General features: G+C 49.8%; 1 long non-coding RNA gene across 1 annotated transcript; it reads left to right on the forward strand.

The window, feature by feature from the left end:
• The first annotated feature begins 40635 nt into the window (after positions 1 to 40635).
• Positions 40636 to 56800, forward strand: LOC308526464. The gene is made up of 3 exons (XR_013996546.1): positions 40636 to 41094; positions 55455 to 55543; positions 55622 to 56800. It is a non-coding gene; the product is annotated as an uncharacterized lncRNA (long non-coding RNA).
• Positions 56801 to 72089: the final 15289 nt, after the last annotated feature.

Genomic DNA, 72089 nt, shown 5'->3' on the forward strand with positions numbered 1-72089 from the left:
CAGCCCTCCTTCCCTCTCTCTCAGAAGGGCAATGGAAAAAGTATCCTGGGATGAGGATTAAATAATAAGAAGAATAAAAAAGTAGAAACAAAAGGATGGCCTGGCAGCCCGGGTCCGCCCCGCAGGTGACTGCCTTCAGAGGGTGTGTATTCTCCACGAGGGCCTGCCCTGCCACTGACACTCCCTCCCCACCTGCTGGACCTGCCTGGCCCCGCAGGCACCTGACTGTGTAGCCCCAAACATATTAAAACAAGGCTGTGCGAAGGAAGGCTTCACGTGGTCAGGCCACTGGGCTGAGGCAAGACCTGGATTTGAGTCCTGACTGGGCCACTACACTCAGGACTGGCCCGAACAAGTTATTGAATCTCTCTGAGCCTCTTTCCTCATCTGTTTGAAGAGAAGGATAAAAACGCAGTCAATTCTCAGGATTCGCGGTATAATGTCCTATGGAGCCCCCGCGAGCACTGAGCAGTGTAGACTGCAACTGTCCCCACCAGTTCCTGTGAGTCTCTGGCCACATTTCTGTCAACCAATCAAGACATAAGGACGCTTTGTGCCATATGCTCACTGGGACAGCCAACAGCACCAGACCTTGGGCCTGAATGACCCTCATGTGCCACTCGGATATTTTCCCTGAGGCCCAGCGCAGCGTGCACTTGGGACACTAGACAGCACTGCAGCACTCCACCTGGGGGCCGTTTCAAACAGCGAAATCGCCACCAAAAAACCAAGAGAAGAGGACTCCATGGCACTCAATGGACCACAGCAGGGATGCTCGTGTGCAGTGTGAGAGCTGAAACAGGCAGGAGTCAGAGGCCTTGTTCAACCGCAGCTGCAAATGTGCACATCAGGCGATCCCAGGATCTCGCCCTATGGACAGGCCCCTGACAGGACATGGGGACCAAAGGGGGGTGACAAGTGTATCTCAAAGAGGAGGTGAGTTCGCCAACAGGGAACGCGGGAATGACGGGGAGCAAGCATATGTCCTTCTGGAATGGCTGGTGAGAGAGGATGAACATGCCCGTGCCCGACACAGTCATCCCCATCATCCATGTGGGAGGGGCGGTCACCCACACCTGGACGATGCTCCATCCCAGCCACCAGCTGGAGGCCCTTCCCTCCTGACCATCAGCTGTGACCTTGACAGGGCAGGTGAAAGGGCACCATTTCCAGGGGACTCCCCTGAGCTGAGCGCAGTGGGAGCTGAGGGAGCTGGTGTGACTGAAGGCGGAGATGCTGCTGCAGGGGCGGGCGGGTACCTTTCGTTCTCCTGCCGCAGCCTCTCCTCCTCTCCGCTGTTCTTTCTGGCGGCGGCCAGGGCCTTGGCCTCCTGCTCCTGCTTCAGGGCCTCCTGGGCTTCGGGCACCTGCTTCTCCTGCTGCCCCGGCTCCTCCAGCTCCCTCTCCTCGGCCCCCTGTTGGTTCTGGGGGCCCAGACTAGAAGGATCCTCCTGCCCAGAGGGAAAAGGTGAGGATGCCTCACTGGGTGCCGGCCCCGGGGAGTAACAGACCCCGTATCCCTGCACCCCCACACGCAGTGAGGGGCCAAGAGCAGGGCAAGTGCAGACCCCAAAAGAGCAGGGACCCTCGGGGCAGGCAGCACCCGCCGTGCTGAGTGCGGCTCTCCCAGCACTGAAGGAACTGCGCTGGCCGGGCCCACATGGTGCTACGGGAGCCCTGCGCCCTCTCCACACTCGGGACCTTTAGGGGCACAGGATGCCCGCTCTCTGGATCAGCTCCTTGGCTGCCCTCTGTGACCACATGTAAAAGCCTATTTTTTTAAAAGGACATAGAGATCAACCAAAGGACTTCTCTGCCAGCATATAGGCCTGACCAATGGACATGGACAACACGGGGCTGAGAGCATGAGTTCCCTCCCCCCACCAATAGGGGGCAATGTGGGGATATGGACACATAAGTAATAACTTCATCGACTGTGGTGGCTGGTAAGCCAGGAGGCAGGGAGGAGTGCGCTTGCCTCTGCGGCTTGGACTCTTCGCGGGGATGTGGGTGTCCTCAGGAGCGCCAGGGCCCGGCTGAGATGGCAAAGGCCGAGGGCAAGCGGTGTCCTCAGAAGAGCCAGGGCCCGGCTGAGAAGGCAGCGGCCGAGGGCAAGCGGGCCCCAGGAGAAAAGCACCTGGAGGCGGACGCCACAGCGGCGTGCTGCGTGGGGAGTGGAAGAATCTCGAGGCCCAGGCCGCCCCCGCACTGCTCGCTGCAGGACCTGCGGGTGGAGATGCTGGTGGTTATCTGTGCCTCGCTCCCCGTCACCGCCCTGGCCAGCCTGGCCCAGGTCTGCACCAAATTCCGCCGCACCCTGCACATTGACAACATCTGGAGATGGTGCTGCCGGGAGGAGTTCGGCGTTTGTGAAACCTTGCAGAATCTGGAGGCAGTAGGCACGTCTTACCGAGAAGTCTATGCGAAGCTGTTCCACCCAGACAGACACATTTTGGGTTTGTGGGGCGAGATATTGAGCTCTATAAAACACTGCTGTATGTAGCGGTGGACATCTTAGGCATTACTGGTTGGACGTACAGGCCTGGTCTTAACACCCATGCGGACGGCCCAATGCAATTCAAGCCCGCGTTCCGAATCCGCCTGAAGGAGCGGAAATCAGCCACGGTGGAGTGCATGGAAGGCCGCCACCGCAGGCCCCACAGCCGCCACCTGCAGCTTCGGAAGGACAGGCTCACCAGCCAGTGCCAGAAGAGAGACCACCGAAGGGATTCACCCACGCGGCTTAGGGAGGAATTCGGGACGGCGGGCGCTGATATGGAATGTCACAGTCAGTGCGGCATCACTGCCGGACCTACCGCTGCCTCTACCTCCCGCCCAGCCACCCGGACCACCTCATCAGGCCAGGCCTCTTCCAAGGCAAATGCGATCGGATCGCTTGGGCCTCAGGATTTTCATGCTCAGCTTCCACGGGAAGTGTGCCAGGCTCACGCACAGCACGGGAATCGCATTCCACATATTAGAGATCCACCTCACGCTCCGCATCCAGCTGCGAGATGGCGAGATCTTCCGCGACTTCCACGAGCTCTCCTGCGTGGTCTGGGAGATGGAGGAGCAGGTGCTCCGGGAGCAGCAGCAGCAGCAAGAAGACGGGACCGAGGAAAGCGAGGGCCATGGCTGGCAGAGCCCCGCCCAGCCCAGCGTCGGGGAGTCCTGGGCTGCAGCTGCAGAGGAGCAGCCTGTCCCGTTTGTTCTGCCTGTGGGCCTGAGCCCAAGGGACCAGAACTACCCCCGGACCTGCAGGATGTGTTTCTATGGCATGGAAACTGTTCCCGTATGTCCCTCACACTGGCGCTACCCTGGAGTCGTCATCCTGTTCGATGAGATCCACTTGGGGTTCATCGATCTGGAGGAGAAATCCTTCATCCTGTTTGGCAGAGTCCAGAACACCTTCCAGAATGTGGAGGCAGCATCCCCGCAGGCCTTCCTGGGGATGCTCAAGAACATTCACCCCCGACCACGTTTACCACCCGAGAGGATATTTGATGTTTAGAGAGAGTGGGGGAGAGAGGGAAAGAAAGAAAGAATCCATGTGAGAGAAACACATCAGTTGGTTGCCTCCTGCCCAAGCCCGGAACAGGGCCAGGCTAGGTAGGGGCCAGCAGTTGAGGTCGAAAAAAACCTTAAACCAGTGGTTCTCAACCTTCCTAATGCTGCGACCCTTTAATACAGTGCCTCATGTTGCGGTGACCCCCAATTTCATTGTTACAAATTGAACATAATAAAAGCATAGTGATTAATCACACACAAAAAAATAATAACTTAATCAATAAAAATATTTTAAAAATAAAAGAAAAAGAAAAAGTACATAGAACAGCAGTCAGGATACAGAATATCTGAACAACACTAGCTGCCAACTGACCCTGATATTTACGGAACAACCATCCAATGGGCACAGCCAGCAGCACCGCCCTCCTCCTCCCCTCAGTCCTGTCAACCACCACCAAGATGGCCAGTGTCCCTGGGAGGCAACACCTGCCCTCGCGGCCGGCAGCGGCTGAGAATTGCTGGTCTGAGCTGCAGCTGAGCGAGGGAACTGGTCACCCAGGAATCACTGATCAATGACCAGGACACGGCTGTGATCCCGGAGGCTCCCTCGGGCAGGCGGGGGCGCCAGGGGGACATGCGCTCTGGAGGGCCTACCTGCGTGGCCCTGGAGGGCCTCACGGTGTTGGCGATGTTAGACTGGAGTTCTCCCTCCAGCTCTTCCTTTTGGCTGTTGGCCTTGTCCTGGGTGAGTTGGGTCCCCAACTCTTCCAGCTGCAGAGCCAAAGACCCAGCCCGTGCCACAGTCAGGTCACAGAGTGAACTTGGCTGGAGAGCAAACCCCAAACCTGTCACCCCCCGGGACACCTGGCCACCGGCTTGCCCGTCTATTCCGGACACCGCCCACCTTTAGCTCTTTCCGGAGCTGCTGGTTCTCCTCCTGCAGCGTCTTTACTGTGCCCCGGAGGGCATGGGTATTCTCCTCCAAATCAGTGATCCGCGTGCAGGCTGAAGAGCAAAGTGGAGTCAGAGCCCAGCTTCCAGGGCCTCCACTTCCCCTCTCTGACTCTGGCCCCGAGAGGACCATCCCCCCAGACGGCCACCCCCCCACCCCGAGGCCAAGGTGTGAGGGCCGGGGATGGTCAGCTGGGTGTCGTACACAAGGTGCTGCCGCTGTTGGTTGTGGCCCCTGTGCTGGCTCAGCTGGGGGCCGGTAGGGGAGCCATCCAGAGCTTAAGAAGAAGGCAGGTGACCGTGGAGAGGCCAAAGCAGAAGTTCCAGACGGTGCAACTGCTGGAACCACTTTTTACCGAGTTCTAACCTGACTGTCTAGTCAAGGATTTCAGAGACTCACAGAGACGGCAAAGACATGGCATGGTCCGGGCCAGCCGTCAGAGTGGGGGGGTCTGGGTGGCTCAGCTGGGGAGTGGGAGGCACGGTCATTGACCAGTATGCCTGCGGGGGGTAGCGGATCTGGGGCGGGTGTGTCGAGGACGTGCCACCCGTGGGTGAGGTCCTTCGGGAGGAGAGGTCACTGAGCAGCCCCTGCCCAGGGAGACAGAGAGCAGACTGCAGCCATCTGCCCGAGGAGGACATGAACGGAGGAAATCGGACCAGGCCTCTGTTATAATGCAGGTGAGTGAGCACTGGGGAAGCTCCTGCCATCCAGAGCGTTCAATCCCCCACGGACAGATCTAAGACAGCCTCTGGGGTCAGCGTGCTGTCATCTGGAAGCTCCCGGGACTGTCCACACGGGCGCTGAGCAATCTGAATCTACTTACTTGTAGTTCATGTCCTGACTTTGAGCCTGCCAGGCCCCTCATGTTCCCCTTGGGGAGAATGGCAATGAAACGGTCCCAAATGGCCCCTGAATCACACCCTACTGACTTGGGCTGAGGGTGGGCTGACCCAGGAGATTCAGAGCCAAGGGCTCAGCTCCCTGGGTGAGGGAGAAGCCACAGCCAGGCTGGCTCCCCGGCGCCAGGGGCTGCTGCCTACCTTCTATCAGCAGCTCCAGCTCCCAGCTCTGGTGGGCAGGCTGGTTCCTCCTCTGGACCTGTTCAGCCTCGAGGGCCATGATGTCCCCCAGCAGCTCCTCAAGGAACTGCTGGGGGATGTGTCCACGATCCTAGTGCAGGAAGAGGGGTGGGGTGAGGGTGCGCACCATGGAACCCGCTGGCCTGCCCCGCCCCAGGGCAGCTACCCTCATTCCCCAGGATGAAGGGCCTCCATGCAACTGCTCACTTCCTAGAGCACAGCTGCACAGAAGGGACTCCAACACAGGGTCCTGCTGGGAGACCTATAGCCACTAAAAGACATGCTGACCCAGTGGTAGGTGATGAAGACCCATGAGGCCTCTGTGGTGTCTGAGCAAAGTGACGCACAGCACAGGGCTGTAAAGCAGGTGACAAGAGGACGGGCGGCTCTCAGGCACCTTAGCTGGTTTACCATGTCTTGGAAAGGCCGTAGGGACTCCCAAATCACAGCTCGGCCCACATCCTACTTGCCAGCAGAAACCCTTATTGCCAGTCACCCACCTACATCCATCCTTACAGAAAGCAACACAGCAGTCAGGCCCTATCCGTTTTTTTGTTTGTTTGTTTGTTTGTTTTAACATCCTATAGAATAAAAGCCTAATATGCTAAGTGTCCGGTCATCCATTCAACCAATGAAAGCATAATACACGAATGATATGCTAAGGTCACTCAACAGCTTGCTATGACGTTCACTGACCACTGGGGGGCAGACGCTGCAACTGGCAGGTTGGCTTGCTGCTGGGGTCTGGCTGATTGGGGCTGAACTAGACAGGCCTGACATGCCCTGGGGCCCTCCCAGGGTCCCTCCCCACTAGCCAACCTCCTGTGTCCCTCCCCGCTCTCATCATACACCAGTGGAGTCCCACTGCCTCGCCTATGCCCTCTCGCAATCTGGGACTCCTCAGGGGCTGTCAGAGAGCCAGTTTCAGCCAAATTCCCGTAGGCCAGGCCAAGGGACCCCAATTGTGCATGAATTCGTGCACTGGGCCACTAGTGTGTGTATATGTATGTATATATATTTCTTTTAAATATACTTTTATTGATCTCAGAGAGGAAAGGAGAGGGAGAGATAGACACATCAATGATGAGAGAGAATCATTGATCGCCTGCTTCCCACAAGCCACCCCTGGGCATGGAGCCCACGACCTGCGCATTGGCCCGGCCAGGCAGGCCCTGTCTCTTTTGAGGGCCTTCACTGATGCCCACTTAAGCCACTGAGCTTAGCATATGACTCTTCGCTGGTAGCAGGTCACTGTGTCGGCAGCAGCCCCCGCTCAGTAGCAGAAAATCAGAGAAGGGCACCACATAAACCGAAAGCTGCCCCCATCTGTTGTACACAGGATGTGAGAGTGTCTGACATGTACAGGCTAGTCTGGTTGGACGAGCGCACCTGCTGACAGGTGGGGGACTTCCCTGAGCCCGTTTCCCTAACTAGGAAGGGGTGGGGCTAAGATCTATCCCAGGTGTGAGGGCTGAGCCTTGGCCTCTCAATTCCACGGTCACTCCGCTGATCTGGGAGCTGGAAATAAATGGCTGTTCCGGTGAGTTTTGGTTCAACACCCAGTTCCTATGTGAACAGGTCACACACAACCTCTTGGAAAACCAACAGCCCTGGGCAGTTTCCCGGAAATGAGGGCTAAGGCACAGCAAACGGTACTATGGGCCCTTGGGTGTCAGGCACATGCTGGGTGTGGGACGCCATGGCTGGTACCTCGCAGGCCCGCTCAGGGGAGGAGTCTGCGGGGCCTATTCCGGTCCCAGGGCCCAGCACACACGGGGAGCCGGTCAGCTCTTTCCCCTCATCTCTGCTCCCGCCCAGGAGCCCTCCCAGTACCACTGGGCTGAGTCTCCCCCGAGCGCCTTCACAGTTGGGGAACACGCATGCACCCAGCGTGTCCCTTGCTCTCGGTGGCAGTTTCCCCAGGCTGGCCCCACACATGGTTCTAACAACTGGGAGTGGGCGGTAGCTCCTGCTTTTCCATCTCGTGTTCCCTTTCCCGAACCGGCCAGAACCCAAGGTTCTTGGTAGAAGGGAAGCCGTGGACCTGCCGCCAGTGGACACGGTTCTGGTCAAAGCCTGGCAGCGGGAAGGGTTTGCTCACAGACTCGGGAGTCACCTGGACACCGTCTCTCTGCCCATCCCAGGCCCTGCGCCAGGTGCCCTCTGTCCTTGCACAGTCACTCCTCACAAGAGCCCTGAGGGGGAGGCAGGGACAGTCCCTTCTCACACAGGAAGAGGCTCTGCACTCACCGACTCTACGACCACCGACTCTTCTTACTCCAACTCTTCACACCGACTCTTCACACACTGACAATTCGCACCGACTCCGCACCACCAACTCCGCACCACCAACTCCGCACCCACCAACTCCTCACCCTCCAACTCCACGCCCACCGACTCCACGCCCACCGACCTCGCACCTAACATTCCACTGTCTCCATGGCCCCCCAACCAAACTGCTCTAGGCCCAGCATTCTAAATGCCTCTGCCAGAGGCTCATGCCCCATGCCAACTGCTTTAGGAATAGGCAAAAATTAGGACACTCTCCCCATGAATATTAAGATCTATCTGGCACATAAAATATAAAGAAACATAAAGGTTATGTTTATAGATCCTATACCATTATCAATGGAAATTAACCACTTCATTCTGATATGTCTGTCTATGTTTCAAAAAATCATTTTTTCCCATCAGCCACATTACAGAAATTTGATTCGTTCCTTTCAGGGAACTACACAATCATTTTATTTTGTGAAGTCTTACCTACAGAGCCCAGCTCGGAAATTCTCACCATCGACTGTCAATAGTTCACACGTAAGACCCCTCAAGTCCACCAGTCAATTGCCTAAAAAACAATTTGACAGACCACTCACTAATGTGTAGTTTATAAGAAAAATAAACAAAGTAAAGCTATATATTTGAGAAATATTTTGTACACATATATATTTTTTAAAATATATATTTTATTGATTTTTTACAGAGAGGAAGGGAGAGGGATAGAGAGTTAGAATCATTGATGAGAGACAAGCATCTGTCAGCTGCCTCCTGCACACTCCCCACTGGGGATGTGCCCACAACCAAGGTACATGCTCTTGACCAGAATCAAACCTGGGTCCCTTCAATCCCCAGGTCAGCCCTCTAACCAGTGAGCCAAACTGGCTAGGGCTATACTTTATATATTTTTAAAAAATATATCTTTAATGAGTTCCAAGGGGAAAGGAGAGATAGCGAGAGAGAAACATCAATGATGAGAGAGAAGCATTGATCAATTGCCTCCTGCACGCCCCATAATGGGGATCAAGCCCCCAACCAGGGCATATGCCCTGACTGGGTATCTAATGGTGACCTCCTGGTCCTAGTGATACACTCAATCACTGAGCCATGCTGGCCGGACTGGAAAATATTTTAAGAAAAGGACTTTGTACATAGCTTTCTGTGCAAGGAGTACTAAATTAGCACATGCAAGAAAGACATTTAGAGAACAAATATAAAGGCACTCTCAGAACAGAATTTAAACATTTAGGCTGCCAATCAATTATGTCTAAACTAGTAATGGTTTACTTGGGTTAATTAAAAGACTCATTCTTAAATTTAAGACAAATTTAAATTGTTTAAAGTAGATGAAATCTTTGGACTTAGATTGGGTGTGGGGGGAGAGTACTGATTAGCATTTCGATTCATTATCCAGCTCCAATGACTGTTATAAAATTACTGAAAGTGAATCTGGACAAGCAATGGGTCCGGGCTGCTGGTCACTCCTTGAGCCAATGAAGCAGAGACAGGGTTGAGATCATGTATTCCATGAATGCAGCAGAAGGAGAGAGCAGCAGGTCACCCACAGACATCTGCTCTACCCCCTGTCCCCCACCCCCAATAAGCCAGCTGCTTATCTTGGGTAGAAGGACAAAGATCCCATGGGAAAGCAGACATTTCAGGCCTGGGAAAGTAGGAAGGTATAGTGGTTACAGGTTACAGGCAACTCAGGCTGGGTGTTGGCAGAGGCTGGGTGGCTCTGGGACCAGATTACAGGCAAAGAGGTTGCTGATCTAGGCCTTTCTCAGAAAGGAGGGTGGCCTGCATTCCCTTGTTAGCTCCCATGTCCCAGGGCGGACAACTCTTCACCAGATCAGAACGTGCTTTCCCTCATTAGAACAGAACAATCATGGTTAACAGAGCACCATTCATATTCCTTGTAATCATAGCGAGTCCCCAGCAGTCTATTCCTGCCCCGAACAAAAGAAAAAAACTGAAAAAAATCCCACCTAAAGTGGTTACTTTTTCATAACTATCTCAATCAGTTCCTCGTACAGAAGCTATTCCATAAATCTAACTGCCTTCATTTGTGGGCAGCATGATGAGATTTCAATTCATGTCCAACGAAATGTGATCTAACCTGGAAACAAATTTATAGATGCAGTGACCTGAAGTGAGAACACTGCGAATAACATATACTTTAAGGAATCTTGAGATAATGAAAATTATTTATCATTATGCAAATCAAGATTTCAAGAACAGTTGAATTGATGAGCTTATGCCAAAGGGATATAAACTGGATGATAAAATTTCAAACTCTCTGCTCCCCGTTTTCAGGGCCAACATTTTATTTTATTTTTTTTTAAATATATTTTATTGATTTTTTACAGAGAGGTAGGGAGAGAGATAGAGAGTTAGAAACATCGATGAGAGAGAAACATCGATCAGCTGCCTCCTGCACATCTCCTACTGGGGATGTGCCCGCAACCCAGGTACATGCCCTTGACCAGAATCGAACCTGGGACCTTTCAGTCCGCAGGCAGACGCTCTATCCACTGAGCCAAACCGGTTCGGCATGGGCCAACATTTTAGAGAAACGATGCAAAATTTATGAACCTAGTGCTATTTTTAAGGAAAATACATAAGAATGACACAGAAAACAGGATGAGGCCGACTGAAACCACAAAAGTGTGAGCACAAGCCTGGCACAGTGATGAGCACATTGCACACATTGCATCTCATTCACTCAACTCAAAGTCATCAAGGTGTTCCATGAACTCCCATGGACTGAGCTGTATTTTGGACCACGGATATGCACAAAGGTTAGGAGTCACAGAAAGTTTTCTTTCCTAAAAATTGGTCCACGACATGGCCGGTGTGGATCAGTTTGCTGGAGCCTCATTCTCTATACGGAAAGGCTGTGGGTTCAATTCCCGGTCAGAGCACATACCTAGGTTGGGCGTTCAGTCTCCAGTGGGAGTGTGTGTGAGAGGCAACCAATTGATGCTTTTCTCTCACATCAATGATTCTCTCTCTCAAATCAATAAGCACATCCTTGCCATAGGATTTAAAGAAAAAGTGGGTTCCATTAGGTCGTAGAAAGTCATTCTCAAATTTTCAGTTATCAATTCTTAGCAACTTCTCCAATAATTTCAAAGAATACCTTGAAGCTAACTAAACCAGCAATACCATTCTTTTCTTTATACAAGCAGGTTTACCGGCACCCGAGCCTTGTCGGCCTGGTTCAGTGGTTGAGTGTCAACCTATGAACCAGAACCAGGCAGTTATGGTTGGCTTCCAGATTGGGGCCCATGTCCCAGTTGTGGCCTCCATTCCCAATGCGGGGTGTCCAGGAGAGAGCCAATCAATGGTTCTCATCATTGGCGTTTCTCTTTCCCGCTCCGTCTCCAGTTTTCTGTGAAGTCAATAAAAGAATATATAAAATAAGAATTCTCCTCAGAAAAATGAATACAGAAGTAAGGGTAGAGGACGCCCTGACTGGAGAGGGCGGTGGGTCTCTGCTGTGGCCCCACGTAAACATACCTGGGGAGGTTACATAGGCAAGCCCCTCTCCTGCCGGGCTAATGCCTCCGGTCCTGGTGGGCCCACTTCCAAAGTGGTCAGAAGGTCTATGGTGATTCTGCTGCACAGCCGAGTCCAGCACCACCGGCTAAGTGTGGGGGATGCTGATCTCAGAGGGACACACTGCACACGGGCCCCTCACAGGGTCTCACCGCAGAAACACAGCTGCCATTCGATCCCTCGCAACTCTTGCTGACCAGGCCGGGCACCCGACTCGCGGCTCCAACTACCTCCCAGCCTTCCACGGTGGGTCCACGTCCACAGGGCACTCACTTCCCCTCTTAGCAATTTCCTCAGTTTCTCCACAGGCTCAGGCTCACAGCCCGGAATCCTCTGCACGCCACTGCTCTTCAGAACCAACATTGTTTCCAGCACACAGCGAACTTAAAAACATAAAGAAAAGAAAGAGAGAGCCATCCATTTCAAATGGTCATCACTTCAACTTGGGAAGAAACAAACCAACTCTGCACGTGGCCACCACTGCTGATAAACCCGATGGTCGCAGGCAGACCATCCCCACTCCAGCCTCTGCAGCCTTTTAACATGACCCGGCACCGGACTCCCGCCAGACCTCCACCGGGGCCTGGACCACTACCCACAGAGCTCCCCTTCCCTCTCCTGCTCCCCTCCACCCCCCTCCTCCCACTGGTTCTCCCCCCTCCCTGCACTCCTCCCTCCTGGCCCTGGGCTCTGAGCCACCCCTCCTCTCCACGACATTGGCCATTCCTTCCCCACCCCTGGCCTGTACACTCTTTAACTTTTCAACTGGAAAGAATGTCACACTGAGAGAAAAGTCGCAAGCACAATTCAGAGACCTCCCAGAGAGCCCTGTCTGAGATTTCTCCGAGTATTCACTTTTCAGTGAGAGCATTCACACAGCATCACACCCACACATGCACAGTGTCCACTGCGTATGTTAAGGCCTGTGCGTCCTCAGAGGGCTCAGACCACAGCACATCCCAGTGAGCATTTCAGGTTTCAGGGTGGTCCTGTCCTCCCTTCTGAGCCTGTGTCTCCTGCATGTAGTGCTGTCCACTAAAGGCCCAGTGGAGAACATGGGCTGAACCCGCCTTCCCTCCCACCCATTCTCTGCCTGGTAAGTTCCAACTCGCACACCCTCTCCCACACCCACATCCACTACCACAGAGCTAATCCTCCCACCACTGTCTCTGCCCCCTGAAGGGGGTCTTCCTGCCTGACCACCTCCATCTTCTACGTTGTAGCCAGGGTGACCGTTAGCACGAACCCTTCCCAGTCCATTTTCCCACTCAGAACCCTCCAGGTGCCTCCAGGATCAACGCCCAAGTCCTTGCAACGGCCTCTGCCCTGCTCCCCTGTGGGCCCCACACGCACCCTCTCCCTGCTCCTCACACATCCCTCGGGGCTCCCCCGCCCTCCCCTATCTCTGATCTGCACAAAAGGAAACTAGGCAGGAGCTCTGCTCAGCCCTGTGTTCTACAAGGGGAAACTGAGGCTTGGAAGACTCAGGTTACATTGCTGTCCACTGCTGAGCCAGAAGTCCAGGTCGCTGACACCTGAGCCCCGAGCCACACGGCCTTCCTTAGTGAACATTTGTTGAACAGATGAGTGTGAATTATATCGACTCTTAACTCGCAAAAGACCCTAGTTTTAGTAAAGGAATAAGGTTTGCTCACACACTCACGATAAAAACATCTTCATCCCAGGAGCACACGATAACAGATGGCTAGGGCATGGCACACAGTATTTCCCCACTTATTTCACCTGCTGCTCAGCATCTGCGCACTTAGGCACTTAGGAGGCAGGTCGAGGGACCCACCTTCCCTGGTCTGGTCCCGGAACGTGCTGCCTGCCCCGCTGGCTTTGCCCTGGTCTCTCTGATCATTGCCAGGGACATAGCATTGTGTTTTCTCAATGAAAATCCCCATTTCTCAGCCTGAACAGCATCAGTTCCTTATCTTTCTCTGTGAAAGTTCCTGTCAGTTTTTCCAAAATGTGGAAGATGCAGACAGACTGTAGCAGGTGGAAGTCATACAAAAGGGCAAAGATGGCAAGCCGGTTGCCACCCACTGTGCGCCTGGTTCCCTTTCTATAGACGTCATGGAACTTCCTCAGCACGGCCTCCAGAGAGAGAGCTCTGACCTGCAGGAGTGAAACAGACCCAGCATCATCGCACACACCTGACCATCTTGGCAGCGTGTTCCTCTCAGGGACCCTTCTTCTCAGCCAGCTGAGGCGTTTATGCTGAAAGAGTCAGTCCTTTTAGAACCAGCGCATCAACACACACCTGGTAGGACACTCACGGCCACAGGACATACCCTTTAAGACCCGGTCTGAGTGTGCAGGATTGGCACAGGGCCACGCGGACTACTGGCTGCAGCCCAGAGCACACGGCCAGCACTGGGCCCTGCCTGTGAGCCACCCTCTGGCCTTCTCAGTCCAGGGGGGCCGCCTTGGCCAGCAGCCGTCTGGCTCCTTGGAAACGGAGCACCGCACATCTTTCTGCAGTGCTGCACATCCCACAGCCCTCATTTTGACGCCCAGGTGAGACCTAGGGATGGGGCGGGAGCAGGACCAGGTGGTGGCGTGGAGCCCTGTGTAAGGGGCAGCCTGGAAGGGAGACCTGCCAGACACAGTCCTGTGGGAACCAGGAAGGAAGACCCGAGACCCAGCAGCTGTGATCAGCCATGCAGCCACTAGATGGAAAAGATGAAATTCTGAGGACCAGGAGCTGGAAGAGGAAACCTGGGGGGGAAGAGCAGGTTTTGGGGGGCAGCTTCAATTGTGGGTGCAGGTGAGCTCGGCCCGCCAGGTCAGGGTCTCATGAACACCAGTCACTGCTGAAGGCAAACACTAAATTCTAGAAGGCTCCAGGAGAGGCGCAGATGAGCAGGAGGGAACCATGACTTCACAGAGGCCAGCGCCCATAGACAGGGGCTACTCCTAATTTAATAAATAATAAATTTAACCTGTAAACTCCCTATTGGAGCCTTTTCACTAATCAACCTGGAGAGCAAACCATGACCACGACATTATGTTCAAATAGAACTTAAAAAAGAGAAATTAGTTAAGCTGGCATGACTCAGGGGTGGAGCATCGACCTAGGAAGCAGGATGTCGCAGTTCAATTCCTGGTCAGGACACATGCCCAGTTCAATCGCCAATGTGGGGCTTGCAGGAGGCAGATGGTCAATGATTCTCTCTCATCATTGATGTTTCTATCTCACCCTCTCCCTTCTTCTCCTAAATCAACAGAAATAGATTTCCAAAAAGAGAAATTAGAATTCTACAGATATAAAAATTATGTATAAAACTGAATGTTTGAATGGTTGAATGTTTTCAACACACTAATGGAATTACGTAACTACATCAAATTTTCTCAAACTTTGAATTTATTTGAAGTCTTTAAAATAAAGTACAGCAATACCTTGACCCATACAGCTCCTAGGGCAATGGAAACTAAGGAGAAAAGAAACAAATGGGACTACATCAAAAGAAAAAGCATCAACCAAAAGAACAAGAAAGTCCACTGCATGGGAGAACACATTCGCCAATGTTATGTCCAATAAGGGTTTATTCTCCAAAAATTACAGAGAACTTCTACAGCTTAACAAAAGGAAAATAATTAATCCAATCAAAAAATGGGCAAAGGACCTAAATAGATATTTTTCGAAAGAGGACACACAGAAGGCCAAGAGACATATGAAAACATAGTCAAAGTCACTAATCATCCAACACATGGCTTCACAGGGGAGTTTTACCGAACATTCAAAGAAGAACTAGCACCTACTAGTATACTCCTCAGACTGTTTCAGAAAATCCACCAATAATGAACTCACACAGAGAGAAACTAATAAAACAATCCCATTTACCCTTGCACCAAAAAAATTAAGAGACCTAGGAATAAACTTAACTCACGAAGTAAAGCACCTGTACTCGGAAAACTACAGGATGTTGAAAAAAGAGATAGAGGAAGACATAAACAAATGGAAGGATATACCGTGTTCATGGATTGGTAGAATCAACATCATTAAAATGTCCATACCACTGATAGCAATCTATAGGTTCAATGAAAATCCCATTAAGATACAAACGGAATATTTCACAGACCTACAACAAACTATTCAAAAATTCATATGGAATTTAAAAAGACCCCGAATAGCCACAGGAATCCTGAGACAGAACAACAAGGTGGGAGGACTCACAATACCAGATGTTATGCCATATTACAAAGCCTCAGTTCTCAAAACTGCCTGGTACTGGAACAAGAACAGACGTGTAGACTAATGAAATCAAACAGAGAATCCAGAAATCAACCCAGGCCATTAAACTCAATTCATATTTGACAAAGGAGACAAGAGTATACAATGGAGTCAAGATAGTCTCTTCAATAAATGGTGTTGGGAAAATTGGATAGATACAAGCAAAAAAAAAAAAAAAAAAAGAAAGAAAGAAAGAAAGAAAGAAAGAAAGAAAGAAAGAAAGAAACTAGACCACCAAGTTACACCAAACACAAAAATAAACTCAAAATGGATAAAGGATTTAAACATAAGGCGGGAAACCATAAAAATCTTAGAAGAATCCGTAGGCAGAAAAATATCAGGCATATATCCATACGCAGAAGAATCCATAGGCAGCAAAATATCAGACAATAATCATCAGAGCGATGCAAATCAAAACGATAAGGACATACAATCTCACACCCGTCAGAATGGTTATCATCAACAAATCAACAAACACAGGTGCTGGGGAGGATGGGGAGAAAACGGTACCCTCTTGCACTGCTGGTGGGAATGCAGACTGGTGCAACCACTGTGGAAGACAGTGTGGAGTTTCCTCAAAAAATTAAAAATGGAACTCCCATTGGACCCAGTAATCCCACTTGTAGGACTATATCCCAAGAAATCAGAAACACCAATCAGAAAGGACATATGCACCCCTCTGTTCATAGCAGCACAATGTACAAGAGCTAAGATTTGGAAACAGCCTACGGGCCCCACTTAGCAGATGAGTGGATTAGAAAACCATGGTGCATCTATACAATGGAATACGACGCTGCCCTAAAAGAGAAGGAACTTTTACCATTTGCAACAGCACGGATGGACCTGGAGAGCATTATGCTAAGCAAAATAAGCTAGTTGGCGAAAGACAAATATCATGTGAGCTCACTCATTTGTGGAATATAATGAAAAACGTAAACTGATGAACAAAAAATAGAGCCAGAACAAAAACTATTTTAGAATATAATAGAAGTAATCCTGTTATTTGCAGATTTTTAATATTTCCTACAACTTTTGTGATATACTATGTTAGTATAATTTTGGTAATATTATTATAATTTGAATCTTTTTTCCTTGAAATATTAAAGTTTATTACAGGTAATATTATATTTAAAAGTTTTTCTTGAAATATTCATGTTTATTGCACATAACATCTTTACTAATAAGAGGTTAATATGTTAATTAGACCAGGAGACCTTCTAGATCAGAGGTCCTCAAACTTTTTAAACAGGGGGCCAGTTCACTGTCCCTCAGACATTCCACACATGCGCACTGCGGGCCCGGGACAAGTTGGCTGCTAAGCAGGACAGGCAGCAGCGGCAAAAACACCTGGCGGGCCTGATAAATGTTCTCGGCGGGCCGCATGTGGCCCGCGGGCCATAGTTTGAGGACCCTTGTTCTAGATGTCTTTTGGAACAAAACCATGGTAGTGAGGCCGAGGCAGAGGCGGTTAGGGGTGATTAGGCCAGGAGGAGAGGGCAGCAGCGGGCAAGCAGGCCGGCAGTAGGGGGCAGTTGGGAGCAAGCAGGCCATGAGGGGGGTCAGTTGGGGGGCAAGCAGGCCATCATGGGGGTCAGTTGGGGGGCAAGCAGGCCAGCAGGAATGGCAGATGCGGGGAGCAGACCGGTAATTGTGGGCAATTGGGGGCGAGAAGGCCAGCATTGGGGGCCAGTGGTGGGTGAGCAGACTGGCAGTGGGGGGCAGTTGAGGGTGAGCAGGCTGGCAAGCGGGGCAGTTGAGGGTAAGACAGATGGCTGGGGGGCAGCTGCGGGTACACAGGCTGGCAGGCAGAGTGGTTAGGGGCAATCAGGCAGGTGGGCAGTAAGGAGCCAGCGGTCCTGGATGCTGAGAGGGATGTTTGACTGCTAGTTTAGGCCCGATCCCTGAAATCATGCCTAAACCAGCATTCAGACCACCCCAAGGGGTCCTAGATTGGAGAGGGTGCAGCCAGGGCTGAGAGACACCGCACCGCCCCCAAGCACGAATTTCGGGCACTGGGCCACAAGCCTATATACACTGAGTGGCCAGATTATTATGACACCATCAGTATTTCGTTGGGCCACCTTTTGCCTTCAGTACTGCGGCGAATCCTCTTGGCATTGGCTCCCCGAGATGTTAAAAAGTGATGTGAGGAATCTGACACCATGCCTGATGAATAGCACTGTACAGTTCTGTGAGATTTGATGGTTGTGGAACCAGCTGCCTGATGGCTCTTTTAACTTCGTCCCACAAATGCTCAATTGGATTGAGATCTGGTGATTGTGAGGGCCACCTAAGCAAGGTAAAGCCTCCCTCATGTTGTTGAAACCACTCCTGCACAATATGAGCACCATCATGGCACATTGTCTTGTTGGAAGAAGCCATCTCCATTGGGATACGCCCTCAACATGATAGCATGAACTTAGGTATGTTGTGCTATTCAGATGTTGTTCCATACCAATTAAAGGGCCCAAATCATGCCAAGGAAAACATGCCCCAGACCATAACACTGCCCCCAACAGCTTGAAGGGCTGTACTCATGCATGTGGGGTGCATGCTTTCATGCTGTTTCCACCAAATTCTCACTCTGCCATCTGCATGATGCAACTGGAAACATCATTCTTCAGACCACATGACTTTTTTCCAATGCTCAACTATCCAATCCTTGTGTTCCTGTGCAAATTGGAGATGTTTTATTTGGTAACTGCAGACAGCAAAGGTGTTCGACCAAGCCTTCAGCTTCCATATCCCAAACAATGCAGTGTATGGCTTATTTGCCTACAAACATCAGGTGGTCATAATAATCTAGCCACTCAGTGTATATAAAGTCCTAAGATACTCTCGGTCCAGTGCTATGATGTGCACTGACCACTAGGGGTCAGACACTCAAAGCTCAGGCATGGAAACATTGAACAGAAAGATGAATCTCAGAGGGAAGGAGGAAGAGGGAAGGCTGGAAGAGATGCACCAAAGATCTTATATGCACACTAGAGGCCCCATGGGGACCCTCACCTGGCCTGTGGGGCTCGGACATGTCCTGAGGGGTCCCGGATGGTGAGAGGGCGCAGGCCAGTCCAAGGGACCCCACTGGTGCACAAATCTGGGCACCAGGCCTCTAGTTATATTTAAATTCTTTTTCTTAAAATATTGTTTACTGCATGTAACATTAGTATATTTACAATCTTTTTTTCTTGAAAAAGAGACAGAAAATGCCAAAGAAATAAAAAATGAAAATAAATAACATAGAGCTTAGTAGAGCCTTTAAAACGAGCAATAGCATTCATGTGGCTGGAGTTACTCGAGCACCTACAGTGATTCTGATGGGACGTGCACACATTCTGCAGACCTGCTGTCTGATGGATCCAGTAGCCCAGAGCAGCTCGGGGACGGCCCATGGGCTGGGGACACACTCTGGGCCCCACGAGGACGCCCCTGTCGCCACAGGCCTGTAGCTGAAGGCCGTCCCTGAGTGCGTCATGGCAGGTGTCCGTCCTGCCATGGGGGAAGGCTGCAGCGCCAAGTGCACAGTGACCTCCTGGACCACGTGGGGCAGTGGGAGGTCGGGGTCCGTGGCTCTCACTCCCCACGGGACTTTCTGTCTGAGCCGAACCCTGTGGCTGAGGAGGATGTGGGTCCGACACCACAGGCCTTGGGCCCTGGAAGCCCTGGAGCAGAGCCCAGAGTGGGGCCACACAGGGCAGGGCCAGCGCCAAGTCCAGTGCCCACCACAGGGAGGCGGGCGGCCTGGCCTGTGAGGGGGCGTCTTCCTCAGACACAAAACCCTGACTAGGAAGGCGCCTCCCCCAGACGCTGGTGCGGGCAGAGCGGGGGTCCGCCGCCCCGAGGACCCGGGGCCTGAGCGGGGCGGTCCTCAGCCCGGGGGCCCCCACTCGCCATCTTCCCGCAGAAGCCTCCAGGCTGCCCCGGCCCCAGGCTGCCAGCAGCCACTCAGGTCAGACAGTCCCCGCACCTCCATGCTGTTGGCTCCACAGGCACCTGGCTGACTTCCGGAAGGGGCGGGACTTCCGCGCGGTGGGCGGTACCACCGAGGGTCCCTGGCCGCCCCTGGTGGCGGGAGGCAGCAGCACAGGGAAGGGGCTGCTGCCAGGTGCCTCCTGTGGGAACACTGTGCCCTGAGCAGGGGAGGCAGGGGGCGCTCTCGCTGCCACAGGGAAGCCCTGCAGGTCCTGGTGCAGAGGCCTCTGCCCACCCCGCCAAGGAAGGGCCCTGATTGTCGCAGGCTTCATGTCATATACATGTGGGCACATGGACCGGGGAGAACATGCCATAGGGAGTGTGCCCGTGGCCTGGGCGCGTATTGGCCAGAATTTACGGGCAATTTCTACTCTGCTTGCTGTGCTGAGCCTGGTGTTGCCACTCAACCCCTGGCCTCCTGCCTCCCTGTGCGGCGTGGTGCCTCTTCTGGGGTGTGTTCTGTGCCCCCAGGTCCATGCGGATGGGACAGAGTGACCGTGGCCCAACATGGCCGGTGTAATCCAGGAGCCGAGAGCAGCTCGGGGGATGGGGTGGTGGGGGGGCACGGGCTGGGGACACACTTTGGGCCCCACGAGGACGCCCCGGTCGCGACAGGCCTGGAGCTGAAGGCTGTCCCTGAGCGCGTCATGGCCGGTGTCCGTCCTGCTGCGGAGGAAGACTGCAGCGCCAAGTGCACAGTGACCTCCTGGGCCAGGTCGGGCAGCGGGAGGTCGGGGTCCATGGCTCTCACTCCCGACGGGACTTTCTGTCTCAGTCGAACCCTGTGGCTGAGGAGGATGAGGGTCCGACACCACAGGCCTTGGGCCCTGGAAGCCCTGGAGCGGAGTCCAGAGCGGAGCCCAGAGCGGTGTACTCCTTGGCCGGTGTAATCCAGGTCAGAGGGGTCTCAGGGTCTGGGGTGGGTGGGCCTCACTGAGTGACAGGTGTCCTTGTGGAGGGAAATGGGACTCGCTGGCAGAGAGATGGTCATATGACTTGGGCGCAGAGATGGGTGGGAGGATGGGGCTCCCAGCCCAGGAACCTAAGACAGCTGGCTCCACCCGAAGCTGGGAGAGGTTTTCCCTGCAGCCCCAGGAGGACCAGCCTTGCCCTCTCCCTGATCCCAGGGGTGAGAGTCTCTCAGGCAGCATGGAGAGCTCCGGTCCCTGCCCACCCTCCCGGGCACTGTCTCCTGTGCCCTGACCTGTGGCCCTGGGTTTATATCTGCCCAGAGGGCCTGAGGACCAGGGTGCAGGGCTGTGCGAGGGAGACTCAAGAGCAGGAGTGACAAAGCTCTCCTTCAATCGGTTCCCACCGCCTGCAGGACTGCGTGCACTCAGCACCCTCACTACCCCCACCCAAGTCTCTACAGCGTCTCCCTTCTGTCTTACACCCTGGAGCCCATGCCTCTTTGTCATGCAATGGTTTCTCCGGTGCTAATTGGGAAGAGGGAGTCAGTCACCCCCTTTCACAGGAACCAAATGAAGTGAATCGATTTATTCCCACGGAGTGCTGACAAGGGCTCTGGCACAGAGGAGCTGCTCAGTGAATGAATGCCAGCGCCCTCCACAGGGACCAGGGCAGGTGGTGGACAGGAAGTTCTGTTTCTCTGCTCCTGGTGAAAGGCCTGGTCACAAACATAGGACAGTTCAAGCATGACAGAGGCTGACAGGTGTGCTACAGGGCAAGTGCTAGGGACAGGGTGCTGGTGTGCACACATGTGTGCATGAGAGAGAGAGAGGGAGGGAGAGAGAGAGAGTCTGTGTGTGTGTTTGCAGGACATTCCAGTGTTTCCTAGGCTGTCATCCTAGAACTAGCTTAGGGAAAATGCATGAATCTATTTTAATGAAAAGGTAAGTGCAAATGTCCAAGCTGCTCCTGTGCCAGCTCACACCCAAATGGAGAGTGAGCGCCTGTTCGCCACACCGCCTCCTTCATTGACTCCTTCCTGGGTTTTCATCTGTGCCCATCTGGTAAGTGGAAGGTCAGCATAGAGAGACCCTGTGAGAAGGGAAGGGATACGGGGGACCCTAGGCTGTAAGGTCACCCAAACCTCTTCTTCAGCTCCCTCCAGCCAGCCACCCAGCCACAACCCTGGCCTTTATCCCTCTGAGCCTGGGGGAGAACATTCGGCAGACCCTGGGAACCGCCCAGTCTCTTCTCCCATCCTTGTGACCATGGTCCTGCAGCTCCTCCTCTGGGTCCTCTTCGGTGCACGCGCTGGCAGAGGGCTCACTCTCACCCTCGCAGGCCCCTGCCGTTCAGCCCACCCTACCAGGCAGTGGCCCTTGCCTAGCTGAAGCAGCCTGTGCTGCTTGTGAGAGCCCATGGGTGTGTCCAGGGGCTTCAGAGGCCATGTGATAAATACAGACACAGCTAACAATTAACTTATGTGAACTTGGGATTAAATAAATTATATTAAAAGCAAAGGTGGTAACCCTGACCGGTGTCGCTCAGGTGGTTGGGCATTGAATGTCATGAGCTCCCAAAGGTCACCGGTTCCATTCCCAGTCAGGTTTCATGCCCAGGTTGCATGTTCAGTCCATGGTAGGGGTGTGGATGGAGACAGCTGGTCAATGTCTCTCTCTTTCTCTCCCTATTCCTCTTTCTAAAAGCAATAAAAGCATAATAAGAACAAAAGATTATAAATACTCAAAACTTGCCCCTTGGCCTAGCTGGCGAGGCTCAGTGGTTGAGTGGCAACCAATATAACAGGAGGTCATGGTTCAATTCCCTGTCAAGGGCACATGCCTGGATTGCAGGCTTGATCCGCATTGGGGGTGTACAGGAGGCAGACAATTTAGGATTTTCTCATCATTGATGTTTCTCTCCTCTCATTCTCTCTCTCTCTCTCTCTCTCTCTCTCTCTCTCTCTCTCTCTCTCTTTCTCTCTCACTTCCCTTCTGAAATCAATAAAAATAGATTTTTAAAAAACAAACAAACCCCCAAACTGGCTACTTGGAATTGTTTCCCTGTTACCCATACTCTTGGGGTTATTCAGACCTATAGTACCTGCGTGGAGGCGATATTATAGAGCAGGGTGGACCATACATCTATTCCCATGTCTGTGGTCGGGATACCATGCCAGCAGCCTGAAATCACCTCTGCTAAAATATTCACACAGTAGGAATTGGCCAGTGTTACCAAATCAGGACTTGATTTGTTTTCTTATTTGTGTCTTATCTCTAGACTTGAGAAAGTGATGAAGAAAATGTTAATAGTGAAGATTAAACCTAAAAGTGTGCCCTGGGTGAATATTATGACATGTAAATTGTCTCTCTGTTTTTTAAAAAGACCTCTGTAGGCCTTGCAGTGCCAACACATTATAAGAATTGAGGGACTGGGCTGGCATTCAGAAAAGCACTACCTGACTGAGTAGTCACTCACATCATGAACAAAAGAGTGAGGATCTCATAGGCACCTCCAGTTTGTCCGACTTACTAACATAACAGCAAGCATCACCCAACATTCTCATTAGAATGACACTCATCCGTCATTGAGGGCAAGCATAAGGTGGCTATAAATTCACCTGTTTTGCAAAAAATCAAGAAGAGCTTTCCAAGGGAGTAGTGGGCTGTGTATCTACATGTTTATATACCTGTGTGTGTGTTTGTATGTGTGTGTCTGTGTGTGCGCGTTTGTGTGTGTGTGTACATATAAATATACTCCCTCCTCTTCCTCTGGTTGGTTGATAAAGATTTGGCTGGATGCTTCCTTCCCGAGGTGTGTCTGACCTTTTCCCATTTTCTCACTTTCCTGCTCTCCCCAGGGGGAGCCCCTCTGGTGCCACAGGTGACCCCACCCTCCCTGCAGGCAGACCTCAGCCCTCAGCTGTCACGTGGATGTTTGCCACCCCCCAGGAAGCACAGCTCCCAGTCAGTGCAGAGAGGTGGGGCCCTGGAGCTCAGGAGGGCCTGGTTTGGGGGCTCCCTCAGTAACAGGATCCCGTGGCACCACCCCGGGGGGACCACCCCCGGGGTTGGGTGGTATGGGAGCAAGACTGTAGAGTTGGGTGCGGCTGTGGGAGTCAGGTATAGGACACGGGGAAGGGAGGGCGATGCCCAGCATGGTCTGGGTGAAGGGGACAGTGGGGATGAGAGGAGGAGCATAGAGGCTTTGGTTGGGGAGGAGGATGAATGATGTGCTGAGCATTGTGGGGTGGAGGTGTCTTTGGGAACTCCAAGCTGGGGACAGATCTGGGGGTTCCCAAGAGAGGCCAGGGCTGGCGGTGCTGGGATCCTTTGGGGAAGATGGCAGTGAAAGCTGTGGTTATGACCAATTGTCTGGGGCAGGAGGGGGGTGATAGAGGGTGGGATGCACCCTGAGGTGAGTCACATGGAACACATATTCCGCAAAAGGATGGGTGTAGCTAGTGTGGAGGCTGAGAGAGGGAGTTACACAAAGGTAGGTGAGCGGGGTGGATGCCAGAGGTGCCAGGGGGCTGAGATGTTGTGGGAGGCAGGCAGACCAGTTGGCCAGGCCCTGCCAAGACCCAGGCACAGGGCTGTCTGGGGGAACTGGGATGAGCACAGTCAGCTAAGAGGGGCTGGCACATTCCAGATCCATTCCAGACCCAGGTTCAGGGGAGCGACAACCTGTGGAAGTAGAGAGTGGAGGGTTCAGCCTGCACCCCAGGTTTTGGCTTCTGTGATTATAGCTGGTGGCCTTGGATAAGCAGGCAGCCCAGAGGAGCCAGGGAGAGTGGGGAGCCCGCAGCCCGGGTTGGGGATCTAAGGCAGCGACCTCAGGCCTGAACCTCAGGAGTGGTCAGTGCTGGGGAGCAGGTGGATCAGTCCTGCAGAGGGGCACGGAGGGGTCTTCCTCCAGGGTGGAACCCGGGAGTGAGCTCAGAGGGAGCTTCAATGAGTGTTTGTGGGAAGGATGAGGGGGGACCCAGGTATTGGCGAGTTGCGCCCTGCAGAGCTGTCCCAGACTGGAGAGAATCAGGGGACAGAGGCTGAGAGCTCCCAGGGGTGACCGGTTAGGGTGAGACGCTGCAACAGCCAGTGGCGCAGGGGAAGCAGCCTGCAAGGGTCCACATGCTCAGTCTGGCTCCCAGCTTTGGGGAGGGCAGCTCGCGGAGGGGGCGGCTCCCCCAGGGACAGGGCCTCGGAAAGAAGGGGAAAGGAGGCCACAGGAGATATCTTACAGAAGAGGCCGGTGAGGGAGGAGGGACACGCAGGCGGCAGCTGGACGGGCAGCCATGATTCAGTCGGGGGGATCTTCACCTGCTGTCCTCCTCCCTCCTCGGCCTCTTCCTAGCTGAGTGGCCTTGGAAAACCCAAGGATCATTGTAAGCTGAGCTCCTGCTGTGATAGAAATCCCAAATCAAAATGGGATTCAACTTAGAGGGACTTAAAATACACCAAGGCCTGGGAAGAGCGGCTGCCTGGGAAACAGGAAACCTGGCTTCCCATTCTCTGGCCTCCTGGCCCAGGGAGGTCTGCATTCCAGGGGCCCAGGACCCGGGGCCGGACGTGGGGAGCCCGGAGCCCGGGCATCGCTGCCAGTGACGAGCAGTGAGGAAATCCAGGACTCAATTCTACTCCAACTCATTTTATTACAAACCCATCCTTGTGTTCCAGAATCAATAGGTATTTAATATATGTGTCAAAATATTGAGACAGAACACATTAGCACACCCAGTTCTTTCTCAGCACATTAACTCCAAAGGAAAACCTCTTTATAGAACCCCAGTCCCCAGGCTTAGCCCATCCCAGGAGAGCACCTTACTAAACACGAAACCATGTGTCAGGAAACCGGCCAAATACACACTCTAGGTGAGACCCCAGGAGAAAGATTGATGCCAATTGATGTCAATATAGGCTGTTTCCCAAAAAGATATAAAGAGGGCAGGTTGTTGATGGACAATGAGTCCCCATTGAATATAAATATAGGTTGTCCCCCAAAACAGATACAAAGAGGTCAGACTCATGATAGAAAATGATACCAACAGAACGTAAATATAAGGTGTCCCCCTTAAACAGGTACTAAGAGGTAAGACACATGATGGAAAATGATACCCATGGAATGTAAATATAAGGTGATCCCCCAAAACAGGTACAAAGTGGTCATACACGTGATGGAAAATGACACCTACCGAATGTAAATATATGGTGTCCCCCAAAAATGGTAGTGAGGCAGAGGCAGTTAGGGGTGATTAGACCAGGAGGAGAGGGCAGCTGGAGGCAAGCAGGTCAGCAGTAGGGGACTGTTGGGAGCAAGCAGGCCATCAGGATGTCAGCTGGGGGGCAAGCAGGCCAGCAGGAAAGGCAGAGGGGGGGAAGCAGGCCGGTAATTGTGGGCAATAGGGGCAAGCAGGCCAGCATTGGCTGCCATTTGTGGGTGAGCAGACCAGCAGTGGGGGGCACTTTCTTGTCTTTCTCCCATTAGACTTCAAAGGCCCTGCCTTTTAAAAATCCAAAGCTGAAAAAAGAGTAGGAAGCTTCAAACCTCCTTTGGAAAGCAAACTTTAAGTCAGCAGAGTGGAAGATCTTTTTATCAGTGTTTCTTTGCTTCTTTCTTCATTCATTTGCCAAATGTATATTTTACAGACATTTCTAGAACCGACCTTTCCAGTACTGGATCTTCCTCTCAGAAGGTGCCTAGGCCTGTGCGAGGACCAAAGAGTCCCCAGTGCTGAGTGGGAATTCAGCAATGACTTTTGAAGGTTTCTGTTTAAGAAATATATACAAATTCTGAATTTACTTTGATCACTTGATCCTAGCAAGGGTTCTCCCCTCACAAGAGCCTTTATGCTATTTTCACAAGACCCCTGCTCAGTATCTGGTGAAAGAAGCTCAGCTGATTTCACAGAAACACAACAGCTGAAACCACAGCACTGTTTTTATAATAAGAAATTTCCTTTGCACATTGTAGCGAGGAAGAAGAACCTTTAACAAGAAATGTCAGATATAGTTACAGTTTTGCATGAATAAAGATAAGTATGGATCAAAGTTGCAAATATATTCAGTATGTTTAATGTGCAGAAAAAATATAGCTTATTTATTTATTTCTAAATGGATTTTCTATTGAGTCCCCCACCAGGGGATAGAGGGGACAAGAGCAATAGAAAATATTTAGCCCAGTTTAATATCTGAGTTCAGCCTCATGAAGGGAATCCTGTCTTTTAATGAACCCAGTGCCTTTCCCATTGGTGTTATATGGGATGGGAGGCGGAGCTATTTTGTTCTTATGGCAACAGGGGCAGAGTCTTTGTATCTCCTATTGTCTCTCAGGGAGTAGGTAGTCTGGGTCCATGTGTGGGGTCCTACTGCAGGTTTCCCTCTGGAGTTCTACTCACCCAGAGAGTGAGGACATGCAGCATCCCTCCTGGGGGCTCCCAGTCTATCCCGATAATCCCAGGGGAGCAGTCCTCAGCCCTCCAATTCTAACCCCAGTGTCTGTGTGTCCCCCTCTCCCCTCTGAGAGTCCTGGCAGCAGAGGAGGGGACAGGAGGCATCTGCAGTTCCCTGTCCTCAATCTCCTCATTTGTTCCCACAGTTACCAGAGCTCAGAAGGCTTTGCTTCTCCTTCCTATCCATACAGACCTTCCCTGATGGAAAATTTGAGAACATTGGAAATCAAGGCACATAAAGACTTTTCAAGAGTATGTAAGTGTTTACAAAGTATTTGAGAAAATTGATTTATAAATTCTGTTTCTCCTAGGTGCTCTTTTCAAATTTGGTCTGCCTGAGGAGTCATCTGTGATTATTTTTTTTCCCATCTCACCTTTCACAGTCTCTTCTCTCATTTTAGTAAAGAAAACCATGCCTTCCCCACCTCCTCCCAGAAATCTTACCTTTGCCCCTGGGTGTGACACTCTCAAGCCCTCTGAACTATGAGTGCATGCCCGCTAATCGCACTGCATGAAGCAAACCCTATCTGAAAAGGAATTCTTAGGGTGATCTGAAAGCCGCAGGAAAAATAAAAGCAGAGACTTCAGAGGTAGTTGGAGCCTTTGTCACCTCCAGCTACACAAATGTTAAACACAGCCTGACACCTGGCCAGACAGTGTAAAATCTCACAGTGCTCAAAATGGTTGATAAAAGGGAAAAATGGATTATTTTTTGTTAAATAAACATCTGCATAATAAGAACTAAAAAAAACCTAGTTGTCTTCCATAATTCAGGCACTTTACATGTATTGTTCTAATCCCACAATGGTCCCCATGTGCCTCCCATTTTAGAAAGCAGAGAACTGAAGTCAGAGAACTGAAGACAGGAGGCCAGAATTGGTGGGACTCCAAATCCAGCCAAGTCGGCTCCCCCAGAGCAAGCTGCCTACTGTGTCCAGGTTTTCCATGTCCTCCCTGATGGAAAGTCTGACCTTCCGTTCCTAAGACACATGCTGGTGTCTTCATGAATTTCAACCAATTTCCAAAAGCACCAGTGGGAAAAGAATTTTTACGGTTAAGGGCAGCAATAGGGACACAGAAGAGACTCTCATTCAGAACTATTGGAGCATAGACAATGTTTACAGATCTGCTTCCGAATAAATGAATGAATGTCACCCTGGGCTCAATGTTTAGACAGGTGCAGCTACAGAGAGAATCCAGAGACCACTCAGCTGCTCTGTAGACATGGGAGCATCCTATGAATGACACTTGCCTTGACAACTGCCTTGGTGGCAAGAATTATGCAGACGGCTTCAGTGAATATACAAAACTTTATATAAATAAAAAAAATCTTTAGGCGGTACCAGTTTGGCTCAGTGGATAGAGCATCAGCCTGCAGACTCAAGGGTCCCAGGTTCAATTCCGGTCAAGGGCATGTGCCTTGGTTCTGGGCACATCCCCAGTGGGGGGTGTGCAGGAGGCAGCTGATCAATGTTTCTCTCTCATGGATGTTTCTAACTCTCTATCCCTCTCCCTTCCTCTCTGTAGAAATAAAAAAAAAAAAAAACTTAATAAAAAAAATTCTTTAAAAAAAATCTTTAGTTGTTTTTTTTTTTTTAAGTAAATTGCTGAATCTTCTGAAAATCATTTTGCCTTTGCAAAAGTTCAAAAAATTCCACATTCTTTTTATAGTTTCTTCCTTCGTTGATTTTTTTCTCCCTGTTACTGGAAAAAGATAAAAAATAAAGGCATGTTGAAAGAAGAACATAAAATTCTCCATAATTTCACATCCCACAGTTAGATAATAGTATGATCTTTTCCCTTTGTTTCTTTGTGTTTTTTTTTCTTTTTATATAGGTATGTATATGTATGCACAGTATAAAGTTGCCAAATTTGGAATTATATATTCAAATGTGTATGCACATATATTTATAAAAATATATGTACATATACTTATTGCTTCCTCTTGTTCTTAAAATTATATCATAAACCTTCCCACACATTCTAAGAGAGTACTATTTTAATGGCTTTGTAATATTCCAGCATATATTTAAATCACAATTCAGATAACCAAAATTCTATCACTGGACATTTAAGTTTTTCCCACTTGCTCAGTGTTATGAATAATAAAAAGAATCAGCACTTTCTAAAACTTTTCCTGTTTTTCAAATTAAAGAAAACTAATGTTAAAATCACTAGAAAATCCTTTGAGAATAGAAATGTTTTATTTTGCACTTTTCAGTAGAGTAGCCAGCAGCCGCCTATGGCTATTGAGCTCTAGATAAGTGGTTAGTGCAACTTAGAAGCGCGATTTCTCCTTTTACTTCATTGTAAATTAGCCTCATGTGGGTAATGACTACCTTATTGGTCAAAGCAGAACTTGAGAGCGCCGAAGCCTAACCACTAGACCTCCAGGGACTGTGGTACATATAATGAACACCATAAACTGATGAACAAAATCAGATCCAGAGACAGAGAAACATCTATCAGACCATCAAACCCCAAAGGGAAGGTAGGGGAGGGTGGGGGTAAGAGGGAGAGATCAACCAAAGGACTTATTTGCATGCATATAGGCCTAACCACTGGACACAGACAACAGGGGTTGAGGGCATGAGTGGGGAGGGTGGGGAGGGTAATGTGGGGATAAGGACACATATGCAATAACTTAATCAATAAAGAAATGTTAGAAAAACAAACAAACAAACAAACAAAAAAACCAACAAAGCAGAACTTGACACTTGGGAGCTCAGTGCACTGCTTTGAGAATTTGCTTGTTTGCAGGAATACCCCCATCTTGTGGTCTTTTATAATATTGCTTCTGAAATATTGGGAACTAAGGTGTATTAGCAAGTATGAGCAAGTATTTTTTCTTATAACTTCAGAATGTTCATAAAGCATAAGTGTCATCTGGTAGATTATATAAATTATCTGGAAGTTTTAAGACTGGCATGGCTAAAAGACAGTCCGCACACAGGGCAAATGAATTGCAGGGGACAGTAAATATTTAGAAAAACACTAAGAATAGAGTCACTCTTTTGATTGGGACACAGGGAGGACTTTAAACAGAGGGACCTTGTTTTCTTCCAAGTCCAACAATATTACTATTTGCAGATAAGGCTTCGTATGGTTATTCCTGGAATTAGTACAGTTGGGAAATGATCAGTTTCAGGCATCAAGGATATCTTTTTCCAAGAATGGCAAAATGTGAAGAGATCCTAGGAGTTGGTTCATCCTTGAAATAGCCTTGAAACTTATTTTATTGGAGATTTATCCCTAAATCACACCCCTTTGGGGAATGTTAACCAAATATCCAGGATGCTACTTTAGTCTTTAGGGCTCATCCTGAGCTCAGCAGAAGAAATGGGAAAAGGGCAATAAAATGAGGTCCAATGTACTTTGTGAAACAAGGCAGAATGGCCAAACCTCAAATCCCCTGCAACAAATGAGGTCAATTATCAAGCATTGGAAAGCTAATCCCATAGCTAGTTACTGGAATTTATTTAGCCATATGTAAGTAATGAGCAGCAACTATCTTGTCATCTGTAATTATTGGGAACAATAAAGTTTTTATAAGGAAGCTCTGTTTTTGTTTGGTTTCAATGTCTCACATTGGCCTTGGAACAGTTCCCTGTTGCATTAGAAGAACGAATACATCTATTGTGTTTCAATAAAAGCTATTAGCTGTTATTTATTTTTCTTTTAGGATAAGTTAGTCATAAATGACTATGGTGGTCTCTCTGGGGCTGTGGTCTCTTCTCCACATCCCGCAGGGAGGGGGAGACTTGAACCGGTTTGAGCAAGTTAGGAGGCTCTTTCGGTGTTAAAGAATAATGAAAGACAGACATAAAATAAATTAAAAGCTTGGGCTGGGTGTGGTGTCTGCCCTCTGACTCCAGGGACAGACAGAGAGAGCCTGCCCTCTGGAGGGACAGGCACAGAGAGAGCCAGCTCTGAAAGCTGATTATTATATACTCCAATTACAGGAGGTTACATCACATCTGGGTGGGCCTGAGACATCATGAGATCCATCCCCTTAACACTGGGCCAGAGAGTCAGACTGAGTGACATCCAATATTTTGACTGGTCCCGCCCTCAGGGCATGGCTCTGACCTTGCCCTGGGTCCCAGCTGATGTCAATTAAGCCAAGTGTATTCGAAGGGCCCTTAACAAATTAGTGATTCTCTGATAAGTCATCAGAACCCAATGGTTATCATCAATTTTATTTATTTTTTGGTGGTATGTGCAGATTTGGTCTGCATTTACACCATTCACATTTCTCCTGTCAACAAATAAAAATAAATACTTTCATAGCAATGTTGCCTTCCTTTTTTATGAAAAGTTATATTTATGGTACAGAAAACATTTAATAGATGTAGAATAAACAGTGTACAATAAACAGTGATCATATCTTGCCCTCTTTCTTTATATTTTCATTTTTTAAGAATAAGGAAACACTCGGGCTGGGTAGCTCAGTTGGTTGTAGGATCGTCCCATACACCAAAAAGTTTCAGGTTCGATTCCCAGTCAGGGCACATACAGAAGGCAGCATTCAATGATTCTCTCTCACATAGATGTTTCTCTCTCTCCCTCTGACCCTCTTTCTCTTTCTCTCACTCTTATTCAATAAAATTATCATCACGTGAGGATTAAAAGAAAAATAAAAAACATAATACAATAATAAAGAAATAATACAATACAGTAATAGTCTATATCATTTTCAGTCCAATTTCTCTCGTAATATTTACATTATAAATTTTCTACTCATTTTTCTGATTAGGTCTTTAATCATTTGTTACATATACTAGAGGCCCGATACATGAAATTCATGCATGAGTAGGCCTTCCTTCCCCCAGCTGCCAGCACCAGCTTCCCTCTGGGACCCAGGAACAGGATTCCCCCCTACCCCCCCACCCCACCCCTACCCGACCACCATCAGGAGCCCTGGACCCGGGCATCCCTTGCAGCCCTGGCTTTGTCTGGAAGGTCTTCCAGAAGGATGTTTGCTCTAATTAGCTCTTATTATTATAAATATATATCAATCAACCATATGTAGTATTAGTTCATCTTTCTGGATTAATATACAGGTATATTTTATGTAACATTCTGGAACTTTTGTTTAAATTATCATAAATTTTAAAATCTATCTACTTTGAGACAAATAGTTCTTTATTGATTTTTAACTGCCCTGTAATATTTATTCATATGAGTATTTCAGAACTATGTATGTATTCCTTTTCTAGTGAATATTTACCACATTTTGTTGGTTTTATTTATTATTATTTTTAAAATATATATATTTTTTTACTTCAGAGAGGAAGGCAGGTAGACAGAGAGAAACTTCAATAATGAGAGAGAATCATTAATTGACTGCCTCCTGCACACCTCACACTGGGGATTGAGCCTGCAACCCAGGCATATGACTGGGTTTCAGAGCAGACCGTGACTTCCTAGTTCATTGGTTGATGCTCAACCCCTGAGCAACACTAGCTAGGCATGTGTTGTTGATTTTAAAATGTGCAATAGGCCACATTTAAAATCATTTGAAATCCAAATACAGTGCAAATAATAATGCACATGGCCTTCATCTCCTCTGTGTAGGACAAGGGTCCGCAAACTTCCTGTGTAAAGGGTTTGGTAGTAAATGGTTTGGGCTCTGTAGACAATACCATCTGGGTCATAGCAACTCAACTCTGCCATTGTAACATGCAAGGAGCCAAAGACAATGTGTAAATGAATGTACATGTCTGCTCCCAGTGAAACGGTAATTATGGACACCAAACAATAATTATGGACACCAAAATGTTAATTTCATATTATGTTTATGTATCAAAAATATTCTTTTCATTGTTTTCTAACATTTAAAAAGTGAATAAAAATGATTCTTATCTCATGGAACATATATAAACAGGCAATAGTCCAGATTTCACCCGCTGACTATAACTTCCTGACACCTGGTACACAGACAATATAATGACATACCCTCCTTTATAACATCTATAAAAATTATTTCCTTCTTTAATATAAAACATTTAATAAAATAAGTCAAAAATTAAAAGCTCAGATATTCTACATGATGATGAGCAAACCAGTGACCTAATGAAAAATTCTGGCTCTCGACAGTGACTTGGTCAGAATGCAGAAGTGTCCTGTGTTGAAGTTATTCTGCAGGGACAGACTGTCAGTAGGCAATGCTGGGAGGAGGAACTAACCCAGACTCCTGAGCACAGCAGGATGGCAGCAAGGAGCCCAGGGTGGCCTCTTGGTACTGCCCAGAGGCGCCAGCAGGTGGCGCAGCAGCAGCAAACGCGCCTGGCAGGCCAGCCTGGCAGATCTGGCCAAAGGCTCTCACGTGTGTGAGGGGAACAAGCCTGGGGACCGCGAGTCACAGGACCCAATGGGCTTTCTGGCTCGCGCTGCTGCCTCATCCGTGTCCGCCAGGGTCCCGCGGGCGGAGGAGCCTTTGGAGGCCGAGCCCAGCTGGTGTGGAGCCATCCCCGCTGCCAGACCAAGTGCATCTGCCTGGAGTCCAGGCCACCATCCTGCAGGCGCTCCTCTCCCGCATGTGGGCTGGATCCACTTGCTCATCTGAGGGGGGAGCTGGAGCTGAAGCTGGTGAGGGGCAGCAATGGGCCAGACCACCTTCCTCAATGTCACCAAGGTGAGTGCCCTCCTGCGCACCTGCCCAGCGACTCCCGCCTAAAAGCCTAGTCGAACCCCCGCCCTCCCCTCCCTGCAACTGTGTGCGGGTTCCAGCCTATTTGGCACCTCCCAGGTGCTGGGACTTGGAGTGTCCCATGTGGTAGTGGCTGTTGTGGGCGGGAAGGGCTCATTCCAAGGGTGAACTTGGGTTTGTCAGGTATTTAAAATGCTTGGAGGATTGGGGTTTCCCTGGGCCTTGCTCTGTGGGGGTAGCCAAGGTGTCACTTTCCCGAAGGGTGGGACTTGGAGAGCCCCAGGGTCCTGGGAGAAAGCAGGAGAGTGGAGAGGCTCCATCAAGTCGCCACCTGGGACCAAGAGCCCCAGTGAGAGACCAAGAGCCCCCTGTGGGCTCCTTCCCTGAGCTGGGCTGGTCCCCTGTCATTCTGGGGCAGGTTGCATGTGCTCCCTGGACCTGGAGGAGTGGTGGCTGCTGAGCTGAGGGGAGGCAGCTGGGGACAGAGTTTCAGCCAGACCCCAGCAGGGCCCCCTGTCTATTAAGCCAGGCAGTGAGGGGTCCTGCTTCTCCAGGGCTTGTGACTCAAGCCAGGAGACAAGACAGATCTGTAGTCCCCAGAAAATTAAGTACCTGGTCAAATATGGTGTGTGTGTGGGGGGGGGGTGTTGTGAGCTGGGGAGAGTGGAGAGGCGAGCTGAGGGAAGGGAATGGGAAGGGGCAGAGCTTATTCCAGGCCAGGAATATGTGTTTTGGAGGGAAGTCAACACTTGAGCCCATTAACAACTTGGAGTTTATTCAGCAGTTGCTGCATTGCAAGGATGATAATTAAATTGTGGTTGGCTGGTTGGCTGGTTGGTTGGTGGGGAGGTTGGTTGGTTTGGTCTCAGAAGATATAAGAGGTAGAGACAATCATCAGTCTTTACTTAGAGCCCAGCAGTGGCCTGACTGGGTCTTGGCTGGTAGAGCCTGTCGTCAGGCTGAGTTTGGAAGTGTTCTGAGAGAGATGGCAGCTCTTCTCCCACCTGTGAGCTGAGGCTGGCATCCTTGCTGCCTAGCAGCTGGCTGTCCAAGGGGCTTAGTGGCAGGAATGATTCACACACAGCTCCCTTCCTCACTGGACAGAATAGGTGACATGTGGCTCTCAGTCCGTGCACTGAGCTAATGTCAGGATGGGGCAGACCCTACATGGAAGTACTTCAGCTTCACAAACCATTTGAGTGAGTTAAATAACAACTCTTCTGTTTTTTAACTTTTAAGGCAGAAGATACAGCCACCTTTTAATTTGATGTTTACAAGAGTTGATTCTTACACCCCAAAAAGTGGCTTCAGCTGAAGTTTTCCATACCTGGGAAGTTACTTGTTGAATTTAAATAGAAGTGACATATAGTACTCAACACATCTGTATTTTCTAAGCCTATTGACACCAATACAAAGAATATGCAATTATGTTTTAAGAAAATAATGCTAAATTTACTAGTTTGGGTTATAGGACAGTTACTAAGAAATGTTTCATAGTATCTACCAAAATGTTATAGGGTAAGTTTTATAGAGATTGTATATTATTGAAATGAGTAGTAGTATAAAACTGTGTTTACATTTTTGTGAAGTTTTGTACCACAAAGTTTAAACCAAGGAAAAGTTTATTATTGTTGAATTATTTAGGAAGATTGTAGAAATCTGAACCTACAATTATTTTTTGAAGCGTTTGTAGAAAACTTATTTAAGAGGTCTAATTTTACCCTCATCCTATAGATGGAGCTAGGAGACCCAGAAAGGGTAAATGAAATCCCCAAGACCACAAGCTATTAATAGCAGAGATCAAATGAGAACCCAGGGCAAGTGCTCATTCTATTTTTCCTGTCAGCCTCTGTAGACCCAGTTGAGGTTAGCACCATAGAGCTGTGACTTAGGAGATCTGAATCCTTTAAAAATCTTTTCTGTATACATATGTTTCTCTTAGGAGTCTTGATAGTATTATTTAATTACTAGAGTCCCAGTGCATGAATTGGTGCACATTGAAAGGAAATTAATTAGAATAAATATTGTAAGATCACTATTTGCCCTTTCTCAATAATAGAAGTGTATACCAAATTCACAATCAACAATGACAGCTGGAGACACATGCAACTGGTGCCAGTGAGATTATATATATATATATATATATATATATATATATATATATATAATCTCAAAACTTTCTAATTTAGCTGAACTTTTTCCAGCCTAGTGAAGTGCCCCAATTTTTTTTTCAGGATATTGACAGCAAAAGAGCAGTAAATACCAATATGAAAGCAGATTATTATTGTGGATCATGCAGGGATAACAAAGGGAGAATTATTTAACTATAGCACTGTTTGACTCTATTCTGTGCAGTGAGAAAACCTGAAGTCATATTCAGGTTCTACCATTTCTTGCTTCTTTTCAGTTGGGTCAATTTTTAAAACATTCCAAATCTCCATTTTCTGGCTAATGTAATGAAAACAGGATTCTACCGAGTCTCCTCTCTACCTATTCTAGGACTTTAGAGAGGATCAAATGAGATGAGGCACATGAAAAACACTTCAAAGATATTTGGTGAAAGTGTAAAATGTTTGCACCTGGCTATAAAGCAAGTGGGTGAAGAAAATCCAAGGAGGCTAGTCGCTAGGGAGAGGAAGCCTGGCATTACTATGTGACATCATTACCTGGTGACCACAGCGACCATTTCTGTGCTGGGCTTGCCTGTGGGCTTTGTGCCATGGGTTCGTGGTGGGGCCTGGGTCCCACTTGGGAAAAGCGGAGTGTTGCTTGTGGACTCTGGGTGCGCAGGGCCCTTCCTCTGTAAAGGGCCAGTTCAGGTCACAGCAGCTCCAGTATTGAACATCTGCCCCTGGTGGTCAGTGCTCTTCATAGCGAGTGGTCAGGTGGTGGAATCCTTAGCACATTAGCCTTTTATATATATATATATATATTTTGCAATAAGAATGGCAAAAACCGTTTTTAAAAAAATTACTGTGGCTCATTTCTGAAATTTATCAAATCTGAAACTTTACTGTAGATATCAGCCTTCCAATGAGGAATTCTTCAAATACAGCCTGAGCTGTGGACCCTGAGGCATCCTACCTAGGAGCCTCTCTTCAGGGTTGCTGACCCGCCCCATCCCCTACCGTGCCTCTAACCCCTGCCCATTATTTTTTCCAAGCAGACCCAGCATCTCCAAAGCCCAGTGTTCTCATTCAGGAGCTGTTGGAGTGCAAGAATGCATTTTAAAGGATATTTCACAACCCAAAGCACTTTTTAAGCTTCTCAAAATAAGTGGATGGTCACTGAACATGGATGCAAAATGCATTTTACACCAAAAAAAGTTACTTAAATGTTTTTTAGAAGATTTTTTCTCATTATCAAAATAATATAGGATTATTAGTACAAACTTAAAAAGAATAGTATAAAGTAAAAGAAATCACTTCTTTCCACTATACAAGGTTAACTACTGTCAACATTTCAAAGTATTTCCTTTTGTCTTTCGTACATTTATATATCCAGATACCTTTTTGAGGTGATACTATTAATTCATTTATATTAATATATGTTGTATTGGCTTCAGACAGGAAAGGAGAGGGAGAGAGAGGTAGTAACATGAATGATGAGAATGAATCATTCATCAGTTGCATCCTACATGCCCCCTACTAAGGATGGAGCCCAAAACCAGGGCATGTACTCTGGCAGGGACTCCATGTATGACCTCCTGGTTCATAGATCAAGGCTCAACCACTGAGCACGCCTCCAGGGCAAGATGATACTATTTGTGATGTGTGTATCCTGATTTGTTTTCTCGTAGTTATGGGGTATTCATTCCACTGCATCTATAACCACTTTTTTCCCATTTATTAAGGCACTGTTTATTTTTCCCAGCTTTATTGATAAATAATCAATATACACCACTGTATACGTTTAAGGCAGAGAGAACAATGGTTTGATTTACCTACATTGTGAAATGATTACCACAATGGGTTCAGCTAACGTCTATTGAAGATGTGACAAACCAAAATTGAAATCTCTAATGTAATTTGAGTTATTTTTTTCTTCCAAGTCAAACCTACAATTGTTACTATTGCAAAAAAGAGCTTGTACTTGGAACTAAAGTGCAGGGTGTGGTGGGTCTGCAGGCTGGGGCCCTACTGCCCTGACCTCTTGCATTTGACCCCTGTGCCTGTTCACATGCAGATCCTTTCTCCTTCCAGACTTCACATGAGGCTGGTGATGGATGTCCTGCCCGTGCTGTACGGGGTTCCACAGTCTGTCTTCCCACCACGGAGTGGCGTAGGTGAGAGCCCCCTGTGTAAGGCTGTGGAGCATATGAAGTTCAGAATCACTGGTGTCTCAGCATCTCTGGGGGTGAACTCAGCGTCAGCATTCGCAGAGCCTATGCTGCCTCCAGGGTGTGCTTTTTGCGGGTCCAGCTCACCCATAACTCCTCTCTCCCTGGATTTCAGCCACCTTACTGGTCCTTCTGCTAGAAGCTCAGGTTCTCTCAGAACCTTACACTCCTCTCCACCCATGAGCTGTATGGAAGCTTCATATAACAGGATGGTTTTCAGGGAAAACTGGCAAGAGAAAACGAAGAAAAATAATCAGGAGTCGCCCCAATACTTTGGAGTCCAGGGCCCCATTTTCTCAGGTCCTCACCAGAGATGGCTTTTTCCTCAGCATTTGAGGGATTTATGCCCAGTCCATGGTGTTAGAGCCCGGCCAGGAGAGAAGGGGGAAGGATCCAGGGCAGCTGCCACTCTGGCTCCCACAGGCCCCTGATCCAGTCCTCTCTCAGTCATTCCCGTCTTGCTCACAGAGCAGTGCTAAGACTCACTGCCTTCAGGACCAATCAGCTCACCAACGTGCTGGTCACTGGTCAAGTTCTCAGTTCGCTCCCCACTCAGCCCACTGCTGCTCTCTCTGGAGTCTGCAGATACTATTCTCTCTGAGACCATCGTTGACATCATTGGGTGGACAGCTGGCCATTGGTCTGCTCCATCTCGGTGGCTCCAGAAAGATGTGTTTTCTTCTTTAGAAGAAAAAAGAGCAAGAGTATGGGTCTGGACAGCAAGTAGCCTTTCTGTAGAAATGCATGGACAGTGAGTTTTTTACTCTTAGTACTTTGAAGTGCTATGTGGATTGGCATGAGGTACTTTTATTTTATTATTCTTTCTGGATGTTCTCCCTGAAGGTGACTGAGTTGGCTGGCTGCACAGGTAAAGGAACAAGAGGGTGAGTGTGCTGCCCTGTGTGCCAAGTAGCAAGGAGTTTGTGCTGTTGTGCATTTCTGAGCCTCTCTCACCATGTGAGTCAGGTCTGGCCAGAGGCAAGGATAGCCATGAGGGGCTGCTCCAAGTCCATCCTGACACCACTCGTCTGTCCCACCTCCACACGATTGAGCTGTGCTCATTGCCAGCTAAATCCACAAGCCAGGGGAGCCCTGGAGCCCTCAGTCACTGTGGGAAAGGATGAGCATTGGTGGCTCCCTGGCCCACATCATGGACCAAAAAGAGCAAGATTTTATGGGGTACAGACACTGAAAAGGCCTTCATGACAGCCCTACATTATTACCCTAATGATACAGGTTTGGATGGACAATGACAAACTCCCTACTTGACCACAGAGTAAAGTATGAAACCTTAATGAGTGACACTCCGTCTTTCATCTTCATTTCACCCCTTAAAATAGGGATGTGTTGATTTCATCCACCAGCAGTACTTCTTCCATCTTGCATTCAAGTTGACAGGAAAATTGGAGCCATCTATGGAAGGAGAGAGCATATGAAGACAGGGTATTATTTTTACCTTAATTTTGAGCACCACTCTGTTAAGTACAAAGAGAAAAATTATTTATCTTTCCTGACCTTTAAGAGAGCATAGGTATCTTTCCTACAGTTGAGATCTGTAGATGATTAAAAGGCACGTGCTTCCAACGACAATGCTGCCTTCCTTCATCCTTGTCCTTGGGTAGCGTCACTCCTGGGCCCTGTACCCAGGTCCCAACCAAGACACCGAGAAGTGAATCTGCTCTGTCGACGAGACCCTGGCCCAACGTTCCTGGAATGGCACAAAAGGCCCATCCTTGTCACTTGGTGTATGTGGTTTAATGAAGCAGAGGGTCACTGTGGGAGGATTGCACTACCTGTGTTGTGTTTTTTAGATGGTTAAAAGGTTTGAAGCTCCTTTAAGAAACCAGGTGGTACAGTGAAGGAGCTGTTCCCCCCAGTGATCGCATTAGAGGTGGCTGAGACACAGCAGCTGTATTAAAAGCTGTGGAAGCTTCATGATGGGATGAGAACTTAGCTGTGTAGGTGACTGGTCTGGATGGTGGCCCTCAATCCCACTGACCACCAGTTCCTGTGGGCAATTCCTTATACTCAGCCCTGACCCCAACTGGACCTGCTGGACCAGATTCTCTGGGGCAAGACAACCAAATCTGGTTGTCGCCTGTTTTATTTTTTAACCTTTTAAAAATATAATTGTAGATTCCATTATTTATAAGATAACGCAGAGGTAGCCCATGTAATCTGACCCGGTTTCCCTCAATAATATCTTATAAAACTCTCACAACCAGTATATTGACAGTGACCCAACCACCCATGTAGGACCCATAGAAAACAGCTCTACCCGATTCTCCCACACCCAGGACAGTGCCTTCTATGTTTTGGTTTTTTTTTTTTGGTATATTATTATCACAGTAATATATACACAATGAAATTTACCATTTTAACTGTTTTTCAGAGCACAGTCCAGTGGTGGTAAGTGGTCCTTAACACAACTTAACAATCATATTGTTGTGCTGCCCTTACCACCATTGGCTCCATCACTGTTCTCATCTTCTCCAACTGAAGCTCTGTCCCCACTAAACAGCAACTCTGCATCCACTCCCCCATTACTGGTACCCTCCATCTTACCTCTATGACTCTGATGGCTCTAGGGACCTCATGTGAGTGGGATCACACACTATTTGTCCTTTTGTGACTGGCTTATTTCATTGAGCATCATGTCTTCAGGGTCCATCCAGGTTGTAGCATGTGCCACAATGGCCTATTTTTCTAAATTGAATATATTGGGGTGAGATTGGTAATGAAATCATGTAGCTTTCAGGTATACAGTTCGGTAATACATCATCTGTATGTTGAATTATGTGTCTCACCGCCCTCCCCCCGACCCAAGTCAGGTCTCCTTCAATCACAATTTATCCTTCCTAAACCCTCTTCTACACACACCCCTCTCTCTCTGATAATCACCAAACTGTTGTCTGTGTCTATAGGTCTTTTCTTTGCTTAATCCCTTCACTTTTCCCCTAGTCCCCCAACCTCCTCCCCTCTGACAGTATTCAGTCAGTTTTCTGTATCTATGAGCCTTTTTCTATTTTGATTGTAGTTTATTTTGTTCATTAGATTCCACATATAAGTGAAACTATAAGGAACCTGTATTTCTCTGACTGGCTTACTTCACTTCACTTAGCATAATACTCACCGGTTCCATCCATGCTGTTGCAAAAGGTAAAATTTCCTTCATTTTCTATTGTGTGTGTGTAGGTGAGTAGTATTCCATTGTGTTAATGTACCATAGCGTTTTCTCCATTTATCTGCTGCTGGGCACTTGGGCTGCTATGAAATCTTCGCTATTGTCAATAATGCTGCCGTGAACATAGCATTGCATATATCCTTTCTGATCTGTGTTTCAGGTTTCTGCAGAGATATTCTCAGAAATGGAAATGTTAGGTCATAAAGCAGTTCTATTTTTAATTTTTGAAGGAACTTCATACTGCTTTCCACAGTGGTTGCACCAATCTGCATTCCCACCAAGAATACACGAGAGTTCTCTTTTCTCCACATATTCACCAGCACTTGATGTTTATTGATTTATTGGTGATAGCCATTCTGACAGAGGTGAGGTGAAACCTCGCTATGATTTTAATTTCCATTTCTGTAATGATTAGTGATGCTCAGCATCTTTTTATTTGTGTAATAATCATCTACAGATCCTTGCTGGAGAAGTGTCTGTTTAGGTTCTTTGCTCATTTTTAAATTGGATTGTTTTATTTTGTGATGATGCTGAGTTTTTTAAGTTCTTCATAAATTTTGGATATTAAACCCTTATCAGATGTATCATTGGCAAATATGTTCTCCCATTCAGTGGGTTGATGGTTTCCTTTGCTGTGCAACAACTTTTTAGATTGATGTAGTCCCATTTGTTTAGTTTTTCTTATGCTTCTGGTGCCCAAATAGATATATCAGAATAAAAAATATTTCTATGAAAACTTATTGCCTTTATTTTCTTCTAGAATTTTTACGGTTTCAAATCTCACTTTCAAGTCTTAATCCATTCTGCATTTTTTCTTCAATATGGTGTAAGAAGGTAGTCAGCATTCATTTATTTTTCTACTTATGTGTCCAATTTTCCCAATTGCATTTATTGAGTGGACTATCTTTACCACATTGTATAGTCTTGTGTCCTTTGTCAAATAGTAATTGACCATAAGTGTATGGGTTTATTTCTGGACTTTTTATTCTGTTCCGATGATCTTTATGTGCGTTTTATGCCAGTACCATACTATATTTATTACTATGGCCTCGTAGTATAGTTTGTTATCAGGTAGCATGATTCCTCCCACTTTGTTCTTCTTTCTCAAGATTACTCTGGCTATTGGTTTGGTTTTATTTTGTGTGTGTGTGGTTTTTTTTTTTGTTTTTTTTTTGTTTTGTGTGTGTGTGTGTGTGTGTGTGTGTGTGTGTGTGTGTGTGTTGGGTTTTTTGTTGTTGTTGTTGTTGTTGTTGTTTTTGTACTTCCATATAAATTTTTGTGATATTTGTTGTAGCTCTCTGAAATACGTCACTGGACATTTGAATGTTGTTAATTCTTCCTATCTTTGAACACCATATATGCTTTTATTTATTTGTATCTTCTTCAACTTCTTCCTGTCTTCCTTCCTTTCTTTCACTTTCTTCTTTCTTTTTTTCTTTCTTTCTTCTTCATAATCTTTATTATGTTCAGGGGAATTCCCTCTATTCACATTTCACTGAGAGTTGTTATAATGAATAGGTGTTGTGTTTTGATGCTCTTTCTGCATCTATTGTTATAACCATGTGATTTTTATTTATTTTGTTTACGATGTATCATGTTTTTTATGTGTAGATACTGTACAAAGCTTGCATCCCTGGAATAAATCCCACTTCATTATGGTGTGTAATCTTTTAAATGTATTACTGGATCCAGTTTGCCAATATTTTGTTGAGGATTTTAGCATCTATATTCATCAGGGATATTGGCCTATAATTTTTTTCTTTGTAAAGTCTTATTCTGGTTTGGGATTAGGAGAATGCTGAACTCATAAAATGAGCTTGGGAGTCTTCCCTTGTCTTGAGTGTTTTGGATGAGTTTGAGGAGAACAGGTGCTAGTTCATCTCTGACTGTTTGATGAAATGCACTGTGAAACCATCCAGTCCAGCACCTGCATTTGTTTTTTGCTGCTTTGTTTATTTCTGCTCTGATCTTTATTATTTTCTTTATTCTTCTCACTTTATGGTGTCTTTGTTTTTCTTTTGCACTAGTTCCTCTAAGTGTCAAGTTAGATGATGTATTTCAGATTTTTCTTGTTTCTTGAGGTAGACCTGTAATGTTAGGAATTTCCCTCTTAGGACTGCTTATGCTGTGCTCCATAGAGTGAGGATTGTTGTGCTCTCATTTCCATGTGTTTCAAGGTATTATTTCATTATTTCCTTGATCTCATTGTTATCTATTCATTGTTTAGTAACATGTCAATTAGCCTCCAAGACTTTCTGTGTTTTACAGGTTTTTCTTTTTCTTTTTCTGTTTTCTTTTTAATCCTATAATTACTAATTTTTATTGTGGTAAAATAAATATAACATTTAGAGTTTTAACCACATTTAAGTATACATCAAGTATATTGACATGCAATTCTCACCACCATGTATCCCCAAATTTTTATGTATTTATTTATTTATTTTTGCTTGTCATTGTTTTTATTTCTCTGTTAATAAATTTATTGGGGCAGGGTGGTTTTAGGTGTGTACAATTCAGTAATAGATCACTTGTACATCAGTTTTGTCTAATTGACTTCTAGTTTTATACAGTTATGACCAGAAAAGATTCTTGATATGATTTCAATCTTCTTAAATTTACTGAGACTGTTTTTGTGCCCTAACATGTGGTCTATCCAGATAATGTTGCACGTCCACTTAAAATGAATGTATATTCTACTGCTTCAGGGTGAAATGCTCTGAAGATACCAATTAAATCCATTTGATCTATTGTGTTATTTCTTTCCACTCTTTTTTTTTTTAATTTAAAGACTAGGTGTGAGGCCGCCCTGCACAAGGGTGAGAAGGTGCCCAAGTCTCCCCCCCACCTCTCCCTCCCCCCCCAGCCCCCGCCCGTCTCCCTCCCCCCCCAGCCCCCGCCCATCTCCCTCCACCCCCACCCGCAGGGGCCCCAGCCCAGGGGAGCCAGGGGAGCCTAGGGGAGCCAGGAGAGCATGTCCCACGCTAGGGGGAAGGGAATGCTTCACTGATTTGAGTGTCACCCTTGCGCAGGGGCCAGCCTAATCTCATCTGTATCATTCCAGCTTTAGGGTATGTGCTCCTGCTGCTGCTGCAGAGTCCAGCACCAGGCCACTCTTTGCTTCTTGATTTTCTGTGTGGAAGATCCAGCCATTGATTCCAATGGGATGTTAACATCCCCTACTGCGTCTGTATTATTGTTGAACTCTCCATTTATGTACATCAGGATTTGATTTACACATTTACTTGCTCTTATGTTGAGGAAATACATGTTTGCAAGGGTTATATCCTCTTGTTGGATTGCTCTCTTTATCATTCTGTGGTGTCCATTCTTATTGCTCAATATAGCCTTTGTTTTAAAGTCTGTTTTGTCAGCTATATAGGTTTACCTCCCCGGCTTATTTTTCATTTGTTTTTGCATGAAATACCTTTTGCCATCCCCTTGCTTTTTGTCTGTATATCTTTCATTCTGAGATAGATCTCTTGTTGACTGCATATATATGGTTATTAATTTCTTATCAATTCAGCTACCATGTCTTTTAACTGCAGCAGTCAAGCCACTTACATTTAAAGTGATTATTCGTAGATATGTTTTATTCTTTTAACTCTGTTTCCCTTTTATTCCTTCTTGATAGTTCTTATACTAATGGTTTGGTGGTAAAACACTTGTTTTGCTGTTTCTTGTCTAGGACGCTCTTTATTTCTCCATCAATTTTAAATGACAGCCTTGCTGGGTAAAGTAGTCTTGGTTGAAGGTCCTAGCTTGTCATTATTTTGAATAGTTTGTGCCAATCCCTACTGGCCTGGTATGTTTCTGTAGAGAAATAAGCTGACAATCTTATGGGAGCTCCCTTGGAGGTAACTGACCGTCTTTCTTTGGTTGCTTTTAAGATGTCCTGTCTTTAATCTTTGTCATTTTCATGATGATGTGTCCTGGTGTCAAGCCTTTTTGGGTTCATCTTGTTTGGGACTCTCTGCTTCCTGGACTTGTGTGTCTCTTCCTTCACCAGGTGAGGGAACTGTTCGGTCATTGTTTCTTTTAATATGGTGTAGTCCCTTAATCTTTCTTTTCTCCTTGTACGCCTATAATGTGGACGTTGTTAATGTTTCATGTTGTCCCAAAAGTCCCCTAAACAGTCCTCATTTTTAAAAGTTCTTTTTTCTTTTTGCTGTTTTGTCTTCTGTGACTTTGTCTTCCAAATCACTCATTTGATTCTCTCCTTAATCAAATTACTTATTTTCTCTAGTGTATTCTTCATTTCAAAGATTTTACTCTTTATTTCTGACTGGATCTTTTATATGGCTTAAATATACTTTTTCATGCCTACTATCAGTTTTCAAGTTCCTACTGATTTCATCCATTTTTCACCTAACTTCAATTAACATCCTTACAACCATTTTATGTATATATATATGCGGTATCTGGAATATTGCTTGCCTCACTTTGTTTAGCATTTTTTCTGGATGTGTCCCCTGTTCTTAAATTTGGGGCATGTTTCTTTGCATTTTGGCTGCCTCTGTGTGTTTCTTTCTTTGTATTAAAATCCAGGTCTTGATAGTGTGGCTTCGTGTAGTAGGAGTCCTGTGGAACCCAGTGGCGATTTCTTCTTGATCATCTGAGTTGAGTGCTCCAGGGATGTCCCGTGTGTGTTATGTGAACCTTCCTGTGGCAGTTGGTTCTTGATGGCTGTTGGCCCATGCATGTACTAAGTCGATGCTCAGGCTAGTTAGCTGCGACCACAGTGTACCCTGCCTATAGTATAGTGTATAAGCTGCTGACAGGTGTTGACCACGTGGAGTGCAATTCATCTCAGCGGGGTCTGGTGCCTGCCTAGATCTCTCTTTGGATCTGCCACTTCTGAGGCTAATTGTATCCTTCTCTGATGTGCTCTGAAGCTGGCCACTGGGCTTGTTGGTCCTGAGGCTTCCTGGGAGCGACTCTGTTGCTGAACAATGTCAGATGCTTGATGTGACTGGCCCAGGGCAATCTATTTGCATCTACAAAGCAATTCACAATTTGTGACAGGCACTCCTGAGGCCCAGTAAGCTCAGGAAGGCCCTGGCAGGGCACCAAAGCTGGCTTTTACTAGCACTGATCCCGGGGACAGGTCAGCAAAAGTCCCAGAGCACACCATGTTCTGCCTCCCTGTCTGCTTCCATGTGCCGAGTGCCTGTTATTCTCCGCTAATGAAAGAGTCTCTGGAAGCACTCAAGTTGCATGAGGTAGGTTCTCAGGGAGTCCCCAGGTAGAGGTGAGTGGTGTTCACCAGATGGATGCAGGTTCAAGCTCAGTGTCAGTGTTGGGTCTGAGGCCACTCAGCAAATGTCCCAGGGTATACCACGTCCAGCTGCCACCCGCTGGGTCCTCACACATCTTTGAGCAGTGTACAGAAGACACAGACCTGGCATTGTTTGTAGGAGGAGAATGAAAAAGTCAAAAGAGGCTGCTTCCCAGGATTGAAGATGTCTGGAATCTGTAGTCTGAGATCAGCCGTGTGAGCTTAAGGGCTTTGCAGAGGGTCTGTGGATTTTCAAAGGCCAGAGAGCTGCTTTCTGTTGTAGATGATCCATGGATCCCCTGGGATGCCACAGGGGAGGGAGAGCATGGTGGGATCATGCAGGTGTAATCCAGTCATCATGTAGTGAAAAGTTGAGTCCCCTTATGGGTGGCTGATTTCAGCAGATTCATCCCTCCATTTCTGTCCTAAGAGAACTGAAGCTCTCTCCAGACTTCTGACCACATGCATGCTCACTGGCTTCCCAGGCAGCACTGTCCCTGCCTTCTTTCCTCCAGGCTGGGTGAGCCAGGCTGGCTGGAGTGTAGGGAAGGGAGGATAGAGGTCCATTTGGTGGGTTGAAATGCTGTGAGAACCTTTAAGGCTTAAATTTATTTTTTCTGTGTTGGCTCCCACACTACAAATAAGCAGCCAAAGTGATGCTTAGCTCACTCTCAAGGAAGCACAGTTCTGCCCTGCACCAGTGCCACACATCACCAGAGCCATGAAGGGAGCTACTGGAGGAAGAAAACAGGGCATTCCTCTCCCAGGAGTGTAACACCCTCACAGGCATGATGCTGTCTGTAGAGCTGACCACTGTTGGAGCGCTTAAGGCTTTTAGGCACAGAGTATAATGATCTGATTTACATTTTTTAAAGATCACTCTGATTCGCATTTTCATTTTTATTCAAAATTGTTTTACTACTTTAATTTAGTTTCAATTAGGGATGACATTCAATATTAGTTTCAAGTGTACAAAATAGTGGTTAGACATTTATATAACATATAAAGTCATCTCCTGATAAGTCTAGCATGGGATATCTTTGAAAAGGGTATTAATCGTATTCATGAGGGCTCCACCCTCATAACCTAATCAACCTCAAAAGACCCACCTTTCATTTACTTTTAATCAACCGTATTTGGGTGACATTCATTAATGAAATTGCATAGGTCAGGTGTGCAATTCTATATAGCATCATGAGTAGATTGCATTGTGTGTTCACTGCCTTCAAGTCAAGTCTCCTTCCATCACCATTTATCCCCCCTATTCCCTCTTCTCCCTCCCCCACCTGTCACCCACCAACCCTACCCCCTACTCCGCACAGGCCACCACCACCTGCCACCCGACAACCACACCCAGCCCCCACCGGACTCACCACACCCCCAACCCACAGCCCCCTCCTGCGACCCCATACCACCCACGTGCCAGCTCCCATCCCCAACCACTACCGCTCACCCCTACCTCAAACTCTTACCCACACCCCTACCCACACCCCACAACCCACACCTCACACCGCACACCACCCCCCTGATTCTTGACCCCCCATTCCCCAGTCCACACGCCCTAGTCCCCACTCCCCTCCCACCACCCCCACCTACCATACCCACCCCCCAACTCCCCACCCCCAACTCCCACTCCCATCCCCCACTTCCCACTCCTAACCTCCCACCCCCACCCCCCTTCCCCTGTTTGTGATTTGACATTTGAAATGATATTTGAGATGTGTCTTGAGAGCACAGGTAGGACTTAGACAGATGAAGAAGGTGAGAATGTACTTCAGGTACAGAGAGTGGACACTCAGCCTAAAGGCAGGAGAGATGAACACTGGAGAGGCCAGAGCATATGCCCCTCAGATGCCTGTGAGTGAGGGGTCAGGGCAGGGAAACAGAAGACTCTGGCATGGAAGGAGAAGGCAGAGGGATAAGGTGACCAACCACAGAGTGGTCAGAGCAGCGGAGACAGCAGGCCCTCCATGGGAAGGCAGGGCAGTGGGGGCAGGGGACCAGGGGAGGGACCAATGGACAGGGAGGACAGGGAATGCTGTGAAGGGGCAGGGCTGGGGGACAAGGGCCCCACCATGGGGGAACAGGGGACTCTCCATGGAGGGGTGTGTTTCCCCTGTTACCTATCTCTACTCCCCTGTCCTCCCTTCCCTGGCCCCTCCATGGATGGTGCCCTAACCTCACTATCCTGCTCAGACTATGTGGGGTCCTTTGTCCTCCCTGCCCTGCTACCTCGCGAGAGGATGTCCTCTCTCCCCTGCCCTGCCATCTATCTAAGGACCTGTGCTGAAATCCTTGCTGTCTCAAAGTAGGGTTCTCTATGCCCCCAGCCTCTCCCCTCCATGGAGATATCCCTGTTCCCTCTCCTGCATGACCTGTCCCTCTATGTAGGATTCTGTCTCCTCCCTGCCCTTCTCCCTCAAACTGGGGTTACCTTTCCCCACTGCTTGCCCCCTCAAAGTGAGGTTCTCTGTCACCCTGCCCTGCCCCTTCCATGAAGGAAACCTTATCCTCCCTGCCCATCCTCCTCAAAGTGAGGTTCTCTACACCCCTGGCATGCCCCATCCATGGAGGGTTCCCTCCCTCACCTGTCCTGAAGCCTCCATGGAGGTTTCCCTGTCCCCACTGCCCTGCCCTCTCCCTGGAGTGTCCCCTCTCCTCCCTGCCCAGTCAACTCCATGGAGGATCCCCACTTTCCCAGCCCTCCCCCCTCCATGAAGATTCCCCTCTACTCTCTGACTGGCCAATCATAGAGGGTCCCGTGTTCCAAGTCCGCACTGCCCTACCCTATCAATGGAGAGTTCCCTGTTCCCTATACCCCCTTCACTTCCCCCTCCACATAGAGTTCCCATTCCCACTATCCTTGCCTTCCATGGAGGGTCCTCTCCTCCCTGCCGTGTTACCTCCATGGTAAGTCTCCTCTCCTCTTTACCTGAAACATCCATGCATTGTCCCCTCTACTCTTTATTCTCTCCCTCCATGGAAGGTCCCTTCTCCTCCCTGTCGTCTCCCCTCCATGGAGGGTCCCTTGTCCTCCCTGCCCAGCCCCCTCCATGGAGGGTCACCTCTCCTCTCAGTCTTCTTCCCTCAATGGAGTGTCTCCTCTCCTCCCTGCCCTACCCCTCCATGGAGGGTCCCCTGCCCCACCTGTCCTGTAGCCTCAATGGAGGGTTCCTTGCCCACTGCCCTGTCTCCTCCACGGAGGGTCCCCACTTCCTCTGCCCTCCCTCCTTCATGCAGTGTCCCCTCTCCTCCCTGCCCAGCCCATTGTTTGGGGTTCCCTGTTTCCCGTCCCCACTGCCCTGCCCCCTCCATGGAGGGTCCCCTCTCCTCCTCTCCCTTCCCACTCCATGGAGGTTCCCTTGTCCTTCCCGCAGAGCCACTTAAATTGAGGGTCCCCTCTTCTCCCTTCCCTGTCCCCTATACTCCCCCCTCCATGGAGGATACCTTCTCCTTCTTGACCCATCGCCTCCATGGAGGTTCCCATCTCTTCCCTGCCCTTCCTCTCCCTGGAAATATCCTTCTCCTCCCTGATCTGTCCCCTTTATTGAGGGTCCCCTCTCCTCCCTGTCTAGCCCATCCCTGTAGGGTTCTCTGTCCCCGTCCCTGCCCTCTCCTCCCTGGCCTGTACCCTCCACTGAGGGATCCTTCTCCTCCCTGAACTGTGGCCTCGGTGGAGGGTCCTGACTCCTCCTTACCTGTCCCCTCCATGGAGGGTTCCAATAACCCTACACTCCCCCCTCCATGGAGGGTACCTTCTCCTCCATGACCCATCTCCTCCATGGATGTTCCGATCTCCTCCCTGTCTTGTCCCCTCCAGGAAGGGTCCCATCTCCTCCCTGCCCTTACCTCCATGAAGGGTCCCCTCCATGAAGGGTTCCCACGTCCTCCCTGCCCTTCCCATGCATGGAGGGTCCCCTCTGCTCCCTACCCTGCCCCCTCCTTGGAGGGTCCCATCTAATCCCTGCCCTTTCCTCCCATGAAGGATCCCACCTCCTCCCTGCCCTTCCCCTCCATGGGGGGTCCCATCTGCTCCCTACCCTGCTCCCTCCATGGATGGTCGCCTCTCCTCCCTGCCCTTCCCCTCCACTGAGGGTCCCCTCTGCTCCCTACCCTGCCCCCTCCATGGAGGGTACAATCTCCTCTCTGTCCTGCCCCTCCATGGAGGGTCCACTCTCCTCCCTGCCCTTCCCCTCCATGGAGGGTCCCCTCTGCTCCCTGCCCTACCCCCTCCATGGAAGGTACAATCTCCTCCCTGTCCTGCCCCTCCATGGAGGGTCCCCTCTACTCCCTTCGCTTCCACTCCATGGAGGGTCCCATCTGCTCCCTACCCTGCCCCCTCTATGGAGGGTCCCATCTCTTCCCTGCCCTTCCCCTCCATAAAGGGTCACCCTTCCTTCCTGCCCTTCCGCTCCATGGAGAGTCCCCTCTCCTCCCTGCCCTTCCCCTCCATGAAGGGTCCCATCTCCTCCATAACTGTCCCTTCCATGGAGGGTTCCCTGTAACCACTGCCCTGCACCCTCCATGGAGGGTCCCCTTTTGTCCCTGCCCTGTACCCTCCATGGAGAGTCCCTTCTCCTCCCGGCCCACCCCTCCATGGAGGGTCCCATTCCTCCCTGCCTGTCCCCTCCATTGAGGGTCCCCTCTCCTCCCTGCTTTCTCCCCTCCATGGTGTGTCTGCTCTCCTCCCTGCCTTCTCCCCTCCATGGAGGGTCCTATCTCCTCCCAGCCTGTCCCCTCCATTGAGGGTCCGCTCTCCTCCCTGGCTGTCCCCCCATGGAGGGTCCCCTCTCCTCCCTGCCTTCTCCCCTCCATGGAGGGTCCCCTCTCCTCCCTTCCCTTCCCCTCCATGGAGGGTCCCATCTGCTCCCTACCCTGCCCCCTCCACGGAGGGTCCCATCTCTTCCCTGCCGTTCCCCTCCATGGAGGGTCCCCTCTGCTCCCTGCCCTTCTCCTCCATGGAGGGTCCTATCTCCTCCATAACTGTCCCTTCCATGGAGGGTTCCCTGTCACCATTGCCCTGCACCCTCCATGGAGGGTCCCCTTTTGTCCTTGCCCTGTACCCTCCATGGAGAGTCCCTTCTCCTCCCGGCCCACCCCTCCATGGAGGGTCCCTTTCCTCCCTGCATGTTCCCTCAAAGGAGGGTGCCCTGTCACCACTGCCCTGCACCCTTCATGGAGGGTCCCCTTTTTTCCCTGCCCTGTACCCTCCATGGAGAGTCCCTTCTCCTCCCGGCCCACCCCTCCATGGAGGGTCCCACTCCTCCCTGCCTGTCCCCTCCATTGAGGGTCCCCTCTCCTCCCTGCCTTCTCCCCTCCATGGAGTGCCTGCTCTCCTCCTTGCCTTCTCCCCTCCATGGAGGGTCCTATCTCCTCACTGCCTGTCCCCACCATTGAGGGTCCGCTCTCCTCCCTGGCTGTCCCCCCATGGAGGGTCCCCTCTCCTCCCTGCCTTCTCCCCTCCATAGAGTGTCTGCTCTCCTCCTTGCCTTCTCCCCTCCATGGAGGGTCCCCTCTCCTCCCTGCCTGTCCCCTCAATGGAGGGTCCTTTTCCTCCCTGCATGTTCCCTCAAAGGAGGGTGCCCTGTCCCCACTGCCCTGCACCCTTCATGGAGGGTGCCCTTTTTTCCCTGCCCTGTACCCTCCATGGAGAGTCCCCTCTCCTCCCTGCCCACCCCTCCATGGAGGGTCCCACTCCTTCCTACCTGTCCCCTCCATGGAGGGTCCCTCCTCCTCCCTGCCCGCTCCCCTCCATGGAGGGTCCCCTCTCCTCCCTCCCCTCTCCCCTCCATGGAGTGTCCCCTGTACTCCCTGCCCTGCCCCCTCCATGGAGGGTTTACTGCCTCCCCTACCCTGTCCTCTCCATGGAAGGACCCCTTCCCCCTGCCCTGCCCCCTCCATGCAGGGTCTTCTGGTTCCCTGCCCTGTCCCATCACTCACAGGGTCTGAGAGGCATGTGCTCTGGTCCCCAGTGTTCATCTGTCCTGCCTCCAGGCCGTGTCCACTGTCTGCACCTGAAGCACATCTCACCGTCTTCATCTGCCCAAATCCTCCCGGGCTCTCAGGACACATGTCAAATATCATTTCAAATGTCAAATCACCGAGTGATCTTTAAAAAATATAAATCAGATCCCCCTATTCTCGTGCCTAAAAGCCTTCCTGCTGTGACAGCATTTTCAACCCACACTAGGGCCCTCTATGCCCCCCCCCCTCTGCTGTTCCCAGCCAGCCTGGCTGTCCTTGCCCTGGGGCACTGCCTCTCCTTTTGGGGTGGCTTCCCCAGGTCTCCATGGGGCCAGCTCTGTCTCAACAGCCATGTCTCAGTTTAAATATGTTGGGGAGCCCTTTCCTAAGCCTTCTGGGGAGTCACTTTGCTCAGGAGCCCCCATCTAGCCCTATGGTATATCACCGTCAGTAGGTCACAATAGTAACAGAGGTCAGAATGGTAAGACAGGTCATAGAGGTAACCTAGCCACCATGCCAGGTCAGCCATGTGGGCCAACCTCTCAAGTTTTCTGGTGGTGGTGTTGTTAAAAATCAGTGAATAAACATTTATTGACACCAACACACCCCAGGTCCTCTACAGAAAGCACAGGAGGTGTGTCTCCCCCCGAGGTCCTGGCCCTCAGTAACCAGGTGTTCTTCAAAGTGAAAACTGGCTGGGAAGGAGGGGCAGAGAAGCCAGGGAGGGACCCCATTTGAGTTGCTGGCTTTGAGGCTGGAGGAAGGGATCAAAAGCCAAGATTTTTGGGAGCCCCAGGAAGCTGGGAGTGGCTTTGGCAGGGAACAGAAGGGAACTGTGCCATAAGGAAGGGAATCTGCCACCTCCCCATGAGCAGGCCCCCCGAGGCCTCCTGGGAGGAGGGCAACCCAATGAACCACCTCAGGTTTCTGACCCACAGCACCTGGGACCCCACACTTTGTCCTGTGAACCTCTGCCTTTAAAGTCATAGGTCAGGGCACCAATAGAAATCCTTTGTGCCCCTGTGGCTCCCTAGTCATATAAGCTAAGTCTGTTTTCTTCATGGCTCTTCCTGTCCTCTGAAATAAAGTGTGGCCTTGGTTCTTGTTCACCTGTCTGTCTCTCAGGCCCTCTCAGCACCTGAAAGGTGACCTGTGAAGGCCCTGCCCCGAGATCCAGGTAGACATCACACACTTGCTGAATGAATTCCTGAGCAAAGAGCTCTTTTTTGATTTCCTTTATTTCATATTTGTAATAAACCTGATTCATTAACATGTACATACATATGATATCTTAATCCTCTTTAGGACATCCCACATAGATTCATGAATTTTTAAAATATCTTAATTTTTTGGTCAAAACCCATGTCTCAATTTCTTGTTCAGAAATGCAGTAGCTGCTTTATGACCTGCCTTGGGGAGGAGAGGGCTCTGACTGCAGACCAGGTTCACGCCAGGATGTGGCTCCTGTTCCTGGTCCTTCGCAGGCCAGCCCTTTTGGCCTCTGGTGACCAGTTTACCCATGATGCACCTTTACACCTCATCTTCTGTTCACCAGCCTGGTGTTGCTTCCTCAGTTGGGCACAAGGTGCAATATACAGATCCTGTCACATAGAACCCACACCTAAAACCTGTATGTTCTTGTTGACCAATGTCACACTAGTGGATTTAATAGATAAAAATATTCTTTAAAAAATCACATATTAGTTATTTTGCAGATTGAAACTGGTTCAGGGAGATGAAGTGACTGGTCTGAGGTTCCCCAATATTCCCACTGCTCATGATTCTGAATGCCCAGCACTTTCTTCTCTTTCTCCCATTAGAGTTCAAAGGCCCTGCCTTTTAGAAATCCAAAGAAGCTGAAAAAACAGTAGGAAGCTTCAGACCTCCTTTAGAAAGCAAACTTTAAGTCGGCAGAGTGGAACATCTTCTTTGTCAGTGTTTCTTTGCTTCTTTCTTCATTCATTTGCCAAATGTATGTTTTACAGACATTTCTAGAACTGACCTTTTCAGTACTGGATCTCCCTCTCAGAAGGTGCCTAGGCCTGTGCTAGGACCAAAGAGCCCCCAGTGCTGAGTGGGAATTCAGCAATGACTTTCGAAGGTTTCTTTTTAAGAAATACATACAAATTCTGATTTTACTTTAATCACTAGATACAATTGGGCCTTGACTTACGAGTTTAATTCATTCTGAGACCAAGCTCGTTAAGGATCTCCTTAAGGCGCCCCTTAACTCAAATTACTCTGTCAACTCAATGCAAAAAATCAGCCAAGAGACAGCTGGTATCTCAAAAAACTCCTTAGTGGGGACACTTGTAAGTCAAGGCCCCAGTGTACTAGGAAGGGTTCTCTCCTCACTAGAGCCTTTATGCTATTTTCACAAGACACTTGCTCAGTGTCTGGTGAAAGGAAGCTCAGCTTATTTCACAGAAACACAACAGCTAAAACCACAGCACTATTTTCATAATAAGAAATTTCCTTTGCACATTGTAGCGAGGAAGGAAATGTCAGATAGAGTTACAGTTTCGCATGAATAAAGATAAGTACGGCTCAAAGTTGCAAATATATTCAGTATGTTAAATGTGCAGGAGAAATATAGCTTCTTTACTTGTTTCTAAATGAATTTGTCTTGAGTCCCCACCGAAGGATAGAGGGGAGAGGAGCAAAGAAAATATTTAGCCCAGTTTACTATCTGAGCTCAGCCTCAGGAAGGGAATCCTGTCTTTAAATGAACCCAGTGCCTTTCCCATGGGTGTTATATGGGATGGGAGGCGGAGCTATTTTGTTCCTATGGCAACAGGGGCGGAGTCTTTGTATCTCCTGTTGTCTCTCAGGGAGTAGCTAGCCTGGGTCCCTGCCTGGGGTCCTACTCCAGGTTTCCCTCTGGAGTTCTACTCACCCAGAGAGTGAGGACATGCAGCATCCCTGCTGGGGGCTCCCAGTCTGCCCAGATAATCCCAGGGGAGCAGTCCTCAGCCCTCCACTTCTAACCCCAGTGTCTGTGTGTCCCCCTCTCCCCTCTGAGAGTCCTGGCTGCAGAGGAGGGGGCAGGAGGCATCTGCAGTTCCCTGTCCTCAATCTCTTCATTTGTTCCCACAGTTACCAGAGCTCAGAAGGCTTTGCTTCTCCTTCCTATCCATACAGACCTTCCCCGATGGAAAATTTGAGAACATTGGAATTCAGGGCAGGTAAATGCTTTTCAAGAGCATGCAAGTGTATACAAAGTATTTGAGAAAATTAATTTCTAAATTCCACATTTCTTTTAGGTGCTGCTTTCACATTTGGTCTGCCTGACGAGTCATCTGTGATTATTTTTTTTTTCCATCTCACCTTTCACAGTCTCTTCTCTCATTTTAGTTAAGAAAACCATGCCTTCCCCACCTCCTCCCAGAAATCTTACCATTGCCCCTGGGGGTGACACTCTCCAGCCCTCTGAACTATGAGTGCATGCCAACTAATCATAGTGCATGAAGCAAACCCTATCTGAGAAGGAATTCTTAGGGTAATCTGAAGGCAGCAGGAAAAACAAAAGCAGAGACTTCAGATGTAGTTGCAGCCTCGGTCACCTCCAGCTACACAAATGTTAAACACAGCCTGACACCTGGCCAGACAGTGTAAAATCTCACAGTGCTCAAAATGGTTGATAAAAGGGAAAAATGGATTATTTTTTTGTTAAATAAACATCAGCATAATAAGAACTAAACAAACCTAGTTTTCTTCCATAATTCAGGCACTTTACATGTATTGTTCTAATCCCAAAATGGTCCCCATGTGCCTCCCATTTTAGAAAGCAGAGAACTGAAGTCAGAGAACTGAAGACAGGAGGCCAGAATTGGTGGGGCTCCAAATCCAGCCAAGTCGGCTCCCCCAGAGCAAGCTGCCTCCTGTGTCCAGGTTTTCCTTGTCCTCCCTGATGGAAAGTATGAGTTTCTGTTCCTAAGACTCATGCTGGTGTCTTCATGAATTTCAACCAATTTCCTAAAGAACCAGTGGGAAAAGAATTTTTACGGTTAAGGACTAGCAATAGGGATACAGAGGAGACTCTCATTCAGAACAATTGGAGCATAGAAAATGTTTACAGATCTGCTTCCGAATAAATGAATGAATGTCACCCTGGGCTCAATGTTTAGACAGGTGCAGCTACAGAGAGAATCCAGAGACCACTCCGCTGCTCTGTAGACATGGGAGCATCCTACGAATGACACTTGCCTTGACTCCTGCCTTGGTGACAAGAATTATGCAGACGGCTTGAGCGGATATACAAAACATTTTATACATCGAAAAAATCTTTAGTTGTGTTTTTTTTTTTAAGTGAATTACTGAATCTTCTGAAACTTATTTTGGCTTTTGCAAAAGTTCAAAAAATTTCACATTCTTTTTATAGTTTCTTCTTTTATTCATTTTTCCCCTGATATTGGAAAAAGATAAAAAATAAAGGCATGTTCAAAGAACATAAAATCCGCCATAATTTCACATCCCACAGTTAACAGATAATAGTATGATCTTTTTCCTTTGTTTCTTTTACATATATATATATATATATCTCTTATAAAATTGCAAAATTTGGAATTATATATTCAAATGTGTATATACATATATTTATGAAAATATAAGTACACATACTTTTTGCTTCCTCTTGTTCTTAATATTATGCCATAAACCTTCCTGCACATTCTAAGAAAAGACTATTTTAATGGCTTTGTAATATTCCAGCATATGTTTAAATCACAATTCAGAGAACCCAAATTCTATCGCCGGACATTTAAGTTCTTTCCACTTGTTCAGCATTATGAATAATAGGAAGAATCAGCACTTTCTAAAACTTTCTCCATTTTTTAAATGAAAGGAAATTAATTTTAAAATCACTAGAAAATCTGTGAGAATAGAAATGTTTTATTTTGCAATGCTCAGCAGTGTACCCAGCAGCCACATATGGCTATTGAGCTCTTGATAGGTGGTTAGTGCCACTTAGGAGTGTGATTTCTCCTTTTACTTCATTGTAAATTAGCCTCATGTGGGTAATGACTACCTTATTGGTCACAGCAGAACTTGAGAGCGCCGAATCCTAAGCACTAGACCACCAGAGACTGTGGTACACATAATGAACAACATAAACTGATGAACAAAAACAGATCCAGAGACAGAGAAACATCTATCAGACCACCAACCTCAGAGGGAATGTAGGGGAGGGTGGGGGTAAGAGGGAGAGATCAACCAAAGGACTTATTTGCATGCATATAGGCCTAACCAATGGACACAGACAACAGGGAGGTGAGGGCATGAGTGGGAAGGATGGGGAGGGTAATGTGGGGATAAGAACACATTTGTAATAACTTAATCAATAAATAAATCTTAGAAAAACAAACAAACAAACAGAAACCAACAAAGCAGAACTTGACACTTGGGAGCTCAATGCACTGCTTTGAGAATTTGCTTGTATGCAGGAATACCCCCATCTTGTGGTCTTTTAGAATATTGCTTCTGAAATATTGGGAACTTGGGTGTATTAGCAAGTATGAGCAAGTATTTTTTCTTATAACTTCAGAAGGTTCATAAACCATAAGAGTCATCTGGTAGATTATGTAAAGTATCTGGAAGTTTAAAGACTGGCGTGACTAAAAGACAGTGAGTACACAGGGCAAATGAATTGCAGAGGACAGTAAATATTTAGAAAAACACTAAGAATAGAGTCACTCTTTTGATTGGGACACAGGGAGGATTTTAAACAGAGGGACCTTGTTATCTTCCAAGTCCAACAATATTACTATTTGCAGATAAGGCTTCATATGGTTATTCCTAGAATTAGTGTAATTGGGAAATGATCACATTTAGGCATCAAGGATATCTTTTTCCAAGAATGGCGAAATGTGAAGAGTTCCTGGAAGTTGGTTCATCCTTGAAATACCCTTGAAACAGATTTCATTGGAGATTTATCCCTAAAGCACACCCCTTTGGGGCATGTTACCAAATATCCAGGATGCTACTTTAATATCCAGGTTTCAGAGCAGACCGTGACTTCCTAGTGCATTAGTTGATGCTCAATCACTGAGCAAGACTAGCTAGGCATATTTTGTTGATTTTAAAGTGTGCAATATGCGACATTTGAAATCATTTGAAATCCAAATACAGTGCTAATAATAACGCACACGGCCTTCATCTACTCTGTGTAGGACAAGGGTCCGCAAACTTCCTGTGTCAAGGGTTTGGTAGTAAATGGTTTGGGCTCTGTAGACAATACCATCTTGGTCATAACTACTCAACTCTGCCATTGTAACATGCAAGTAGCCAATGACAATGTGTAAATGATTGTGCATGACTGCTCCCAGTAAAACGGTAATTATGGACACCAAACAGTAATTATGGACACCAAAATGTTAATTTCATATTATGTTTATGTATGAAAAATATTCTTTTCATTGTTTTCTAACATTTAAAAAGTGAATAAAAATGATTCTTATCTCATGTGACATATATAAACAGGCAATAGTCCAGATTTCACCCGCTGACTATAACTTCCTGACACCTAGTACACAGACAATATAATGACATACCCTCCTTTATAACATCTACAAAAAAAATTATTTCCTTCTTTAATATAAAATATTTAATAAAATAAGTCAAAAATTAAAAGCTCAGATATTGTACATGATGATGAGCAAACCAGTGACCTAATGGAAAATTCTGGCTCTCGACACTGACTTGGTCAGAATGCAGAAGTGTCCTGTGTTGAAGTTATTCTGCAGGGACAGACTGTCAGTAGGCAATGCTGGGTGGAGGAACTAACCCAGACTCCTGAGCACAGCAGGATGGCAGCAAGGAGCCCAGGGTGGCCTCTTGGTACTGCCCAGAGGCGCCACCAGGTGGCGCTGCAGCGGCAAACCATCCTGGCAGGCCAGCCTGGCAGATGTGGCCACAGGTGCCCACATGGGTAAGGGGGACACGCCTGGGGTACCGCGAGTCACAGGAACCGCTGGGCTTCCTGGCTCCTGCTACTGCCTCGTCCGGGTCCGCCAGGGTCCCGCGGGCGGAGGAGCCGTTGGAGGCCGAGCCCAGCTGGTGTGGAGCCGCCCCCGCCTCCAGATCAAGTGCATCTGCCTGGAGTCCAGGCCACCATCCTGCAGGCGCTCTCTCCCGCATGTGGGCTGGATCCACTTGCTCATCTGAGGGAGGAGCTGGAGCGGAAGCTGGTGAGGGGCAGCAATGGGCCAGACCACCTTCCTCAATGTCACCAAGGTGAGTGCCCTCCTGTGCACCTGCCCAGCGACTCCCGCCTAAAAGCCTAGTCGACCCCCCATTCCCACCCCCCACCCCCAACTGTGTGCGGGTTCCAGCCTATCTGGAACCTCCCAGGTGCTAGGACTTGGAGTGTCCCATGTGGTAGTGGCTGTTGTGGGCGGGAAGGGCTCATTCCAAGGGTGAACTTGGGTTTGTCAGGTATTTAAAACGCTTGGAGGATTGGGGTTTCCCTGGGCCTTGCTCTGTGGGGGCAGCCAAGGTGTCACTTTCCCGAAGGGTGGGACTTGGAGAGCTCCTGGTTCCTGGGAGAAAGCAGGAGAGTGGAGAGGCTCCATCAGGTCGCCACCTGGGACCAAGAGCCCCAGTGAGAGACCAAGAGCCCCCTGTGGGCTCCTTCCCTGAGCTGGGCTGGTCCCCTGTCATTCTGTGGCAGGTTGCATGTGCTCCCTGGACCTGGAGGAGTGGTGGCTGCTGACCTGAAAGGAGGCAGCTGGGGACAGAGTTCCAGCCAGACCCCAGCAGGGCCCCCTGTCTATTAAGCCAGGCAGTGAGGGGTCCTGCTTCTCCAGGGCTTGTGACTCAAGCCAGGGGACAAGACGGATCTGTAGTCCCCAGAAAGTTAACTACCTGGTCAAATAGGGTTTGTGTGTGTGTGTGTGTGTGTGTGTGTGTGTGGTGGGGGGGGGGGGGCGGTGATAAGCAGAGGAGCCAGCCTCTCCTTTGGGGGAGCCAGTGAGAGGCGCCTCCAGTCCAGTGGTTGGCACTGGGGACCCAGGTCGTGAAGGAGCTGGGGCAGATGGTGTGGCTGGCTGTTTCTCTGACTGCCCCCCCCCCCACCGAGTCCTCAGAACCCCCGCCTTCACGTGACTCCTGTTTGCTGGCCTGTGGCCTGTGGGTCCCAAGCAGCTGGGCTGAGGCCATGATGGCCGCTTTGTTCACGGACGTGCACCAGAAGGCAGCTGTGTGTGTGTGTGTGGGGGGGGGGGCGGTATTCGGTGGCCTGGCTCTGCCCAGAGACAGGCTCTGGGGAGGCAGGGCTGCCGCAGGGCGCACTGGGTGGGCCTCGGGCTCAGCATGTCTCAAGTTGGGCTTCGCATACCGCCCCGCCTTCAGGAGCTTCCCCCACAGGGGCTGACAGAGCTGGAGGGCATCCTCCCTTTGCTCCTGGCGGGTGTAGCTGGTGTGGAGGCTGAGGGAGGGAGGTTCACAAAGGTAGGTCAGCGGGGTGGATGCCAGAGGTGCCAGGGGGCTGAGAAGTTGTGGGAGGCAGGCAGACCAGTTGGCCAGGCCCTACCAAGACCCAGGGACAGGGGTGTCGGGGGGACCTGGGATGAGAACAGTCAGCTAAGAGGGGTGGGCACATTCCAGATCCATTCCAGACCCAGGTTCAGGGGAGCGATCACCTGTGGGAAGTGGAGAGAGGAGGGGTCCAGCCCGCACCCCAGGTTTTGGCTTCTGTGATTGACAGCTGGTGGCCTTGGATAAGCAGGGAGCCCAGAGGAGTCAGGGACAGTGGAGAAGCCTGCAGCCCAGGCAGGGGGTCTAAGGCAGCGACCTCAGGCCTGAAGCTCAGGAGCGGTCAGTGCTGGGGAGCAGGTGGCTCAGCCCTGCAGAGGAGCAGGGAGGGGGCTGCCTCCACGGTGGAACCCGGGAGCGAGCACACAGAGAGCTCCAATGAGTGTTTGTGGGAAGGATGAGGGGGGACCCAGGGACCGGCCAGTGTGCGCCCTGAAGAGCTGTCCCAGAGGGGAGAGAATCAGGGGATAGAGGCTGAGAGCTCCCAGGGGTGACCGGTCAGGTTCAGACCCTGCAACAGCCAATGGCGGAGGGGAGGCGGCCTGCAGGGGTCCATATGCTCAGTTTGGCTCCCATCTTTGGGGAGGGCAGCTCGCAGAGGGGGCGGCTCCCCCAGGGGCAGGGCCTTGGAAAGAAGGGGAAAGGAGGCCACAGGAAGCACCTTACAGAAGAGGCTGGTGAGGGAGGAGGGACACGCAGGCGGCAGCTGGACGGGCCGCCATGAGGTCAGGTCAGGGGGGATCTTCACCTGCCGTCCTCCTCCCTCCTCGGCCTCTTCCTAGTTGAGTGGCCTTGGAAAACCCAAGGATCATTTTAAGCTGAGCTCCCTCTGTGATAGAAATCCCAAATCAAAATGGGATTCCACTTAGAGGGACTTAAAATACACCAAGGCCTGGGAAGAGCGGCTGCCTGGGAAACAGAAAACCTGGCTTCCCCTTCTCTGGCCTCCTGGCCGAGGGAGGTCTGCATTCCAGGGGCCCAGGACCCGGGGACGGACGCAGGGACCCCGGAGCCCGGGCATCGCTGCCAGTGACGAGCGGTGAGGAAATCCAGGACTCAATTCTACTCCAACTCATTTTATTAAAAACCCATCCTTGTGTTCCAAAATCAATGGCTAATCAGTACAGGTCACAGCACTCGGAGACAGAACACTTTTTCACACCCAGTTCTTTGTCAGCACATTAAGGCCAAAGGAAAACCTCTTTATAGAGCCCCGGTCCCCAGGCCAAGCCCATCCCAGGAGAGCACCTTAGGAAACCGGAAACCATGTGTCAGGAAACCGGCCATATACACACTAGAGGTGTGACTCCCAAAGAGAAAGATTGATGCCAACTGATGTCAATATAGGCTGTCCCCCAAAAAGGTAAAGAGAGGTAGGGCTGCTGATGGAAAATGACTCCCCATTGGAGGTAAATAGGGGCTGTCCCCCAAAAAGTTAGAGGTTGGGCTGCTGATGGACAATGAGTCCCCACTGGATGTAAATACGGGCTGTCCCCCAAAAAAGTAAAGTGGGTTGGGCTGCTGATGGAAAATGAGTCCCCATTGGTTATAAATATGGGCTGTCCCCCAAAAAGGTAAAGAGAGGTTGGGCTGCTGATGGACAATGAGTCCCCATTGAATGTAAATACAGGCTGTCCCCCAAAGAGGTAAAGAGAGGTAGGGCTGCTGATGGACAATGAGTCCCCATTGAATGTAAATACAGGCTGTCCCCCAAAACAGGTACAGAGAGGTCAGACAACTGATGGAAAATTCTCTCCATTGAATGTACATGTAGTATCCCCCCAAAATGTAGACACATTAACAGCTGATAACGCACTTAATTTTCACTTCTTTTCAGTTTGAACAGATTTGAAGAAATCAGTGAAGACGGTAAGATTTGAACGAAGACCATGTCTCCACAAGACTTTTTATGGGGACACAGAAAAGATAAAGTTGAGGGGACCCAACACCCAGCAATCGAGGAATCGAGGGCCGCTATTGACAGAGATGCGTACAGACACCGAACCGAAGGAACGATTCTTGATGTGTGCGGCTCCGTGGCTGCGTCAGTTCTGGTCCAGGCGCTGCTGCTGCTGAAGCAATGGAACCGCACACACCGAGAATCGCTGCGTTCGGTGTTTCTGCGCATCCTCTGTCCACAGTGGCCCTGGATGCCTGGACTGGGGCCCGTTCGGGACCAGACACTTCATCCTGGATGTGTCCCCATCACAAAGTCCAGAGGACACATCTTCTTGGTTCCAAGCTGAGTCTGGCTTCACCCATTACGTCAAATCCGCTCACCCTGAAAAGGAGGGAAAACTGGGTTCTCAGCTGTTAAAGTGCGTGTACATTTGGTGGACAGCCAGCCTGTGGTACATCCATTTGGGGGACACCTCAAAACACATATATTTCATGAGTGCCTACACGGGTATGGAATGTAGTAAATTGGGTTTCTATCCCGGGGAGTGACTCAGAAACAAAGACTCAATGTGTCATCCTCGATGGTGGACACCGGGGGCTACAGCCGCTTTAGCGACCAGGCTGCACCCGCCTCGCGCACACGCTCCCCTCTGCACACTGTGGCCTCTGCTGGGAGGGGGCGGGCAGGGCTTCTCTGCGCCAGGCGGGGCAGAGCCCATGATGGTAGAAAAGTGAACCCTGGGGCAGGTCCGGGGCCCAGGAGCCAGCTAGAGAGAGGCACAGCCTGAGGCCACCTGCCTGGACGGCCCCGGGCTCAGGAGTGTGGGGCCCAGGCCTGGCTCGGCAACACTCTGGGGTAACAGTGAGCCCGACTCCAAGGTCCACCCAGGGCTGCGAGGTCTTGGTCGTCTGGCCGGTCTGGGCTTCGCCGTTCCAAAGTCGCTCCCGGCCCCTCAGGCCGATGGGAGAGGGGGCCCTGGTGGTCAGAAGGGGCTTCAGGAGTTTGAAGGCTCAGGGGCTGCGAGTCCAAAAGACCAGTCGCCCACAGCCACGCTCATCGTCTGAGCTCCACCTGCTGGTCCCACGCAGCTGTGGCGACGCCCGCCTGCTCTCTAAGTTGTTCCCATGACTGACGTTCTCAGGGGCCCATTGGCGTGGGAGCCACGTCGGGTGACTTGCATGGGCTCTTGGCAGGGAGCCCCTCCCTGTGGTCCTGCCCTGGACCCGTCGGGCTCTGAGAAGCTGACACTGCCAGGACAGGGGCCACGGTGGCCACTTGCCCTGAACTTCTGGGGCCGAGGCCTCGTCCTGGCAGCCAGGGCTGCAGTCACTGTGTGGTGCTGGGGCTGGAGCTGCTGCGGCCGCCACCTCCCGTGGCCATGGCGGGGCCGTGGCGGAGGCTGCAGGGGAGCCAGCCTCTCCTCCTTTGGGGGAGCCAGTGAGAAGCGCCTCCTGTCCAGTGGTTGGCACTGGGGACCCTGGCGGTGAAGGAGCTGGGGCAGAGGGTGTGGCTGGCTGTCTCTGCCCCTCGAGTCCTCAGAACTCCCGCCTTCAGGTGACTCCTGTTTGCCGGCCTGTGGCCTGCGGTCCCAAGCAGCTGGGCTGAGGCTAGGCTGACCGCCCTATTTAGGGACAGGCACCAGCGGGCAGCTGTGTGGGAGGTGGGGGGGCAAAGGGGGAATGGGGTGGCCTGGCTCTGCCCAGAGAAAGGCTCTGGGGAGGCAGGGCTGCCTCAGGGCGCACTGGGTGGGCCTCGGGCTCAGCAGGTCTCCAGTTGGGCTTCACATACCGCCCCGCCTTCAGCAGCTTCCCTCGCAGGGGCTGACAGTCCTCCTGCGGGAACAGAGCTGGAGGGCATCCTCCCTTTGCTACTGGCAGGTGCCTGGCCCCCGCTGGTCAGGAGATGAAGGTGTTTCTGAGCAGGTACCTTGGCAGATCATCCGGCACCTGGGAGTGTCCTACAGAGAAGAGAGGAAGGAAGGAGAGGACGGAGTGAGGGCAGGAGGGTTCTCGGAGAGCCCTCCCCTCCCAGGGCCGCCCCTCACAGGCCACATGGCCAGGACCAAAGTTTCTGCTCCTGCTCAGCCTGTTCACAGCCTAGCGTCACCCCAGCTCCCGCAGCGCCTTTGGTCAGGACGCCAGGCCTGGGTGCTGGGTCAGCAGAGGCATCTGAGTGGTCAAGGCTGCCTCCATGGAGGGCCCCTTCCTTCAGTATCGGGTCCCCAGGGCCTGGGGCAGAGAAGGACAGTGAGAAATGGGGCTGCAACACCCCATGTCAAGGGGGGGCGACCACACCGAGGCCTAGCAGCAGAGGCAGCGGGGCCCACGGAGCCCAGGGACAGAGGTGGGGCTGCGCCTCACGGGCTGTGGTCTGATTGGGAGGCCCTGGCCGCAGGCCTGAGTGGAGGACTCCACTCTACCCATCGCTCACAGGGTTGGCTCTGAGCAGCTGGGAGAACTTGGGGGACCAACTCACGAGGCTGCACCAAATGTTGGCACAAGGCCAAAACATAACTCCTGGGCACACCTGCCGTGAGACACTGTGTCCTCAGATCCCTGATTTCAAAGCACCCTGACCCGAGTCTGCCTAGGACCACTCCACACCTGTGGTCCGGGCCCTCACGGTCCAGGAGGGCACCCTTAGGATTTGAGGACCAAGTTGGTTACCACCCGAACAACCCTCTGTTTAAGAAGCCCTCCTCTCCGCATGGTGACTTTGACTGCACCATGAGTTTACCTGGTATTTTGTGCTTTCTGCAATCTCTGAATTTTCTACCATGAACGTATACTCTTGTAAAAGCTAAACAGAATCCCAATTAAAAAAAAAAACACATGAGGGCAAAACCCCGAAAAGACCTGCAACTACCTCATCATGGGACAGGCGATGGGCTCTCCAATCCCAGTGGCACAGGTGTGGGGTGGAGCTCCGGGAGCTGGAGGACAGGCTGTTTGCACAGCATCAGGCTCCAGGCAGCCCCGGGGCTGTGGGCCCGGAGCCACACCCACTGTGGGGATTGCGGGCCCCTCCTCACTCTCCCAGGACCTGCCCCCCTGCCCCTCAGCCACTCAATGTCACACCCACCATGAAGTCTGAAGCACCCAAATCTTACCGCTTGACATCAGGCCTCCACTGCGTGGCGTCACCTGGAGGAGCAGAGCGGCGGACACAGCCAAGCCAGAGAGACCTCGGGTTTCCAACTGCTCCCACGGGAGACAGGCCGAGGGAGGACCACGCCGTGCCAGCCCAGGAGCTACAGCCGGTGCAAGAGGCCAAGTAGGGGACACATCAAGCCACTAAGTCAGGGCGATGATGACTCCTGCTTTGGCGTGGCCTTGTTGTCATGGCGACTGAGGTTTCCATTAGGTTCAGGATTTTTCTGCTTCCAAGCGAACTGGTTTTCATTGGGCTTTTGTTGTTGTTGTTGTTGTTGTTGTTGGAGTTTTTTTGTTCTTTTAAAAGAAACTTAAAAAATTTTCAGAAATAAAGGGTATATGATCAAGACAGGGATAAAGGGAAAGGATTATAAATCTTCGTGGTCGGAAAAAAGGGAGAGGCAAGTTAGGGAGGAGAGGGTGGGTGCATTAAATGCAGCATTTCATGACGTTAGACCAAGCAGAGCTGGCCACTGGAGGCTTGTCTTTGACCGCAACATGCTTCTGTCTGCTCCAAAAGGCACTCTTTCGTTGTTCCGTCGCTAAATTGTCATCCCGGATAACCAAGGGAGGAAGGATCAAAACACAGAAAACAGCAAGTAAATGAACTGAATAATGGACAAATGACGCTACATTCGCCAAATGTACTTGGGAAGTCAGAATCCAGTCCAGCCCGGGAGAGACGGCAACATTCCCCCCAGCACAACCAGCATCAGGGCCCGGTGGACCCTTTCTGCTCGGACTCCAGTCAAGTGTTGGAGTGGCAGCTGGAGCCAGGGCTCCACGTAGCACGAGAGGAGCATTCTGTACTGCTCAAGGAGTGGATGTCTTAGACTGCTTTTCCATTTCCATGGGTTACATTATTAAGCAGGGGTGTTTATTGATGTAGGGGGCAGCTTTCCTTACTCATCCGCTTTTTTGTCCAATGTGTTTTTATTGATTTTCAGAGAGGGGTAGGGAGAGGGAGATAGAAACACCAATGATGAGAAAGATGGATCGGCTGTCTTCTGCACGCCCATACTAGTGTGCCCTGACCGGGAATCAGAAGGTGATCTCCTTGTTCATGGGATGATGCTCACCCAACTGAGCCACACCAGCTGCGCTTACTCATCCATTTTAATGACAGGCTCCCTGACATCCTGTCTCACACACAACTAACTCCTGCTCCCCTCCAAACACTTAGTGGCATGCTTCTGGCCTGCTGCATGCAGTGAAACAGTCCACCTGGACTCCTCAGTCATAATACTTCTTTTTAAAAAGTCCTCACGGGAGGTTTTTTTTTTCCATTGGTCTTTAGAGAGAGAGTGGATGGGAGGACGTAGGTGAAGGGAGGGAGAGAGCAAGAGAGGGAAACATCGATGGGAGAGAGATACATCCACTGGTTGCCTCTCTCACAAACCCCAACCGCGGCCAGGATCAACCCTGCAACCGAGGTATGTGCGCTTGACTGGAAATCTAAGTTGCGCCCCTTCGGTCCTTCGATGCTCTAACCACTGAGACAAACGGGCAGGCTCACTAAGAATTCTGGTGCCTCTCACAGCCTCTGATGGCAGGATGACTTTGCACATAATGAAAATACCTACCTCTATCTGATACCAAAACACCCTCAAACTCAAGCATTCTTCCACAGTAGATGGCGCCGCACCCTCTCCTCTTGGTTTAGCCCTCACAGCCTTTAAGCTCTAGTCTTATGAGAGCAGACAATTGGTCTAGTGACTTCCTCAACACGTCAATCCATGAACAGAAGGGATTTCTCCAGTCCTGATGGAGGATTCAAGTGTACAGCTGCACCTCTGCTATTTCTTCCCCCGCAGCGCCACCTGCTGGCACAGCTCACACCACAGAGAAGGGACCCACTCCTCAGTGCTGGGGCCCCAAGTTGGTTGAGCATCTTCAGGGACCACAGCAGCTTGAAGGGCAGGCAGTGCTCACAGCGGTTAAGAGTTCGGGCCCCAGAACCTGTCAGACGCGGGTTCGGGTCCCAGCTCCAACACTGACTCTCTGGGCCAGTGCTGACCCTGGTCAAGCATTCCTGAGCTCCCCTCCCAGCTCTGAACGGGGGACAGGAATGGAGCTGACCTCCCACGGCAGCTAGAACTCAAGGAGACGGACAAAGTGGGTCAACTACCGAAAGGCTGCTGAGCCCAGAAAGCCCCCTCGCACGGCTGCCGTTACTAACTGCAGCCCCTGACCTGCTCACTCAGGGATCCAAACCACAGCAGGGATCTGTCAAGCAGTTTTTTCTCAGAAGGTTTTGCTGACTCAATTGGGCTGATTATAGCTCATTCATCAACTTAGCCAATCACACAAGTGGACGTGATACATGTCCAAAAGTGTGAGGAGCCAGTAGGAAAACCCCAGGCCACAGAACCCTCTGGAGAAAACCAATGCTAACAAGGCAGTAAGCTTCATGATCATTTACCTGCACGTGAGCGTTTCCCCGACTTCACCTCCTGTGAGACCGGGAACGCAAGCAGCAGCCCCCAGACAGTGTGTCCATGTGCACACACTTCATTTCTGCATCTCGAGTGACACAGCAGGACTTGCAGTGGTGACTGCCACCCGGAATGGCTGCTGCACCCGTCACAGCCACAGGGCGCCTTGTCACGGCCCCGGGTCCTGTCAGGTCCTGTCCCCCCAGCCCCTGGGAGCCCACGAGTCTCGGGCCTGGCCCCGTCTTCAGAAAGTCCTAGTGTCCTTCATCAAATTGTCAACTTTCTCAGGGGGCATGTTTGGCAGGTTTATAGGCAAATAATCAATAAAATGATATTTCAAAGTGAATGTGAAAACTAAACCACCTTTCAGTCAATGGCTTTGTTTAATTGGTTCACCCCCAACCCCCAACCTTCCATCTCTGAAATCAGGGTGCAGCTTGGAGCATCCCTCCCAGTCACTGTCGGCTGGTGGCGATTCTGACAAAACCCTCACTGCCACCACCCGATCACTTTCTTTCTATGAGCACAAAATCGGGCAGCTGACAGCTGACAGCCTCTTAGATCCCAGGAAACACAGGCAGCACATGCAGCTACAAATCCACTGTGGACCCAATGGCTCACTCCCATCACAGCCCTCAATGAGCAGGTCCAGCGCCCCCTGGTGGGAGGACTCAGGGCCAGGTCAGGTGGGAGAAGAGAACCACCCCTGCTTTTCAGAGCAACAGCAAGAGCAGAGCCCAAGCCTGGCTGAAGGCCTGGCAGATGTCCACGACGGGTTACATGGGGGCTCCCCCGACAGAAATGGCTAATCCGAGGCCTGGCAGAGACAAGGAGCCCCAAACACATCCTCTCCTGAGCGTGTCTCCGCGGTAACTGTCTGGAGATCCGCTCTGGATATCCGAGGACCCACCACAGTGTACGTGATGGGGAGGCTCCTCATGCTGAAGGAACTAAATGGTTCTGGATGAAACTGCCGCCACAGTGACGTGGGCTTACATGTTCTACTTGGGTGTTCACACACCTGAGGGGGCAGACGGGGGCGTGCGGAGCCCCCTTCAGGCTCCAAGCACACGTGTACGCACCCAGCTCGCATCTCCTCGGTTCTGCCCTGACCTCGAGGAAGGCCTGAGATCCTCCCCTTCACTGCCCTCCTGCAGCCAGGCCAGCCCCTCCTACCTTTTGGTGGGGGCCCACTGCGGGCGTCTCCCTTCTCCTCCCAGTATGAGCACGATGGGGTGGCCTCCTGGGGCCCAGGACGGCCATCTGCGGGTGACTTGGCTTGTCCTCGTGAGTGGCCTCTCTGGCGTTGGAACAATTTGAGGAAGGCTCTGGCTCGACTCCAGCGCTTTTTCCTATTAGGAGTAGAGGGTTAGGACACTGCCAACCCCCAATGCCCCTCCAGCCGGGGAAGCAGCCCTTCCCTTGGGGTTCAGCACCAGGTTCCCCACGAATCTGCATCGCCAGCACCAGGATCATCGCATGTGGCCTCAGGGCGTGGGGCACCATTGGCAGTTCATTCGCACAGACCCAGGGACGGGAGAAGCGTTCCTTGTGGCAGAAACCCGCACTAGCCTCTCGGGAAACAGAACCTCACATGCAGCCTCCACTCTGCGTCACCGGGAGGCACCGGGAGAGGTGCTGTGCTCATCTAGGTGTGCTGGCAATTGTGCATCCCAGGGCCATGTCAGGGAGAGTCAGGGCCTCCTCATTTCCCGCTGGAGCTCCCAATAGGTGAGACAGGCGGGCAGACTTAGCCCCTTCCGGGCACTGAGGAATCTGGGTGAGGGGGGAACAGGGTGGGCCCAGTGGGCCATGTGGATGAAAAAGAGTGGACACTGGCTGGTGTTCCCCAGGGGTTAGAGCAGTGGCCCAAGCACTGAAGGGTCAGGGTTTGATTCTGGGTCAAGGGAGTGTACCTGGGTTGCAGTTTTATCCCTGGGCCCACTGGGGGCGTGTGCTGGATGGCAACCAATCAATGTGTCTCTCATATTGATGTCCCTCTCATTGATGTCTCTCTCTCTTCCCCCCAACCCTTTGTTCCCCTCTACTTTCTCCAGAAATCAATGAAAAAAAATCCTCAGGTGAGGATTGAGCAAAATTAGAATAGCCCTAGCCGGCTGGGCTCAGTGGGTAGAGCATCACTCTATGGACTAAAGGGTTCTGGGCTCCATTCTGGTAGAGACTCAATTCCCGGTGGGAGGTGTGCAGACTCAATTCCCGGTGGGGGGTGTGCTGGAAGCAGCCAATTAATGATTCTCTTTCATCACTGATGTTTCTCTCTCTCACCCTCAGCCTTCTTCTCTGAATTCAGTTAAAATATACTAATATATATACATATATATATATATATATGTGTGTTTGTGTATATATATATATGTGTGTGTATATATATATATATATATATATATATATATATATATAGTAAAATAAAAACGAATCAATGAAAACAGTGAACTTAAAGGGTCATACAGTGCAGCTAACCAGAAATGGAGGCATTCTAATGTCACAAGAAGCACCGCAGCTGGTTCTAATCCTGGCTCTGCCACAGAGCGACACTGTGCTGACTCAACTCGAGTACTTTCCTCATCGAGGCCTCAATGTCCCCGCCAACACAAGGGACAGGAGGAGGTTGGGAAATTATGTGGTTTTGTGATGTCAACAGAGAGCCCTTGCAGGATTCATGGTGATTTGCCCTCAAGGCTGGGCTGGGGCAGGACAATCTGAAGGCCCAGCTCCTGGGGCTCAGGCCCGGACGCAGGGGAAGGCCTGCTGGACAGAAGCCCGTAGCCTGGGGGACCGAGCCGCCCACCACCGGGGCTGCTGCTCTGCAGAAGGGAACGTGTTTGAGAACCACCCTGGCGTCCAGAGACTCCAGAGGAATGTAGGGAAGACCAAGAGGTTCCTGTGACTGAAGACCATGGGTGCTGGCCCAGGTGTCCGGCCCACGCTTCCTTCCCAAACAGAAACATGGCTTTCTAGGTCCTGAAACCTGGAGACACAGCCTGATAGTCCTGCTCCAGTGGCTCTAATCCAGACTCTCTGCCCCTTCAACCGGACATGGCAGCTGGCATTCGCCACCCTCAGAGGATAACCCCGAGGAAGGCCGGAAAGAAACTCTCAGTTCTTTCAGAGCTGGGAGGGAGGTGCGCTCAGGGGACCTGCCCTAGAGGGGAAGGTGCGGGCCCCACACACTGGTCACTGCTCCACATGGCTTTCCCCACTGGTGAAAGAGCAGCTTCCTGTTCTGAGTTGAAGTTCCTGCTGCTGAAATCAACTCACTTCCTAGGAGCAGGACACTGAGCCTCCTTTGGAGCCCCAATTCTGTCCTCTTCCGGCTCTCCTGTAGGCATAGTCTGCCGGGTGTCGCTGGAAACAGAGGAGAAAGAAAGAACAGTCTGGTTTTATATAAAACGTGTCAATGGACTCATCGGCCCTAGCTGGGACCTGGCCCAGAAGGGCCGGCATTTTCCGGGGACTATGACATCACGGTTCTCATGACCGTCAAGCTCGCCGAGGGGGGAAGATGGGGAGGGGAGCTTGTGGCGTGGGTCCGGGAACCCTAACACGTGAGGAGACCTGCTGTAGCACCAACGAGCAGGCTGGACCACATCTCAGGAGAGCAAGCCCCGAACCATGTGCAACTCAGGATGGCAAACCCGTGGGCCTTGACGGCAGAGACCCTGGTTTCCTTGCTTGAACATGAGTCCCCTGGATC

The sequence above is a fragment of the Myotis nattereri genome, assembly GCF_964212035.1.
Source record: "Myotis nattereri genome assembly, chromosome: 10".
Classification (NCBI taxonomy): Eukaryota; Metazoa; Chordata; class Mammalia; order Chiroptera; family Vespertilionidae; genus Myotis; species Myotis nattereri.